The 70215-nt window shown below is 33.1% G+C and overlaps 8 protein-coding genes, 1 long non-coding RNA gene and 1 other non-coding gene across 15 annotated transcripts; 7 read left to right on the top strand and 3 right to left on the bottom strand.

The window, feature by feature from the left end:
- Positions 1-4861: 4861 nt before the first annotated feature.
- Positions 4862-7350, top strand: LOC18101226 (protein SHI RELATED SEQUENCE 1). Of its 2 annotated transcripts, none has more exons than XM_024605180.2 (2): positions 4862-6229; positions 6726-7350. In XM_024605180.2, the coding sequence occupies exons 1-2, from the start codon at positions 5611-5613 to the stop codon at positions 7088-7090; spliced, it is 984 nt and encodes a 327-aa protein (XP_024460948.1). In that variant the 5' UTR covers positions 4862-5610; the 3' UTR covers positions 7091-7350. The 2 variants fall into 2 exon arrangements, with proteins under 2 accessions (XP_024460948.1, XP_006380784.1); XM_006380722.3 differs by having other exon boundaries at positions 4866-6229; positions 6720-7350.
- An 8520-nt stretch (positions 7351-15870) lies between these two features.
- Positions 15871-20170, top strand: LOC7495518 (probable methyltransferase PMT27; the record flags this gene model as incomplete). The annotated part of the gene is made up of 8 exons (XM_024605666.2): positions 15871-17616; positions 17692-17841; positions 18190-18460; positions 18576-18686; positions 18760-18934; positions 19043-19315; positions 19434-19628; positions 19726-20170. Coding segments are annotated over 8 exons (3138 nt in total), but the record flags the coding sequence as incomplete, so codon positions are not given.
- Positions 20171-20808: 638 nt separating this feature from the next.
- LOC7495519 (glutaredoxin-C3) lies at positions 20809-22265 on the bottom strand. The gene is made up of 4 exons (XM_002310798.4): positions 21909-22265; positions 21407-21480; positions 21224-21322; positions 20809-21095 (listed from the first exon to the last, which is right to left on the bottom strand). Exons 1-4 carry the CDS (start codon positions 22082-22084, stop codon positions 21040-21042), a joined length of 405 nt encoding a protein of 134 aa, XP_002310834.1. The 5' UTR covers positions 22085-22265; the 3' UTR covers positions 20809-21039.
- A 3503-nt stretch (positions 22266-25768) lies between these two features.
- On the bottom strand, positions 25769-29092 carry LOC7480157 (aldehyde dehydrogenase family 3 member F1). The gene is made up of 10 exons (XM_002310800.4): positions 28789-29092; positions 28513-28581; positions 28285-28381; positions 27541-27747; positions 27306-27430; positions 27107-27211; positions 26860-27032; positions 26538-26628; positions 26317-26466; positions 25769-26236 (listed from the first exon to the last, which is right to left on the bottom strand). The coding sequence occupies exons 1-10, from the start codon at positions 28975-28977 to the stop codon at positions 26000-26002; spliced, it is 1443 nt and encodes a 480-aa protein (XP_002310836.1). The 5' UTR covers positions 28978-29092; the 3' UTR covers positions 25769-25999.
- A 3550-nt stretch (positions 29093-32642) lies between these two features.
- Positions 32643-34056, top strand: LOC112328199 (uncharacterized). Of its 2 annotated transcripts, none has more exons than XR_002982878.2 (3): positions 32643-32931; positions 33333-33378; positions 33802-34056. It is a non-coding gene; the product is annotated as an uncharacterized LOC112328199 (long non-coding RNA). The 2 variants fall into 2 exon arrangements; XR_002982876.2 differs by having other exon boundaries at positions 33785-34056.
- A 3490-nt stretch (positions 34057-37546) lies between these two features.
- LOC18101228 (agamous-like MADS-box protein TM6) lies at positions 37547-39762 on the top strand. 2 transcript variants are annotated; one of them, XM_024605303.2, is made up of 7 exons: positions 37547-37990; positions 38099-38165; positions 38256-38317; positions 38412-38511; positions 39067-39108; positions 39190-39234; positions 39343-39762. In XM_024605303.2, the coding sequence occupies exons 1-7, from the start codon at positions 37848-37850 to the stop codon at positions 39520-39522; spliced, it is 639 nt and encodes a 212-aa protein (XP_024461071.1). In that variant the 5' UTR covers positions 37547-37847; the 3' UTR covers positions 39523-39762. The 2 variants fall into 2 exon arrangements, with proteins under 2 accessions (XP_024461071.1, XP_024461070.1); XM_024605302.2 differs by having other exon boundaries at positions 37550-37959.
- A 4033-nt stretch (positions 39763-43795) lies between these two features.
- Positions 43796-48038, top strand: LOC7495520 (uncharacterized). 2 transcript variants are annotated; one of them, XM_006380725.3, is made up of 7 exons: positions 43796-44054; positions 44175-45845; positions 45945-45999; positions 46293-46441; positions 46557-46643; positions 47259-47387; positions 47569-48038. In XM_006380725.3, exons 1-7 carry the CDS (start codon positions 43950-43952, stop codon positions 47737-47739), a joined length of 2367 nt encoding a protein of 788 aa, XP_006380787.3. In that variant the 5' UTR covers positions 43796-43949; the 3' UTR covers positions 47740-48038. The 2 variants fall into 2 exon arrangements, with proteins under 2 accessions (XP_006380787.3, XP_024461619.2); XM_024605851.2 differs by having other exon boundaries at positions 43799-44054; positions 44179-45845.
- A 3304-nt stretch (positions 48039-51342) lies between these two features.
- Positions 51343-53105, top strand: LOC7495521 (receptor-like protein 11). Its single transcript, XM_002310249.4, has one exon. It carries the CDS (start codon positions 51743-51745, stop codon positions 53039-53041), a length of 1299 nt encoding a protein of 432 aa, XP_002310285.4. The 5' UTR covers positions 51343-51742; the 3' UTR covers positions 53042-53105.
- Positions 53106-55165: 2060 nt separating this feature from the next.
- TRNAF-GAA (transfer RNA phenylalanine (anticodon GAA)) lies at positions 55166-55238 on the bottom strand. Its single transcript has one exon. It is a non-coding gene; the product is annotated as a tRNA-Phe (tRNA).
- A 1457-nt stretch (positions 55239-56695) lies between these two features.
- Positions 56696-59505, top strand: LOC7495522 (probable leucine-rich repeat receptor-like protein kinase At1g35710). Of its 2 annotated transcripts, XM_024605174.2 has the most exons (2): positions 56696-58857; positions 59182-59505. In XM_024605174.2, the coding sequence occupies exons 1-2, from the start codon at positions 56976-56978 to the stop codon at positions 59232-59234; spliced, it is 1935 nt and encodes a 644-aa protein (XP_024460942.2). In that variant the 5' UTR covers positions 56696-56975; the 3' UTR covers positions 59235-59505. The 2 variants fall into 2 exon arrangements, with proteins under 2 accessions (XP_024460942.2, XP_002310286.3); XM_002310250.4 differs by lacking the exon at positions 59182-59505 and having other exon boundaries at positions 56700-59013.
- The last annotated feature ends 10710 nt before the right edge of the window (positions 59506-70215 follow it).

The raw sequence follows: 70215 nt of genomic DNA, 5'->3' as shown, positions 1-70215 counted from the left end.
CTTTAACCTAAAGTATCAATTTGAACTATAAGCTCTAGAAATAATTTCTCTAATGAGAGAGAATCAGCTCTCATTCGGATATGACTATAGCTAACATCAGGCTTTGGATCGATGATGCTAAGTTTAGGTAAAATGGTTCCTCAGTCACTAAACATTTAGGAATTAATTGTTCAGTATCATTATTTACAGTTTCCATTTCTGTTTTTGAAAATAGAAACATAAAAAATTGAAAACTAACAAGTGCTATCAGATGAAAAATATAAACATACACGTAATTGATAATTATTTAATTAACTAGTTTCTATCATGTGAACAATTACATAACAAAAAAACTAAATCAGAAAGCAAATTTAGTATAATTACTATTTTTTCATTCCAAAAATAATCAGATGTCCTATTTATTGGGGTGTTTCGGTCTTTTCTCACGGCTCACTAGACATTAAAGGACTAATCATGGTATAAGTGTCTTTTCTAATTTTTAAGCATAGTAAAATAACTTAATTACCCTTCAAATTAAAAATTTTAAAATTAGCATAATGGATATTTCTGTCTTTTTATTTTTTAAAATACAATAAAATAATAAGTTTACTGTTTAAATAAAAATAAATAAATCATGCGTCCAAAGGCCTTTTGGTCCTTTTACTTTGGTTTTTTTTGTTATTACCAGGTTCATCGAGGGCAATTTAGTATTTTAATAAAAATTATTTATTATTTAAATGAAAAGGATTGTTGGCGCATATGCAAGTGTGCAGGCGCATAAGAGGCGCCCATGCCTTTCAAGCAGCGCGTGTGACACCTCCCAATGGAGAAAATTACGCTTTCATATTAGAAGCGCCACATGTGCCCGCGCCCTTTGAGCAACGCATGCAACGCCTTCCAATGGCAAAAATTGCCCTTTCGCATTGGAAGGGTGACTGTATCATCCTTTTGTTGGTGTGGCGCGTGTTGATTGTGGTTGGGAGATTTGTCGCTTATGAAGCTTTCTTTCTTTCTTTCTTTTTTTCTTTTCTTCTTTTATCTTTCCTCCCCTTAAAATTACAGGTTGATCCTCTTTGTTGTTGATATTTCAACTCCGGTTCTTATTCTTTTGATTTTTTATTTTTGTTCTTGGCTATTTTGTAAAAGTTTTATTTATTTTCAATTCCATCATTCAATCTCAATTTGTCATGTATTTTTTTTTTCAATTTGGTTCTTTTTTTTCTAGTTTTTTTTCCTTGACTCTTTTATAAAAATTCTATTGGTTTTCAATTTCATATTTAAATCCAACTTTATGGTATATTATTTTTTTCAATTTGGTTCTCATTCTTTTGAATTTTTTATCATTTTGTTAAAATTATTTTTCTTTTCAATTTCACCTTCTGATAAAAAATTTATAATTGCCCTCTAATTTATCTTTTATTTGGATTTTTATCCTCATTCTTTTAATTTCTTTTATTTATTTATTTTAGATCCTTTTATGTGATTATTTTTTCTTCTCAATTTCATCATTCAGCGTTTGATTTGTTAAGTGTTGGGCTTTGTGGTTTTTTCATGTATAATGTTTCCAGTCTAATGACTCGGTTTATAAGTTTGAAAAGTTAACTGGGTTAACTTTATTTTTTTATTTTTTTTTTGTTTCATCGGTTGATATTAGTTTTTTTTTTTTAAATAGCTTTATGATTTTATTTGATCTATTTTCTATTAGGTTATCTTAATTTCATGATCCAAGATATAAGTTTGACAGGTTAACCCAAGCTAGCCGGCCCTTTATTGCCCAAATTACATGTTTATTATGCTAACTTGAAATGACTTGCATCGGTGTTTTTTTTTTTAATTAGATCTCATAGTTCTATGTTTAATTAGATAAAAATGAAACAGCATTATTTTTTCTGCTTTTAAAAGAAATCTCAAATTATCGTAATTATTTTTTGTAAAATTTTATATTTCACTAATTCGTTTTATACTGCGCAATTCCCTCAATATTTTCAATTTACTATACTAAGTTTTAAGTGGTGTCGTGGCAAGCGAGACCTGTTAAGGAGCATGTATGTACTCACAGAAACTCTTAGATTAGAAGACAGTGGGTTCTACAGAGGTACTTCTTGCCATGTCAGCATCAGATACCAGCAGATTGTAGGTCCCACTTGATGTGGACTGGCTTTTGAGTACTGTGGACAAAAACGTCAAAGGCTTCTTCTTCTTCTTTTAGCCAGTCCCTTTTTATTACTATTTATTTATTTTATTTAACAATTTCTATTATTTTTGTAGGGATAATTATTGGTTTATATTCAACAATTTCTATGTTCATAGCATATCCAATTTCTTCCATACATGTAAAATTTATATGAGATCGACCACTCGTGACCTAATATAAAAACCTAAACCGGGAAAATAATGTTGGTAATTATATTGTTTTATTCTTGGTCATAGATTCCCAATTAATTATTTTTTTCTTCTTAATTTGTAGCATCTCTTTCGTTAATTTTTCTATAAAAAAAAATTAGCTTGAACATCCTATAACTTAGTAGTTTTTAAGCGTTTTTTGTGAGTGTAAAGTAGATTAAAATATAAGATAATTTATGATGTAAACTATTATGCGTGCAATAAAATTTAAAATATAAATTGTAATTTTTAAAAATATAAAGAGTAAGTATAAAAATAACTAAATTATAGAATGATTAAGATATTTTTTAAAAAAAATTACTAAGTAAGATAATATATCTACCAACAAATGACATAATATATACTAAGTATTAGGTATTGTTTGTTTCAAGAAAACCACTTTTCTATAAAAGTAGTTTCCAAGCTTTTGAATGTTTGGTGAATTCTAGAAAACTAGTTTCTAATAAAAAAAAAAGATAAACATTTTCCATCAAGAAAGTGTTTTTCTCCTTTTAATTCTGGAAAACACTTTTTTTTCCTTTAACATATAAAATAAATCTTATATAAATACACACTCTTAATTAATAACATTAATTAATTTGGATTTTTTATTAATTTTAAAAAATTATTTTAAGGTTTTAAAAATAAAATTTATTTAAAATTAAAATATTTATAAGTTATTTTTTAGCTTGTATTTCTTTACATAGCTAAACAATATAGTTTTTTAATTTATTTTCTATGATATTATCAAATATACAAAAATTACTTTTCAAAGTTTTATCTTTTATAAAAATTATTTTTAAAAAAATTACTTTCAAGTTTGTTTACTTTCGAGCAAACAAAAAATTCCTTAATAATTGATGAGTATATAATGTCTCTCTGCCACAAATCTCTCCCCAACAGAGAGTGCCCTACAAGAAAAGACAAGAGGGTCCTGAAATAAGATAGTCAACTCCCACTTGTTCTTCAGTCCCTTAGCAAGGGCACATTATTTAAGAAAATGGTCCTCAAATATCACTTATTTTTTTATACTTGTACTATTATATCCATAATAATTTTTCAATATACATCAAAATATTAAATCAAATAAAAAAAAGAAATTAGAAAAAGTACGAGGAAGTGGAGCTCTGTTCCCCTGTACCACAGCTTCAAGACATGAAATACATTATTATATTTTTTTTCAGAAATCATGAATACGGCTACACCTCTTTTTCACTGCCCAGATCTCTCTGCATCAATAAACTAATAGTGTACACAATTTTTAACAATATCACTCCATTTGCTATGGATAATTGCATGATCTTAGGGTTTCAAATGTTAGGTTGAGATTTGATTATTTGTTGGTTTATTATTCTCCCTAGCTATAATATTATATTCTGTGTTCAAATCTTAAAAAAACACAAGGATTCTTATGATCTCGAGTAAGCTTTCATGATTTAAAATCGAATTTAAAAATATATTTTTATTATATGAAAAAAATAGTAAGATACTCTCATTGATGTAAATAAAAAAAATCACTAGGAAGGGGTGAGCGAATTAATCAAAATATTCCTAAAACTCTACTCAAAATTATCAGAATCAAACAATTTTTATGAATTTGTTAGATAATTTTGGTTAATTTCTTTTTTAAAAAATAAATTGACTTAATTTAGTTTTGATCTTGGTTTTAAATTCTAGATATCAAAATCCGATAAGATATAATATCTCATTAAATCAAAGTCCGTAAAAAATAATCTATTTAAAAGCTCATTAACTCAAATTAGGCTTATTTGATTATAATAAATGTAAAACTAAACTGGACTAATCAATTTATATTTTTTATTCAGTTTAATTCAATTTAAAACTTGAAAAAAAAAAGATTCATTAGTTATTTTTGCCTAAATTAAACTGGTTGAATCGATACTCACTCCTTCCGACTTAAAGCTCATTTAATATTATAATAATTATTATTATTTTTTAAAGTATTTTTTATTTAAAAATATATAAAAATAATATATTTTTTATTTTAAAAAAATTATTTTTATCATTGTCACATCAAAAAATATAAAATAAAAAAAATATTTTAAAATAAAAAAAATTAATTTTTTTCAAAAAACAAACAGGCTATTACTCTTACGACATAAAAGAAGAGTATCAACTTACAAAACTGCCCTTCACAAAACATACATGCATGAAATAATGGGATGGACTATATACTATGCTTTACAGCTAAACCTTCAAGTAATTTAAAACTTTATGGATCTTGTACACAAGGACATAAATTAAGGGGAAAGGTGAAGGAGAGGCAACAAAAGGATAAAAATCAAGTTTAATTAGGGTAATTAGTGATTAATCAAGAGTTAATAACAACCAATAAATAAAGGGGAGGAAAAGGTAGCGGGTTTTCCGGTACAAAGGACGAAGGAAGCAAAAGCTGGTAGGTCGCCACGTGGCGATACTTTGAACCGTAGGATCAACATGAAGAATGATCAATCCATTTTGTGTGTGTGTGTGTGTGTGTGTGTGAGTGAGAGAGAGAGAGAGAGAGAGAGAGAGAGAGAGAGATCATCCCATGACATCCTTAGGCAGTGAAGAGAAGAGGGTCAGCTTAGTTTAGTTCTTAAGACTTTGGAGACAACACAAACAAGAACAAGAGAAGCCTTGCTGAGTGAAAGCTAAAAAGGCACTGCAAAATCATCAGAGAGAGAGAGACTTAAATTGGGTCAGGAGAGAGAGAGAGAGAGAGAGAGAGAGAGAGAGAGAGGGTATGGCGGCGTTTGCAGAGAAGCAGAAGCAGCTGTAATTCTGTGTCTAAGTAAATGGCAAAGAAAAGGTACTGAAGGCGCGATTAACGCTTTCTTTTCTTCAACCAAAAAAAGGGCCAACAAAACTAATCAAGAAACTACTCACTAACCACTTGACACAGTTTTTTTAGAGAAGGAAGCAAGGTAGCTAGAGTGAGTGAGTGAGTGAGTGAGTATGTGAGTGAGAGAGAGAAGAGAGAGGCATTTTCACATACACAAGACTCAAGAAAGCAGGGAACAAGATTGTGTGATACTACCACTAGTACTCTTACACTCTTTGATCCTTCTTCTTCTTGGTTTTGTTCCCTCTTTCCTTTTTCGATTCATAACCCAAAATTCTGGAGAATTTAAGGAGGGCCCTTTTGATGTTTGTTGGGTTGTAAGCAAAAGACAAAGAAAGAGAGGTTTTCTTGATTATGGATTTTCTCTCACAATTGAGTTTTGGGTCAGGCTTAGAGGAGGAGAAATGGCTGGCCTTTTCTCATTAGGAAGAGGTAGTAGTAGCAGTAATAACCAAGAAGACCAACAAAACAACAATAATCCACCAACTGAAATTCCACAAGAAAGCTGGTTTTGGTACAAAAGTGAAGACATTCCATACAAAAGTTTTGAGCTATGGCAGCAGCAGCACCAAGAACTTCTTCACCAAAGACATCAGAATCCACAGCAAGATCTCTACTCACCAGCTGTTGGGTTAGGTGTAGGACCCAGTAGAACTTCAATCAACATCTCTGATGAATCCTCATCAAGATCAGCAGCAGCAGCAGAAGCTTTCATGATGATGAGGCCTGGTGGTTCTGGAACAGGAGGAGCTGGTAGCATAAGTTGCCAAGATTGTGGCAACCAAGCAAAGAAAGATTGTATACATATGAGGTGTAGGACTTGTTGTAAGAGTAGAGGATTTGAGTGCCAAACCCATGTGAAAAGTACCTGGGTTCCTGCCTCTAAGCGCCGTGAAAGACAGCAACAATTAAATCTTTTACAGCAACAGCAACAACTGCAAATTCGTGGAGAGAATCCTAAGAGACAGAGAGAAAATCCAAGCTCTTCTCTTGCTTGCACTCGCTTAGCCAATAGCATGTCAGGTAAAGACAATATCTATATACACTTTGTTTATGTAATGTCTCTTTTCTTTTCTTTCAACAGAAACGAGTGACTCACAGTTCTAAAGAGTCATTTTTTAGAAGAATTCAGTGGCACACACGCTCATACAGAGAATCTTGAAAGAAAGAGAGAGAGAGAGAGAGAGAGAGAGGCCATATCGATTGCGTGTATTGAAAACGAACCTCCATAGTAAAACCCCATCAGCTTTTTTTCACCTTTCCTTTTATGAATACTGTTATGAGGTATTCCTGACAAGTGGATTGAAAGGGAGAAACTATTTTTCTCTTTCTGTGTGTTGATTGATATCTGTGTATATATATTATATATGAGCATGTTTGTTCTTTCTTGATAGCTTTTGCGTGCCATTTCATATACATAAAATATAATTCTATAAAAAAAAATCCCATTTTTTTATCTTACTATTTTAATCAAAATCTGAAGTAGTTTATGTTAACGGGTTCTTTGTTTTAGGGTTAGAACTTGGGAATTTCCCATCAGAAGTGAGCTCTCCTGCATTATTTCGTTGTGTAAGAGTGAGTGGCATTGATGAAAGTGAGGAGATGTTAGCTTACCAAACTGCTGTTAACATTGGAGGGCATGTGTTTAAAGGAATTCTTTATGATCATGGCCCTGACAGCAACTACATGGCACCCGGTGAGACATCTTCTGGAGGTGGTGGAGTACAGCCACTTAATTTAATCACAGCTGGCACAGCCACTGGTGGTGGTGGTGTAACGGTGGCTTCTACGACAGCCGCATTTCTTGATCCTTCCTCTTTATATCCAGCTCCACTTAACACTTTCATGGCCGGTACGCAATTCTTTCCGAATCCAAGATCATGAAAACACCACAACAACATTCTTGTCTTCCCTCTCTTTTATATTAGCAAGGTCTTTTCTTTTCCAGTCCATTTTGCAAAAAAAGAAAAAAAACTGATGATGATTAAATGTAGTAAGAAGAGAAGTAAATTTGACACATCCATTCAAGAAGTAGGAGTTAAAAAAGAAGAAGAAGAATGAATGCTGATGAGAGGCAATGCTTAACATGTTGTTTTTGTGAAAATTTCGATGATAAGTTATGATTATTATTCTTCTTCTTTTTCTTTCTCTTTTTTTCCCCTCACATCCTCTCTTTCTTGTATGTGAAAGAAATCTAAAGTTTCTTTCTTGTGTTAGGACAGGAAAGGAAAGCATGTAGGGAGGCAGTGCAGTAGTAATGTAGTGATGACATGTTTCATGTTTTCTTGTTTGTTTGAGTTATATATTATGTTTTGTCTTCTGGGGTTTGAAATTGCATTACGTTAGTTTTGGACTTGAACTTGCCTTTTTCCCTGTTTACCCGTAAGTTTGCCGGTTTGAAATTGAAACGAAAATTGGGTTTCGTCTTTTTTTTTGGACTAAACAGAAAGACCAAACCGATCTATTTCTTTGTTTTTTTTCTCCTTTCCTTACGCGGTATGGGCGGTGTCCAGCCATGCATCAATAAGCTAAGCATTCAAGTCCAAAAGGTGAAAGAAAAGAAAAATATGAAGTCATTTTTCTCTTCTTTCTTGCGCTCTCTCTCTCTCTCTCTCTCTCTCTCTCTCTGTTGAAATACTTGCTCATTTGATATTATTATACACGTAAATCCTTTAATTAATTAGAATGGACATGCGTAGATGTGACTTCCATGATAAAAATGGAAATATTTCTTGTCAATTGTTCTTGCTTAATGCACCTGCAAGAATTTATATATGTCTATATCTATATATATATAGATAGATATATAGATGCTCGCATGTTATAAGACTGTTTCCCAATGAAATTTTGATTATGTTTTCTTAAAAAAAAAGGATTTTGTGAAGAAAACTCGGATTTTGAAGCTTTCCTCAATCAAACAAGAAATCATTTTCAAGAAACAAGATTTTTTATTGGGAAGAGAGAAATCGTAACTGTAGAGGCAAGCTAATATCTGTACAATACCAGTTTTGGTGCTCAACAGTTTGTTTTCATTGATTGCTGACACATTCTGTATTATTGCTAATGAATGTAGCTTTCTTGCAATGTAGTAGCTTGAACAATATCAATTGAAGATTAAATGTAAACCACAAGCTTTAAAATAACCAGAGTACAGATGGATATTATTTTTAAAATAATCCCTTTTAGTTTAAAGTAATGAAAACCATTTATTTATCTATATTTATGTTTCATTTTGAAGCAAAGGCATAGGCACCTTCCACAGCTAATGCAATGTCATTTCTAAATAAAGGAATCTTTCTGTGCATTTCTGTGCATCAAATAATTCTGCAAAAAGCCAAACCTAGCGTGTAATTTCAAATGACACAAGTACAATTCTACTGTTGTCCTTCCAAGACTAGCTAATGGAGGAATTTTCTACCAAATAAGACCCCTTGTAGGATTAGTTATCCTCGGTTGAAAAGTTATGGTGGCTTAAATGTCATTTGGCTAGACATTGTAATTGGAAATGTTCCTATTGATTCTAAAACCGTGAAAAACACAAGTTTGAAATTCGAATTCATGCAGAACATACTTTCCATGGAAACATTTTGGAAGCACCTTCAAGATGGAAAATGTTGAAATATCATAGAAGGAATAGAGTAGAGTTGTCTTACAGTACTGTTTTTCATTGAATTATATAATTTGTTTGCTGAATTCCATATGAACTAAAATCATTAGATCATAACAATGCAATGATATAGTCAACTAGAACAAAAGAATTGTTTCCCCATTTACTTTTAATTATCACATACTAGAAAATAGCTCCGCTCCCTATCTGAATCCAATTCAATGTTTTAATTTATGTTCAATAAACTTTTTTGTTTTCATTTTCATTAGCGTTCTACTTGATGTGACAACATTCACTTGCGTTAGAGAAATTGTCTTAATAACAATCTATTGCATTAAATATGGGAGAATGATGGGGAGGGGTTGGAATGTTTTCTATGGATAGAAGGATTGAGCATTCCTGCTAAGAAAATTAGTGCTGCCTTCATAGATGGGTTCTGGATTTTTTGTTGTTTCAGTCGAGTAGTTCTGATTAGAAGTTTGTCTTTTATGGTTTTGTAGGGGACAAAAAACATAATCATATATGTGGTGTCTAACTTTAACGAGTCCCAACAAGAAAAATGCTTAGTTGCGCAGTTTTAATTTTTATGAGAATAAGAAATTCTCAAGACAATCTGTTAAATGTACAATTTAGCAACATGGACATCAAATCTCCCATTGAAATCATTTAAATCTATAGGGTGCAACATGAAAATCATCCAAGAGAAAAGTCAAGAGAATATTTTTCAAGTTAGCAACATGAAAATCATCCAAGAGAAATGTCAAGAGAATATTTTTCAAGTTACAACATAAACTTGATACAAGTCTTTAAACACCATATCATCATAACACGTGGAATCCTTTTTTCTAGTGTTCATCCCTTGCAAATTTATTGCAACCAACATCAGATTTGTAATCCTTTGAGTATTCTAGCTGTGTAATTTATGCAATATAATGAAAATCCAAGTGAATATTGCTAGCTCAAAAGTTATTTTTAGAGCACATTGAGCCTTGCGAAGCTAGAGATTTGATGTAATTTGCATTTGAATAACAATATAACATCATCATTTTCATCATGTGGAAACATGGCTGTTTCTTATTAGTGTGGTAGATAACTGGGGCCACAAAAGTAGAGGAAAATATTATAGAGAAGTAGAATAACAATGCTTTATCATTCAATTTGATCACTGTGATCCATTAGATTCTTTTGGAGAATCGGAGCCGAATGTCCCAGATTGATTTTTCTGCTGGAGTATTATGAGTTGAATGTGTTTTGTATGCAGAATTGTCTACACCGTAGCTGTTTTTTTTTTTAATGCAGAATTGTTATATGATACTTTTGAGTTTTAAATTTTTGACTTGATATGCTGCAATGGGACTTCTGTGCCCATCAAGCCTCCCAATGAGAGAACCACATCATAGAAAATGTGCATGGATCACATATATGTTCATGACAGCCTATATCTTACAATCTAATTTGCAAGGATACGACTTAAAGCTGTCTGCTACAAATTATTGAAGTTCTGATAAGTTACCTACTTCGCTTAGATTTATTATGGTTTGTGGATGTTTCATATGCTTAGTTCTATCAGTTTTTTTTTTTTTTTGGTATCTGCTCCATATGGCATTTGTTCTTGAAAGTTCAACAAGAATCCCCCTTTTTGTACGATTTGTGACTGATATTTTTGTGTTCTCAATTGGTCCACCTATTTCAACCTTCAGCTTCTATTTTAATCCAGTTAACTACATTGAGAAGCTGCATTTTGCTTGATAGTTCTTTCTCGGTTTCCCCACTTTTAGGATCCGATTGGTAGTAAGGTGGGGTTGAAACTAAGTTGTCTCGATGGTTAATTAATATACACTATAATTTTGAAACTCTTTTAAAACCATAATTATAAAAAGCTACAAATAAAGCTATAATTTGTAGCTTTTCGCACTTGGCAGATTTTTATTTCAGAATGATCTTATTTGTTTGTACCATACTAATTCCTAGAAGTAGATTTATGGATTAAAATCTAATATCATAACTACTTAACTAGTGGAGCTGAACAATCAACCCTTCCCAGAGCCAAAAGGCTCCACGCATGCATATGTTGATCATGAGAATGACCTTATATTTCCCATCTCAGGAACCTCCACCCTCCTTGGTTTCTCATTTTTCCGTGAGCACAAAAGGAGGAAGAAGAAAAAGAAAAAAAAATCTGCATGCGCATCTTCATTCGTTCGTCTTCCTTCTGTTAAAAAACCCATCGAACTCTTTAACAAGACATGGAAGCAAACATTTGTTATGTTCTCTATATGTTATCTCCAACCTGATCGTCCTGGTATTTGGCTTTGCCACTGCAAATTAGTATAGCTTAAGCTTTTCTTTACTGCTTTGTAGTCCAATTTTTCTTTGCCACCGGACCTCTGCCACGTCTAGCTGCTTTTCTCAGCAATATGTTCTTGTTGTTGTTGTCCACGAGATTTTTAACAAAAATAGGAACAAGAAAGCGTGATTGGGTCATTATTTATGGCCCTTGGCTGTTTCTTAGTTGGAAGTATCTTGAAAGGCGAAAAAGATATATAGCCTCAATCTACCGAGTGAGCTGGGGTAGAAAGCAATGATGAAACACGTCAAAGGGATTTCTTTCAAAGCCATGGCGTGGCCAAAGCCATACATAGGGTGCTAGGGTTTGTTATGGTATTTTAGGGCAGCACCATAGGGTTTATGGCAATTTGAGTTAGTAGAGAGGGCGAGACTAGATTTGTAGGACTAGAGCCCCATAATGCAAGTTGTATTCATGGGCATGCAGACATATAATTGGTGGTCCCGAACATCCAATAAGCAAAATTCCCAGCTTCTTCAATTAAAAGATTGCTTTCCTTTTGCTTGTTTTGCTTTTGCAGCGCAACATGCTGTTAAATTATTAACAGAGCCCTATTTTCCTAGTGAGAAAGCAGGAGACAGATCCCTTTATATAGGCAGCTTAGATGCATTTATAGACCTTTAATCCACTAAAGAACAATGGAAGTAAAGGCTGATTCATTCTTGTTGATCAGTGCAAGATCTTGTTCCAGCAAATGGTGGCCGGTTTGAGCAGGAAGGTTGCTAGCGTGAGTTTTGTTGGCTTTTTGGCACACTACATAAAAGCAGCAGTATCTTGCTCGACTTTTCTGCTCTATGCATGTCTATAATACTTTTGGTTGTCATATATTATATATATTTTGGCATATAGGTCCAGATTTCGTGCATGTAATTCTATGCAATGAAAATCCCAAGTTAATTCTAAATCTGGAAATTTCTCTTCAATTTATAGTAAAAAGCTTTTAAATTTAATATATTGATTTTAGTTTATACTGTCTCCATTCCTTTTCTTTTCTTTTCCTTTTATTTTCAAGATTATACTTTAAAAAAACAGACCTAGTTATTTGTTATTAAACATGCTTTTGATATAAATTATTTCTATCAAAAGATGTTTTTGGTTTTTTTTGTAAATATTTTTATGATTTTAAACCCAAAACACAGCCGGTACCATATCAAATAATTTTCCCAATTAAATAATTAATTTTATAGAAAAAAATAACAAGTTTTAATCATTGTAATGATTCCATGGTAACATCCCAAATCCATGAACCTTGTCATAGCCTTCTGTTTTAACTGGCAATTAAATAATTAATTTAAGATGCTAATTTAGCAACTCTTACATGGGATGATTCCAATTTTCAAATAAATACTATTAGTTGAACCAGTAATAACTTAATAAATATTTTAGGCCATTGATAGCATAAATTAATATTACAATATGTATTACATTTCAATGGCTAGCATGTCCTAGCACGACAATTAGAGCTTGTAGAGATATTCGAGATTCTCACTGCTTGTCCTCCCATGGATCCAATCCGAGATCAATCGGACATCAAGAGGCTGGAGATTATTAGTAAATTGATTGGTTAAAGTACTGATAGAAGAGAGATCATGGCAGGCATTGCGCTGAAATATGCATTAAGGCATGGATTACAATCTCGAGCATCTTCTTAGAATAATGTTCTGTGCCCAAAAGTTGATGCCACGAGGATTCCATTTCCTTTCATCAATTTAATCTAACCCGAAAAGGTTATATAAATATCGATCGAACATATTCTTCCCAGGATCTGGTTCTAGGTTTCGAGAACAACAGACAGAAGGGCATTATAAAAGCTAAGACAATATAATGTTGTCTCAATTCCACCGGACCCCTAAACTTCCGACATGTCAAAACTCGGTAGAGGTAGGGCAAGGTGCCCAAGATTCAGATCTGATGGGAGGTGAAATCTGGGTTCTCTTTTTTTAAAAAAAAAAAAAAAAAAACCCTATTCAATCGAGTCATGAGTGTATATAAGAAGATTAAACAAGAAAATCCTCATTGGAAAAGGCTTATAATCTTGGATCCACAGGACAAATAATGCCATCAAATCCACTAAACAATACCCTTAAACAAAACTTATACATCTAAATCCAACTTGGAAATACTAATATAAGTCAAAAAACCAGTCTATTTGCCATCAATTATGAAAATAAAATATATACGCATTAATGTTTACTCTAAATATTAGTCATATTATTTTCATCAATAATACACATTCTACAAAACCCAAAACCTAGATAAATTTTGTTATCTCCAAGTAGTCCAACATTGTTGGAAAAAAATAAATAAAAATTGGCCTTCCTATCCCTTATGAGGATGTTTGAAAGTATGATAATGGTTGCTTTTCAAAGTACTTTTCGTTCAGAAATGCATCAAAATATATATTTTTTATTTTTTAAAAATTATTTTTAACATCAACATATCAAAATGATCTGAAAACATCAAAAATTATTTATTTTAAATAAAAAAATTTAAATTTTTAAAAAATATTTTTAAAACACAAAAACATTATAAACATAATCATATAAATCCAAAGTGAGGTTCATTGAAAACTTATTTTTGTAAGTTTTTCAGTTGTCTAGACCCAACCTTTTTACACCTTCTTAGCCCATTAGTTTTGGGAAGGCCATAATTCTTGCGAAGTTTTCAACAACTTCGTCAAAATCCATGCTGGGCCTTGGTATATAAGTTTGAAACGTGTCTTCAATTTGTCCAGCAGAAACTCACCAGGCCCTGCCGATGTTGATATTCTGCTGCCCAAATTTAGGTACGAAGAATGCTTAACACCAACACCATAAATGTTTCAACCTTCAATATATATATATATATTTTTTTTGTGATGAACAAGGATTCAAAACCTATAATTGTTCAATTTAGCCCAAAGTTAGGGTAAGGTACTGTGCTGGGTTCAATTCAATCTCACACATGGCCCATAGAATTCAGATTGTACATACTTCGGCTTCTTTTTTGTTCACTCTCTCATGTCCCATTTGCCCCAATTTATCAAAAGTTCTCCCCCAAGGTTCTTGCAAGGAAGCTAAGCTTACATGATTAATAATTAAGGTTCAACATTTATCCATAAAATACTATTTATTAGAATAATATTTTGTATTTTTTTAATTTATTTATTAAACATTTTTTTTAATTTAATATTAGATTGTTTTGGAAATTGTGCTTCATAAGTTTTTTTATTTTATTTTCTTTCTATTGAGTTATATATCAGTTTCATGGTTTTAATTTTTTTTTTTATTTCAATGTTCAACATTAAATATGTTGAAAATAAGGCTTCATAATTGTTTTTTGTTTTTTGATCTCATTAACCAGGTCACGAGTTTAGCATATTAATTCTGGTTGACTCGAGTTAATTTTTTTTTGTTTTTATCCTTCGACATTGAGTTGGTTGAAAATTGAATTTTATATATAAAAAAATTTCTTCTTTCTATAGGTTATCCCGATCTCATAACCCGAGTTACGAGTTTAGCAGGTTGACCTAAGTTGACTTTATTTATTTTTTGGTACTTTTTTAATTGAATATATTTTTAATTGTGCTTTATATTTTTTTTTAACGGAGTTATCATGATCTCATGACCAAAGTCACATGTTTGGTAAGTTAGTCCGAGTTGACTATGTTCATTTTTTGGTTCATTTTTAATTGGATACAGCCTCAGCTTTGGTCGAAAAAGCTTAGGGGTTCGGTCTCTGGAAACTGGTCTAAAACCGTATTTCTTCTAGAGCCTTCACCTTGAACACATTCTTCATCTTTTGATGAACGAAGGCTTTTGGTTTCTCGTATCGTCAGCTTGTAGGTTTCCTGATCTGAAACTCCGCACTTTCCTTGGGCTTAAGGTCCTTATGGCGAATAGACTTTTCGTAATAATCGATTAAACTAAAGTAGTTTTTTTCAATTTCACCCTCCGATAACTTAATTTTTTTTTTGCTTTTTCTCAATTTCATCCTTCAATATTAGAATATTTGGGATTTGAGTTTTGTAATTATTTTCAATTTGTTTTTTGTGGAATTATCCTAGTCTCATGGATTTAGTTTTTTTCTCAATTTCAATCTTTAACACTGGATTTGTTAGAAATGGAGCATCATATAATTATTTTTTTTAAAAAAATTGTTCTGGTCTCATGACTCTGATCATGAATTTAATAGGATAGACAAATGTTGTTGTCTAATATGTTGATCCAATATGTCCCGCAAATTTGATATTAACCCGGGTCAATCTAATATTTGGTTGTCTCAATATTATAAAAAATGATATCTAATATGTTGTTGTATTAATATTTTTTTAAAAATATCATTCAATTTATATTATATTTTGAGTTCATAATTAATTTTTTTTATTAAAAAACAAGTTGAAAATACTTAAATATTTTTTTCATGATAAAAAAATTCAATCCTACCCACGATCGAAGGTGAGCCAATTAAATAGAATCCCTCTGAAATACAGCCCAAAACATCATGATTCTCATCCCTTGCTTTGCCACTTCTTCACACACACTACAAAAACAAGATAACAAATTCCGTCTCCGACTCTTTTGGATCTTTGAGGCATTCTACCTTGGAATGTTTCTCTCATGTTTCTCCACAAGCATAGCTGAAAACACTCCTTTGCTTTACACTGTTACATCCCATTCTACGCTATCTTATTTCTTTCATATTTTCTGACAAACATAGCTCGAAACCTAAATAGAAATGGCTAGGCTTCGAAGTAGCAAGCGTAATTCTTCCTCTAGATCATACACATCAACACTAACCACCATAGCCTTCATAGCATTGTGTGCTATAGGTGTTTGGATGCTAACTTCAAACCCACAGGTTACTCCACAAACCACAACTCACGTCGCCAAACCAGTCATTACCACCACCACTGACATTGCCGCCGACGCGGATGTTTCAATCTCCAATGAGGTAGAACACACTGAATCCAGGAGCAAAAAGGACACCCATGTTTATGAAGACAATCCAGGAGATCTTCCCGATGATGCTATCAAATCCGACGAGCTTAAAAGCAATGATGACAGTGACAATAAAGAAGAAAGTAACTACGGGAAACAGGAAACGGATGGTGGTGATAGTAAGGCTGATCAAGAGAGCTCATCACAGGATTTAAAGGGAGAAGGATCTGGTGAGGAGCAGCAGAAACAGGAGGAAAGACAGAATCAGATATCTGAAGAAAGTTCACACACTCAAAATCGACAAGCTGATCAAACCAGCCAAGAAAGTTCTCAATCTGAAGGTAGCCAGGAAGCAAGTGTCAATCAAGAACAAGAAACAAATGCCAGCCAAGAAGAAAAAACGAATGACAATCAAGAACAAGAGCAAAGTACAGTATCTGAAACTGATGATAGTAATTCACATGATTCTATAAATAAGAATGAAGAACAAGATCAAGCACAACAGCAACAGCAACAGCAACAAGAAGATGTCGAAAACAGTAGTAAGGATTTACAGGATTCTCAGAACCAAGAATCAAAAGAAGACCAACAACAAGGTTCTGGACTCGATGAAAACAATCAAGAATCTGATCACAATGAGAAAACATATGAAGAGCAACAACAAGAGCAAAGAATAGAAGATACTGGAGGTCAGAATTCTTCTCAAGAATCCCAAAAAGAGGTATCTGAAGAAGATAAAAAACAAAGAATACAACAGCAGCAGCAGCAACAACAAAAACAAGATGTTGAAGATAGTAGTAAGGATTTACAGGATTCTCAGAACCAAGAATCGAAAGAAGACGAGCAACAACAAGGTTCTGGACTCAATGAAAACAATCAAGAATCGAATCAAAATGAAAAACCATTTGAAGACCAACAACAACAAGATAGTACTGTAATCAATGAAAGCAATCAAGAATCTGATCAAAATGAGAAAACTTATGATGAGCAACAACAAGAGCAAAGACAAGAGGATACTGAGGTTCATGATTCTTCTCAAGAATCCCAAAATGAGGTATCTGAAGAAGATCAAAAACAAAGAATACAACAGCAGCAGCAGCAGCAACAGCATCAACAAACACATGATCAAGAAACCGAACAAGAATCTCAGGTGGATAGCAACACAAACCAAGAAACCAAGCAGGAATCAAGCTCGGGCGAGTCAGCATTTCCAGGTGGCGGGAACCCAGGAATACCAAAAGAATCAAAGGAGTCATGGTCAACTCAAGCAGCAGAGTCAGAGAATCAAAAGGAGAGAAGGAAGGAGGAATCAGACGGTAATGACAGCATGTATGGGTACACTTGGCAGCTCTGTAATGTCACTGCAGGTCCTGATTATATACCTTGTTTAGATAATGAAAAGGCCTTAAGACAACTACATACAACCGGACACTTTGAACATAGAGAGAGGCATTGTCCTGAGCTTGGACCCACTTGTTTGGTTCCACTTCCTCAAGGTTACAAAAGACCCATCACATGGCCTCAAAGTAGAGACAAGGTATATCATTGAATCTTGATGGTTAGATTAGGGTGATTTTGTGGGGTTGTAACTTTGTTTAGTGTGGTCTTGCAGATATGGTATCACAATGTACCTCATCCAAAATTGGCAGAGGTCAAAGGTCATCAAAATTGGGTTAAGGTTACTGGTGAGTTCTTGACCTTCCCTGGTGGTGGAACTCAGTTCATACATGGAGCTCTTCACTATATTGATTTTGTTCAACAGGTAAACTAATCCCACAATTTAATATCTTGCATGATGCAATGTGTCCTCAAGGGACATTTCAACGCAATGCGTGAATAGTGCCCTTGAGGCGACGCTCCAAACAGTTTGAGTTTGGGTAAATATTAGAAAGATAGACTCAGTCTTGACACGTGAAAATCGCACAGAAATGCCACCCAGCCATGAATAAATAGATAAAGCACCCTAATCTCACCATTGAAGAGATGCATGCGTTCGTGCTCAAGCAGTTCTTAGCTCTGGAAAATATCCTCATCAAGTGGATACTTGTCATCCGTATTGCATGCTTTATGCGCATGAATTCCCATATTGATTCATTGTTAATGGGTGCAGGCTGTGCCCAAAATTAAATGGGGAAAGCACACTAGAGTGATACTGGATGTTGGGTGTGGAGTTGCAAGCTTTGGTGGTTATAATTTTGAAAGGGATGTTCTTACAATGTCTTTTGCACCCAAAGATGAACATGAAGCTCAAGTCCAATTTGCCCTTGAAAGAGGAATACCTGCAATATCTGCTGTCATGGGTTCCCAGCGTCTCCCGTTCCCTAGTAGGGTCTTTGATCTCATCCACTGTGCGCGTTGTCGAGTCCCTTGGCATGCAGAAGGTCACAACCTTTTCATATCTCCAGTCTGAGTACAATATAGATTATGAATCCAATAGAAGAAACATAATATTTGTTGTAATTTGCTTTTGCTAAAGAAGATTAGGTGCTTGTTCAGGTGGCAAGCTACTTTTAGAATTGAATCGCCTTCTCCGGCCTGGAGGTTATTTTGTCTGGTCAGCAACTCCTGTTTACCAAAAGCTTCAGGAAGATGTGGAGATATGGCAAGGTTGGATACCAAGAACTGATTATTTGAACAATCTATGATCTTATATCCAGCTGACCTCTTGTTATTTTGCTAGCTATGTCTGCGTTGACGGTATCTATGTGTTGGGAGCTTGTGACTATCAAGAAAGATAAACTTAACGGTATCGGTGCTGCCATCTACAGAAAACCTACCACAAATAATTGCTATGATCAAAGAATCAAGAACAGCCCTCCAATGTGTGATAATGATGACGATGCAAATGCTGCCTGGTCAGTCAGTTTCTCAGGCACTCCTAATGACTCTTAACAATTGGAAATGGGTTGATCAATAGCTAACTGGACTATTTATTAATGGTCATTCTGGCATTGCATTTTCAGGTATGTGCCTCTGCAGGCATGCATGCACCGGGTACCTCGTTCTAAATCTCAGAGAGGGGGTAAATGGCCAGAGGATTGGCCTGAAAGACTACAAATACCTCCTTACTGGCTAAAGAGCTCTCAGATGGGGATCTATGGTAAGCCAGCTCCTCAAGATTTTGAAGCAGATTATGAACATTGGAAACATGTCGTCAGCAACTCATACATGAAGGGATTGGGTATCAGCTGGTCCAACGTCAGGAATATAATGGATATGAGAGCCGTTTATGGGGGGTAATGATGCTTATCAACTGTTGTTGTTTTCTAATGCTAATTGCAAGACGGTATTGTCCTGTTTAAACGTATCCTCTTCACATGATTCTGATGCAAAACTCGTTTTTTATGCATCCAGGTTTGCAGCAGCTCTCAAGGATCTTAAGGTCTGGGTGTTCAATGTAGTGAACACAGACTCTCCAGATACACTACCGATAATTTATGAGAGAGGTCTTTTTGGGATATACCATGATTGGTGCGAATCCTTCAGCACATACCCTCGAACTTACGACCTCCTACATGCTGATCATCTCTTCTCAAAGCTGAAAAAAAGGTAAATATGATTGGATCAATACTTCTCATTTTCCATTTGTAATTCATTTTGTCCATCTGGGGAGCTTGATGACCAAATTGTGGTGTGGATTTTACAGGTGCCAGCTTGCTCCTGTATTGGCAGAAGTTGATAGAATCGCAAGACCTGGAGGTAAACTGATTGTTCGTGATGAGTCAAGTGCAATTGAGGAAGTGGAGAACTTGTTGAAGTCTCTGCATTGGGAGGTTCATCTAATCTTCTCCAAGGACCAAGAAGGTTTACTCAGCGCACAAAAAGGTGAATGGCGACCACAGACATATGCAGCTTTCACCTGATCACGAAGAGATACGACATCTGGCTCATAATCGTGTGCTGCCCCTTCTGAACAGTTCATTGACCTGCAAATTGCAACTTACTGTAGCACTTTGCTTTCTTTGGAATGTAAAGTCTTCTTCTAAAATACAGCTAGGTAAATGTATTTGTTGTTGTCTTGTAAAACTTACAGTACAAGAATCTCTGCGTAGAATTATAATAGGCCAACAGGCGAAATTTTGCACCAGAAAGATGGTCACTCGTAACATGCATGATGGAGCTCCTGAAAAGATTATCCCATAAAAAAATTCATACAATACAAACACAAGGAAGTAGACAAGAAAACACACTAGCCGGGACCAGAGAATCAATAACTTCGCCACATAGCTGCATCCATGAATATGGAACCTCACTCACAAGGTCACAAACAGTAATGGCCCCCCTTCATCACTAACTTGGCCACTAGCTGCATCAATGAATATGGAACCTCACTCACATGTTCACCAACACTAATGCCCCCCCTTCATCACTTTGCAGATCATTATGAAACTTGCGTAGCTTACAGATAAACAGACTGACTACCAGGGATTGCGTATGCATAATAGGTACCGTTAACTACTAGAGTTCACCGTAATCCAGCCAATTATGGTAACACAGTTTTTCCATCAAGTTTAATCACTATATTGTTTTGATAGGAAATCTGTTAATGATTCAAAACAAAAACTATCACTAAACCTTCTTCATTGCCAATGCACCTTCCCTCACACATAGGAAAAGTCTAGCGATAGAAAAACTCTTGCAATGCAGAGCCAGAGTATCCATTACAGAATGACCACAGAGTCATTCAACATCAGTAAGTGCATGAACAACTCTAGTGAATTTGAGAAAATTACAAGAAAAATGTCTTTTACTTCATTTAACAAAGGTTTAAATGCTATGATATATTCTTTAACTTCAACTCACAATTTCAAAACAAAGGACAAAATCAACCCTATATCAACACCATGTGTTGTTAACATGGCTCTACAAAAACAGAACCTTATCAAGTTATGATAAATACTTCAAGCTCCATTGGACTTCAATACCAGATGCAGCTTCTAATCAGATTCCAGTATTTCCACTACTCCGTGCCTAGAAGTTTCTGCAGTTCACCACTCTCGACGGCAGCTCTGAGATCTAAATATCGAAATTAACGATCAAATAGCATTAGTAAAATGAAGAGAAACAAGCCTGAAAACTATTACATCCCTCAAAGAAGGAAAATTTTAAATAGAAGAAAGAGGGCAAGGAACAGAGCAGCTAACCATCAGATCCACCAATATGCTTGCCATTCACAAATATTTGAGGGACAGTGCGCTTGCCAACTAAATCAAGCAGATAATCCTGAATTTCACCTCCATCATCTGCAAAATTCATAGAAACACTGCCAATTTAAACCATTTTTCCCGGTACCCATGCTACATGAATCTGTAGCTAAATAGAGATACCTCGAAGATCAAGCTCCACGGCAAAAGGTTTCTCATACAGTTCACTGAACACACGCTTGGCACGCAAACAATACCTATCAACAAAAAGAAAACAAATCACAATTCTTCCTCCCAAAATGCTCAAGTGAGATTCAGTTTTTGCACTGCACAGTTAGCTGTGTATTAAAATTAATTCCCGGAATTCATAAAACATAGACGATTGGCTGTAAACCAGAATTCCCAGAAATTCATATAATTCAAAGAACTTTCCATGAAAATTAAATTCATATCCCAATTCAATAATTTACTAACCAAATTCCAATATCAAAAACTACTTTCCAAAATTCTAACCAAGACCCACTTTTTTAATCTAAAAAGGAAACACAAATCAATCATAAAAGGAGAACTAAAAGAACAAAATCATCCACGTCCAAGCCATAAATTAATACTAATAACACAAATTAATATTCATGAAAAAAAATCCCATAAAACAGAAATTAAGAGAGAGAATTATAGAATTTACGGGCAGTAAGATTTGGAGAAGATGACGATCTTGTTGGAGTAGATAACGTTTTGAACAAAAGCTGAAGCTGAATTCGATGCTTCGGTTACTTTCAATTCATTTGCTAACGCGACCAACAACAATAATAACCCAATTGTTGTCCGATTAAGAGCTATACTACACTGGATTCTCTTCATCTTCGCTTCTTTTAGCAACAACAAATAATTGCTCAGTAACTGCTTTTCCTCGTACGCAAGTAATGTTTTTTATGGGTATAGTTTAATTTTCCCCTGTTATCTCGGTTTTATCCAAATAGTTTCGTATGTTTCAATTAACCCCCAGATTTCATCGATTTTTCAATTTATCCGATAGATTAATGGGTTTAATCCATTCGAAGCCTGGCTTTAACAGAGTTTAAAAAACCACGTAGAAGTCAATTTTAGATTATCCGACAAGTTAACCGGTCAAAATATAATTTATTTATTTATTTTAATTTTAAAAAAAAAATATTATTTTAACTTATTTTAAAAATCTTAAAATAATATTATTTTTTATTACTTTGTGGACAACTTTTAGTTGTAGAAATTAAAGAGAATTTTTTCTACTCAGAATTTTTATTTCAAGTTTTTTTAATTAAAAATATTGTAATAAAAACTATGATCAATTAAATTAAAACATAATTTAAATTAGATGTTATTTTATCAAACATGTTTTTATTTTAATATTTTTAAAAATATTCATAACCAAAATTAACTTGTTAATTAAATTGAATCAGGTTATAATTTATAACAACGCTAAATCGTTTTTCATTTCAATGAAATTAGATCTCATTAATCAAAATAAAGAAAATCGATAATTACCATAAAAAAATAATCCTGATTCAGGAATTTCTATTGTTGCCTGGTATAGTCGAATTACAATCAAGGACCGCATATTCATAAAAATAAAAATCAAGAACACCACCTAATTAATTTGAATCTGTAACCCAGAAAAACAAATCTGAAAGAATACAGTTCATCATCACATCACGAGGGGCGGGCTAAGATTTTGAAGAATCAGATTTATAAAGCTTGTCATATTCCTCAAGCTCCTCATAATACACATCCCAGACACATCGAACACATCCACTCCCACAACAATCTCCTGGCTCCGGCTTCTCGGGGGGCGGCGGCGGCGGGGGAGCCGTCTTCTTCTTCGATTCTTCCTCTCCTTGTTTACTCATCACCGTTGATTCAATCTGTTGATTTTTATTTTCCGTTGCCATTACAAAATTGGCAGTAACGTGACAGGATTTGGGATCTTGAGATCTTGAATTGAAGGTGATTGTTTTTGGTGATATAAATATTGGCTTAAATGGGTTTTTCATGGCGAAGATAAAATGGGTCGGGTCATTTGGTGGGTTTTTGGGTTTTGGTAACGTGTAAGAGAAGATTCGAGAAAGAAAATGATTATGGAGGGTCGCTTCCATTTACGATCTTTAAGTTTGGTAAGGGAGAATCTATGTCAGCGGGCGGCGGGCGTTGGAGGAATTTGGCCCGGTGAAAGTTGGGATTGACTTTTTGACTTTATATGTGGCAGCTATTTATTGGTTGATTATTCTTAAGACGACTACACCCTTCTATTTATTTGTCTGGTCTGCGTGAGTAGAAAGTCAAAACCACCCATTTAAGGTCTGCTTGTTTGATTAAGATTTTGTTTAGGTTGTATGTAGTTGTTTTTAAAGTATTTTTTATATTAAAATATTATTTTTTTATTTTTAAAAATTATTTTTGAAATTAATGTATTAAAAAGTTTTTTTAAAAAAAATTAATTTTCACAAAAAACAAAATTAACTTTTTAAAAAACACGGGTTACCAAACCATCTCTAAGGATAAGTTTCTTTTTGCCTTTTAAAATGTTTTTGCAATAATTTAAAAAAATTAATTTTATTAAATTATTTTGACAAAAATCAAAAAAATAACTTTCAAAAATATAAATATATTTTCAAGTAAAAATCACATTAAAAAATAAATATTATTATAAAATTAAACAGTTCAAAAACTACATAACTGCAGTGCAATCCACGTTATAAGATTAAAAATATTTTTAGTTTAGAAATATAAATTATACCTCAACCATGCACAAGTTTCCAAACAAGTACTTAATCCAATATATATCGGTGGGAATTTTTTTGTTATGGTCTGTTTCTTTAAGTTATAATAATTTGTGCTGATGGGATCGATTGTAGCCTGAAATATTTCAAGTGGCGACATAGTATTAACAAGGCATGTGTGTTCTGGTTTGGCTGGAACCAGTAGAACTGGTCCAGTTATTGATTGCTGGGTCCTCGTGATTTGATTGGTTTTTGTAAAGGGTTGTTTGGACATGTGGATTCTCTAGGTCATGAACCTATTTTAGTGTCATCTCCATTTTGAGCATTAATGTTGTTTACATCAATTTGTATGTTTCTGATTCTTGATGATTTCCTCGAGGGGTGAATTAAATTGGCTAATGAGGACGCTAACGTGCCTTTCATTTTCCTGTGCTTTCACTAGAAAGATGTGACGGCAAGTTCTAGGTCCTACCATGATCAATAGGTTGGTGGCTGACAGAAACTGTGCCCCATAGGGCCATTCGGTTTCTGCAGATTTTCTTGCTGTGCTGTTGGGACTTGCTTGATATTCATGTATCTCCTTGATACTCGTGTATCTACTGTGTTTGGAAGGCCCAAGATAACTAAATTCATGGTACTAGAGATATCTCTGTGTAAAACTAGAATTCTAAATGATGCTTTATCTGATTATAAATTTTGTGTAATCTGTCAACTGTGTAACTTTACTAGCCAGCAACTGTTAGCCTGTTTTTTTTTTTAGCATCTGCTGATGCTATGCTCTTATTTTTAACTTTGATTATATAATATGAAATTGATTTGTTAAGGATTATTGTATAATTTTGGATGTTTTTGTGTATGTTTGAGAGTTCTCCTAGGGGTCTGAGAACACTATTAAGCTTCATGATGACGGATCCGTATAGTTTTGTTCTAGTTTTGATCACTAATCTGTTGCTGCTACCTTCATGTCCTTGAATGCCATAAAAACTTTCATGTTTTGGACTTCTGAAACTTAAGAAATATGGCTGACCCTTCGATCTTCTCTGTCTAATAATAATGAATGGAGAGTCTGTTTTGAAATCGACCGTCTCGGAACCACCCTCGAGTCTCTGTCTTTAATAGAAATTACACAAAAATAAATTGATACAATAAAAACCTCTAAAAAATACCCGTTCATAACCCAACAAATAAAGTAAACCCAACAAATAAAGTACAGTACATAGTCCGACTTTAGCACTGGATGTTATGTTCCTAAAATAAAATGAATACTATCAAGTCGGGTGAATTCAATAATAGACATCTGTTAGCATTCCAGCCTTCTTTATAGTTATGAAATCCAAACTAGTATGAAAGATTAATTCAAATTAATTCGAGAATCGATATCGATGAATCTTGGTCCTGTTTGTGCTTGGTTTTATAATTAATAAAAAAGAAAGGAGAGAGTTGATGAGTTCATTCAGTGTTACTCGATGAAAAACCTAATTTGACCCTGCAACGTGGGCAAAATCAAGATAGAACTCACGAAACTTTTCAATTTTAATCATTGGGGCATCCTTCAGGAACTTCAATGGCATGGGTCAAACATCAATAGAAATGAAGCATGTGCTTACTGTTACTAATCTTGAAATACTAAGTAAACCTAAGGAAATACTAATTTTCTAATCCCAACTTTATCGGTATATAATTGATCTGAAAACAAAAGAAGAAGAAAAGAAACAAAGAAAAGAAATTAAAGCTAGCCAGCCCATTGAGGTTTTTTTGCCCACTAATGGTTCTTTTCATGAATAGAAGATAGATTTAAAATCTTTATTTGATAAAATAAAATTAAACCTCCAAGCAACAGTAACAGTAACAGTTGGCGGTCCTCAGCCTAATACAGGAGGTATAATTGATGAGAAGCATGCTAGAAGGATACTAATACAGGATTACTAATCGTGTTTTTATGTAATAAAGTGAAGCAAACATAATTAAGTTCATCAAAGAAGTGCTGCCTTCCTCCAAACTTGAATGCTTGTTTCATTTGCTACTTCTTCAATCCCAGAAGCAGCAATAATAATCCAATGTAGTTGAAGGCGTAGAGCAATTTGATGAATTGAAACTTTAAGTTATTCCATGGTGGATACCTGGGCTCAAGCTCAGGGAAGAAACGTCTTTGCAAGATTGCTTTTTCATGACTGAAAGTATCGAAAGAGTACTTCCCGTGGTATCTTCCGAAGCCACTTTGACCAACACCTCCAAATGGTAGAGAATCACATACAAACTGCAAGTTTAACATGAAACGTAATGCACTCCGAGTTCTAACAATATTGAAGCAAGCAAATGGAAGAGATGGGATCGTACTTGAAGCAGGGTGTCGTTGAAAGTCACACTTCCGGAGGATGTTTTTGATAGAATTTGTTTCTTGAATGTTTCATCCCTAGTGAAGGCATAAATGGCAAGAGGTTTTGGCCTGGAGCTTATGAACTCAATGCTATCATGAATATTATTCAGCTGTACAAGTAGTAGCATATTTTAGATAAGAATCAGAATTTTGTAATGAGAAAGACAGGAGTAATCCTCACTGTGATAATTGGAAGCAAGGGGCCAAAGATTTCTTCTGTCATGATCTGAGAATCGAGGGGAGGATTTAGCAAGATTGTGGGCTCAATGTACCTACAAGATTATGGATGAAGATTGATAAGAGCTGCTTTCAGTATTGTTTGAATTTTCAGCTGAACTTGTGTCTCTCAACAAGTGACTTAGTGACTTGGAATGGTCAAAAAGACATACACAAAGTTCATCAATTCTATAACTTTCCACTGATAGAGGCACCTAAAATCATAGTGTTAGAGGAGCAAATCATTTCAGGATACTCAAAGTAAAGAGGAAAGACGGAAAACTCACATTGTTTCTTCATCTACAGAACCACCGTAAACAACAGAAGCTCTAATAAGAGGGTCTTTAAGAAGGTCAAGCAACCTCATGAAGTTGTTCTTGTTTAGAATTTTGCATAAGCTCTTTGATTCTCTTGGATTTTCACCAAAGAATTGCTTGATTGTTTTCTCTAGCAAGTCTATCTAAAACAGGCCAACATGCGGATATAAAAATCGAGCAACAAGACCAAAAGACTTATGCAGAAATTTTACATTACCAGATAAGAAGCGAATTTCTCTTCTACAAGCATATAGTCAATGGCAATACATGCTTGCCCACTGCACGACCCCCATTTCGCTGCTACTATTCTTTTGGCTATTACCTTCAGTCCAACATGCTCAAAGTTAGTCAGATAGTATTCTCAAACATTATAGTAATCCCTTGGATCATTTAGATTCTAGTAACCACTTCGTAACCTTCATATTGGTGGGATTGGAGCTGCTGTCCAAGATGGCAGGACTTTTTCCTCCCAGCTCAAGTGTAACTGGTGTTAAATGCTGTGCAGCCGCAGTCATTACGATGCGTCCCACACGCTGACTACCTGAAGATACATTAGAAATAAGCATGGTCAACAAAACTAACATAATGCAAACTATTTTTTAAGGCAACAGCAGATTTTCAATATGCAATTGGAAAGAAAGGAGGTGGTACCAGTGAAGAATATCTTGTCCCAATTCTGCTGTAGAAGTTGTTCGCAAACATCTATTCCGCCCTCAATGACCTTAATGGATTTGGGATCCAGGTATTTAGGGATAGCCTCAGCAAGAAAAGAAGAACATGCTGGTGATAGCTCAGAAGGTTTTAAAACCACAACGTTTCCTGCAGATATTGCTCCTATTAATGGATCCAATGTCAATGCTGCATTCAAAAAGATTATTGGGTGAATGCAATATTGCAGTATCCAACACCAGTAAAGTTTATAAATACAGTAGGCCTTCTGATTATTCCTAATCTAAAGGCTGATAATTTCTTGTTGATAATTCATCATACACCAACTCAATTTTGAGACAGATATATCATAACCTTTTTAACACTTTTCAGTTTTCTTACCAAATACCAATGAACCATTATTTTTCTCTGGAAGTACAATGCCCCTGATCTTTGGTTTTGCTGAATTCCATAAGCAGGCAATGACAGAACAGATTCTAACGAGTTTGTCGAGCAATTGTAAAGAAATAATCCCCTCTTTACTTATGGACTATAATTAACTTGTATGAAGAAACGACTTGATGGGTTCAATTCAAGAGCTTGAAGATACAACTTGGTGGGTGCCTGAGGTATTGTGATGGTTTCTAATTATTCTTTGGGACCAAGTGACTTCTTAACTCTTCGTTTCACTCATACTGGAAAAAAAATCTCACATCAGAAATGTAGTAAAGAATTGATTGCTCTTACAGATAGGGAAGTTCCAAGATCCCATTATGAGGACGACACCAAATGGTTCGGGCATCACTTCTGCACTTGCAGGGAAGAAAGCCAGGGGTAAATTGCCCTATACGAAGTCCAAAACAGCCATTAAACAACAAAACAAGACATTAAAAAAGCATATATATATGCACCAGTTCTTCTGCAGTATCAGTCCATGCTCAAAATTAAACTCAACCAGCCAAATACACACAGTACCTTTTTAGGAGCCATCCATTTCTCCACACAGCTCAAAGAAAGCTTGGCTGATTTTGCTACTACTCCAACCTACAACGGAGTAATAATTTATTATCACTGCTTAAGTAAAGAAATAAATTAACAATCAAGCAAAAGAATTCACAACAGGATAGATGATATACAGATCTTGTCTAGACAACAATATTGACTATCAAGATCATATCCCTCTCCATCTTTTTCCCTGTCGACAGAAGGGTTGTTAAGACTAGATATAGAATTATTCACATACTCAATTACCTCATCCCTGTAAGCTTCGACGGGGTGCTTTCCCAAATCTTGATCAAGTACCTTGAACATTTCCTCTTCATTATCTTGGACAAACTCAATCATGGCTCTAAGTTGGCTTTTCCTCCATGCAACACTTCTAGTTCTTCCACTTTTAAATGTGTCTCTTAGCTCGGCCAGAGTTCCCTCTAGACCCTCCATAGCTTCCAAGCTACTGTATGTTTTGATGAAGCCTCTCTAGACTGAGAAAACCTCTATAAATTTTCCGATGGTATGTTCATAGACATGTAAGGTATCATATAGATTGGCCCGCAGTCAGATCAATTTTTTTTAGTTAAAAGTATTCAGGAGACAATTATATCTTTTAAAAAATTTTAAAAAAAATGATAATCAAGTTAAATATTAATTAACTTAATAATACTATAAAAAAAATTAGGTAACACCGATAAAAAAAACAAATTTTAATAAATATTGTCTGCAAAAAAATGAAAAACCCATGATTCGAATATGAGATATATTCAAAGTCTATTATGTATTTTAGATTATGAAATTAGTATAATTGAATAGAAAAAAATAATGAAAAATAACAATAAAATATAAAAAATTAAGATATAGGTTAAGATATTTATTAGTACAGTAGGTTTCATTAACCTTGTTATGTTTAATAAGTTTATTTATTAAAATTAATTTATAATAAAAATTAATACAAAAAATTTATTGAATAAAATAAAAAAATATTATGTAAAGTTGTACATATTTAAAATATTACAAGAAAATAAATATTTTTAATTTTTAAAAATAAATTTAATCCATATAAAATATACATAAAAAAATAAAAAAAATCATATTGATCATATCAAAAATCAACATGTCAAGTACAATTAAAAAATAATTATTATTAAAAAAATAAATCACAAAAATTTTAAAAAATATATATTAAAAAAGAAAAAATCTAAACATGTGAGTCTCTAAAACAGGTCATCTGCTTTTAAAAAAAAAAAAAAATAGATAGATATCATAATCTAGCGAGTTTTTATTTTTATCTTAAAAAAATATGAAAAATAAAAAAATAAAGTTTGGTATTAAAATATAATTTGTAAAAATTAAAAAGACTGGCTATCTAATTAATAAAAAAATAAAAATAAATTTTTTAAATGAATTTTAAAAACAACTATTTATTTTACCCGTGTGCTTATTATTTTAGTTTTTTTTTTCTTTCAATTCAACATTTACTATTAGAAACATAATTGGATAAAAATAAAATAAAAAGCTTAACCGTTTAAGAATAAAATTGAAAATTATATATATATAAAATAGTCAGTGCTTTAGTACACAGTACAGTGACATGTGAGATGGTAAATATTGATTAATGCATAGTGGAAAAAAATAGTGTATATTAATTAATATACCTCTCCCTCTCTTGCAGTCTTGTCACGTCTTCTGGCCACGACCGTCACGTCACGTCAAGTTTTCAAAGTGTTAATTAATTGCTACCGGCGACCACCAGCTGTGCTAAAAGCTCTCAATTAAGTTCCGTACTTTAATTTCCACCTCCTAGATGATATCACATTTATTTTGCAGTTAGAATTAATTGGCTAAGCATCAACCCCGTAGCCTCTCTAGCCATGAAAAACTAGATGATATTATGGTATATTTTTAATTGAAATTTATTTGTATTATAATATCAAATAAGTATTAATAGTTTATTTAGTATTATGGTTAATTTTTAAAATATATTTTTAAAAAAATTGAAATGAGAAAATAAATAGGCTTTAAATAGCCGATTTAAGATCTCGATGGAGGATGGTTATTGAAGGAGGAATTTTTTTTTTCAAGTTTTCACTCTATTTTTCTTTTAGTTGGTTAAATCTTGTTGGTAAAAATACATAGAATTTCTTTTTCATGTTCACGTTGATTAGAAACAATTTTTTTTGGTTAACATATTTTAAAGTCAATTTGAAAATTAATTAATTATAACTAAAAGGGTTCAATATTTTACTATAGACAGAATTATTGTGGATTGTAAGTGTTTTCATTGTGGATTGTATTATTTGATACTGTAGAGTGAATTATTGTAAATCATGAGTGATTTCATTGTGGATTGCACTGTTTGGTGAGGTTGCAGACCCCATGCGTCTGGCTGCACACCCGCTCCTCTGGGTCTGCAGACCCTGCAACGAAGAATAACAAACTTGTTTGGTGTGGCATGGTAAAGTTGCAGACCTAGGTGAGCGAGTCTGCAGACCCGTCAGGGTCACTTCTGACCTGCACCTCGGTTTTGCAGATCCCCTCGGGGGTTGGAGACCTGTGTGGCTAGGTTTGCAGACTCTGCAAAGAAAAATAAATAATAATAATAATAATAATAACAACAACAATTATTGTTGCTATTGTTATTATTATCATTAATAATTAATAATTTTTTAAAAAAATTATTACTATAAAAACTTTGGTCAGACAAGTTTAATATTATTGTTAATATGATAAATATTATTATTTGTATTCAAAATATTATTATCTTTATTATAATTAAAATTATTAATAACAAGAATATTATTATTGTGATATAAATATTATTATTTTTATTGTAATTAATATTATTGACATGAAAAATATAGTTACCTTTATTATAATTTTGATTATAATTAATATTATTCATATAATAATTAATAAATTTGTAGAAAATATTATAAATATTGAAAAGCAAAAATAGATTTGATTTGTAGAGTAAATTTAAGAATCAATATTACTATTATTGTTGTTGTTATCAACATTAGTAATTTTTTAAAAAATATTATTATTGTCATCGAAGAAAAACCATAATTTTTTTTAAAAATATAAGAATTTGGATACAGACACCTGGCGCTAGGGACCTTGGCGATGGGACTGGTCCGTGCACCTGGTTGCAAACCCAGGGGAGTGATTCTGCAGGCCCGCGCGTAAGGGCTACATACCCTAGTGGTGGGTGCATACCAACGCTAGCGGGCTGCAAAACCGCACGCCTGAGTCTGTAGACCTGCCACGTACCCTAGACTTGGCTGTTGCCAAGTCCATGTTCCCCTAGATTTGGTCGCCTGCCAAGTTCATGTGCCATCATCCAGACCCGCATGTAATGGGTCCATCGTCCAGACCCAATGTAATGGGTTCATCTTCTGAACCCAAATGTAATGGGTCGTCCGTTCGTACCCACCTCTCTTGGGTCTGCACAGGACCCAAGGCTGATGGGTCCATCAATATGGCTGAACCCAAGAGAGGTGGGTACAGATGTCAGCCCCAAGTATCTTTAGTGTTGCGCCATGACCCAATTCACTTGAGTCTGAGGCAGGATCCATTAGCCTGAACCATGCGCCTGTGTTCTACAGACCCGAGAACCTGTGGTCTGCAGCCCCGCATGCCTGGGACTCTTCTGACCTGCCAGACTCAACAACACTTCAAAAGGGTTTGGGTCTTGTTGCCCTGCCAGACCACCGATCTTGGGTTTGACTGGGCAATTGAACCCAATATTATTGTATTGTAAATATTAAAAATACTATTATTTGTATATGAAATATTGTTATTCTTATTATAATTAATATTGTTAATATTAAAAAAATTATTATTTGTGTTATTATTATTATTATTATTATTATTATTTATCTTATAAATATTATTATTTTTATTATAATTAACATTATTAATAAAATAATTTAAAAATATTATTACTTATCTTAAAAATAATTATTCTAAATAAGAAAAGGGTGATGGAAAGTTGATTGTGGCGTAACTTAACTTAGAATGTCTGTGGTGTCTGAGATTGGATTTTTGAAGGGTAGCGTGAGAAGTATTGGGAGCATGGTTGTTAAAAATGCATTTTCAAAACACATAAAACATGTAAAATCTTGGTTAAAACTTGAAAACCAGTAAAATTGATCAAACTCGCATAAAAATAGGTCAACTCATAAATTTCACGTGAAATTTAAACAAATGCTCCTGTGCTGACTCAACACTTCCTTTTCCCAGTCCACCCCCACCCGTCGTGACCGACACTCCACTCCAGTGACTCCACACTTCGTCCTTGTCTCCCTAACTCCTTTCCCCTTTTTCCTTTTCCCTTTTCCCAGCAAATTAAGAAATCACTTTCCCCAGATCTAGAGCATTCTTGGCGTTGGTGAGACGAAGGTAAGAATTTATTCTCAATCCTAAGCTTTGTTTTTTCTGTCTAATTGTGGTAATTAGAGACAAAAAAAATTATCTGGGTATTCTGTGAATCTGTGTTTATCTTCTACTAATAATTGGTTTGCTTCTGGGTATTATGTGTTTATCTTCTATTATTATTTGGTTTGCTTCTGTTCTGTTAAATCAATGACGCAAAGAACAACAGAATAGATTTTTTGATGTTTCTTGTAATTTCTAATTTTCTCGGAGGGGGAGTGGTGCTGCCAGTCCTTATATGTTTCTTGTAATTTGTAATTAACCATTGATTGAAGTTGTCTAACGATGTTGTACTTCTGTGTGTTGTAATTTCTTGTAATTTTCACCTATGCTTTGTCTGATCTTGCTTACTGGTTTTGATGTTGCAGAGTCTGCATAGACAACGAAGCATACCAAGATTGCACTTTTGTCAAGGTCACTTTCCATTATCTTTAACTAAGCTTCTTAATTATATGAACTTTTGAGAGAAAACTAAATGTGAAGGGAATTTAGATGTAATTTATCTGGGTATTCTATGAATCTGTGTAATTTCTTGCTTGCTGGTTTTGTGTGTTGTAATTTCTTGTAACTAAGATTGCTGGTTCTCAATGTTTTAAGGTTTTTTATATTTTGCATATAATTTTGAGAGAAAACTGAATGTGAAAAGAATTTAGGTAGGTAAGGCAAGTAATAATTTTCTAATACCGGTTGATAAATTTTTTATTTGTGATTTTATGGTTTTTAGCTAAAAAATTTTACATATAATTTTACCATTCAAGTTTATATTGTGTCTTCTGTATCGTGTTAAAAAAATATTTCTGACAACATGAGGTTCATACAGCTCGACATGACATGCAGGCAATTTACTGATACGAGCTTTTCTCAAGCCTGTTCCATGACTGTGTTAGGTAATGAGAGTCCTTCATAAGTTGGTGCAAATCTGCTCAATGTGTATGTATGGGTCAATGAGGGAGTTTCTTCCCATTCTAGTACAGTGGTTAAAAAATTTATATTCAGTTAATTCTTGTAACATGTCTAAAAGTGATGGTCTGGTTGCAAAGTAAGGCCTGAAGCTATCTTTTTCTATATATCAATTAGTTTTAGATTTTTGAATATATTTTATAAAAAAAAATAGCCCTAGACGTGAATTACCTAACTAGCTAAAACTAAATTACTTCAGACGTTAAATTAATATATTAAGAAGAATTCTCTTTAAGTACCGATCTTAAGATTTGAATTTAAAAAATAAAAAAGAAAACAAATCTTAAGATTTGCCCTAGGGTTTATCCTCGATTGATTTTCTTAGATGATGTTTGATATGATTTATAATTATAAATACTTGTTTTTTAAAAATATTTCTTATGATAAAATCCAACCCTTTCTCTTGCTAGAAAAGGAAGTGTTTTTCTGCACCATTTGATAATCATTTATTTGTTTTTTTCTTTGTTATATTAAAATAAAAATAATGGTTTTTAAATCTAATCTTGGTAGTGATCTAGGGCAAATCTAGAGTATCATATCTAATGAATAAATTTGAATTAACTCATCTCAATTTATTTTTATATGAAAAGATAAATTATGATATCTTCTTTTAAAATAAAAAATTAATGTATTTTTATTGTTTTTTGATCGAGTTTTTTTTTTAAAATTAATCAAGTCATTATTAATCTGAGTTTTCAATCAAATTATATCAAGTTAATTTATTTATTTTTATTAATTCTAGCTCAATTTAGATCTGTGGTCACAAGTATCATAAATCAACCCTCTAGTTCGGATTGAGTTTTAGAACCGCGACAAAAACAAATACTTTGTTTTTTAAAAATATTTCTTATGATAAAAAAAAGAAATACGAACGGAATCGTGGCCTCGGAGCAGGTATGTCGGTAATGGTATCACTATTAGCTGTATGAGGAGCCCCACGTTTTTCTTGGGGCCATACATCGCTATCTTGATTGATCAGGTACGAAGACGCAGCACCCTCATAGCCTTTCTTGGACAAACATTATTACAAGTAACTTCGTAATTCAATTCCTTCTCGACCGTCTCTTTATATCGTTCGTGCTTGGTGGGTGCATTTATGATAAATTATTTCTTGAAATCTTTCTATAAATCGAACCTTACATAGTAATTTGATGTTTTTGCGGTTGTTTTTTCATGGTAAATCACACACCCTCAAGTTCGAGTTTATATATTTAAAATACCTTATATTAATAGAAAAAAAATAAGGCGATTTGATATTCTAATCAAGATTCAATAATAAAGATATAAATACTTTAAAAAATTTTGTTTTTAAAAAAATAAGTTATAGCATTTCCTTTAAAAAATTAATGAAAGATGTTTTGAAAATATTATACAATATAATATACTAAATGAGATTGATGTTTTACTAGTCATCCTTTTACTATTTACCAAGACACAAATTATTATGAATTAGAGCGGTTTAATGATGAAATTGTTCTTGTTTAAAAAACTTGATAAGCATGTAATTGGGGTAAAATTGTCTTTTCCATGAGATACATTCAACATTGAAAAAATGATTGGGGACAAAATGATTCATTTAGGTTTTTTGACCTGCAATATAAACACCGATTTGTTATTCAGGGCACAAAATTTTAACATTTAGATTGAGAGCTTCTTTTGTCCTTTTCTTTTATTGAAAAAGTTCAAATACAACTCTGAAATTTTAAATGGTCAGTATAATTTTTTAGAAGGGTAGAGAGATAAAAAAAAATGAGGGAAAAGAAAATGAGTTTGATATTCTTGCCAAATCTAACCAATGTGGGTCTGACATGCTGGTCAGAACCAATCACCGCGGGTCTGACAAGCTTGTCAGACCCAACAAATATGGACCTGATATGCTTGTCATACCAACTTAAACTCGAGTCAGATATATTTAATATTATTATTCATATTATTAATATAATTATTAATAAATTTGAAAAAATATTATTACTATCGAAAAAAACTATAAATTTGATTTGAATGATAAAATTAAAAATTAAAAATATTTTTATTATCATTATTGTTAATATAATTATTAAAAAATTTAAAAAATATATTATTACTATTGAAGAAAAACCATAACTGTTTATGCACAGACATTTTATGTCATGGAAAATGAGCTAAAAAAAACCAATAGAAAAAAAAAACTAATGAAGAAAAAGAAAAAAAAATATGAATTAACTGGGTTAACCCTTGAAACCAGGTTAACCCGTCAAACCTTGGATTCGTGTCGTGAAAGTTTGATAACTAAATAGAAAAAAAAAATTAACGGGTTAACCCAGAATTAACTGGGCTAACCCGTCAAACCAGGTTACCTATCAAACCCGGGATCCGTGTCATGAAAGCTTGATAACTAAATAGAAAACAATTGAACATTAATACCTAAATTAAACAAAAAATTAATTAAAAACAAGAAAACAAAACAAACAAAAACATAAGCATGTTAGTAATGGAGGGAAAAAGAAAAAAAATCTGAATCAACTGAGTTACCCGTCAACCCGGGATTCGCGTCATGAAAGTTTGATAACTAAATAGAAAAACAAATCGACGGGTTAAACGAAAAAATTTAACAAACTAAATTAAACAAAAAAATTGATTAAAAAAGGAAAAAAAGCAAAAAAAAAAATTTCGGGTTAACTCGTCAAACCAAGTTAACCCGTCAAACCCGAGATCCGTGTCATGAAAGTCCGATAACTAAATAATTTTTTTTTTACATTAACAAACTAAATTAAACAAAAAAAATTCATTAAAAGAAAAAAAAACACAAAGAAAAAAGCAAAAAAAAAAACCTATAATAGCATAAAAAAATAAATAAAAGCAGGAAAAAAAAATTTAAAAAAAAGCCTTTCAATCACTGATACATAGAAGGCGTGGGGAAAGCTCTTTCCCCACACCTTTTAGAGTATTACTTAATATATAGGTGAACTTAATTGACCGCCACAAAAGAGACTATTCTGGCTTCCTCTTCCAATGGACACTATCTAAATTCAAATACTTTGAAAAAAGATTTAATCCTGTAACCTTCTTTCGTTTTTTTATGCCTTCAATCCATCTATTTATTGTTTTTATGATTTTTCTTAGATACAAAAGAGCATATTTTAAAGAAGAAAAAATTAAGCTAAGCACCTCAAGGTTTGATTTTTTTTTTTTCATTTTGCAGCCAATTTTTTAAATATTAAAATTTTCATAATGGATCAAAGAATAATTCAAAATTGCATCCAAATAACAACATTAGTAATGGAAAGACTTATGGTATGAATGGATCAATAATATAAGGGCTGAATTATCAACATTTTTTTTATTTAGATCCCGTTTATTTTTGTGTTTTAAAAATATTTTTGAATTTTATTTATTTTTTTATTATAAATTAATATTTTCTTAATATTTTCAAATCATTTTAATATACTAATATTAAAAATAATTTTTTAAAAAAATTTTATTTTAATATATTTTTAAATAAAAAATATTTTAAAAAACATCTATAACTTTCATTTTATCTAACACAGTCGAGGAACAGGTATGAGAAAAGGTCTTATCAGTAAATTGCTTGCATGTCATGTCAAGGTGTATGAACCTCCCAATACTTCTCACGCTACCCTTCAGAAATCCAATCTCAGAAGCCACAGACATTCTAAGTTACGCTACAATCAACTTTCCATCACCCTTTCCTTATTTAGAAACTCCACTTAATCACATTTCACCCTTTTTCATCATCTTCTCTTTCCCTTCAAGAAGCCCAGGTACTGTGCAAGAAACCCTTATCTCTCCCCCTCAATATTTACTTTTGTTTAGTGCTACAGCTTTCACAAAGAAGTAAGGAAAAAATATGGGTCGTGGAAAGATTGAAATCAAGAAGATCGAAAACCCCACAAACAGGCAAGTCACCTACTCGAAGAGAAGAAATGGTATTTTCAAGAAAGCCCAAGAACTCACTGTACTTTGTGATGCTAAGGTCTCTCTTATCATGTTCTCCAACACTAACAAACTCAATGAGTACATTAGCCCCTCCACATCGTACGTATACTCGTATCATGTTTCTGGCTAAGTATTTCTTCCGTGCTTTCTCTTCTTTCTTTCTTTTCTTGTCTTTTATGTTGCAGTTTTATGAAACCTTGGTAATGGAACCGTAGTTTTTATTGTTAATTATGACCAGGACAAAGAAGATCTACGATCAATATCAGAACGCTTTAGGCATAGATCTGTGGGGCACTCAATACGAGGTTAACCTTTCTTTTCTGTCTTTCTTCTAATGTTTGATCTATAGGACGAATATGAGATTCTTCAAAGGATTTTGTTTGTGAGGTTTGCAGAAAATGCAAGAGCACTTGAGGAAGCTGAATGATATCAATCATAAGCTGAGACAAGAAATCAGGTAACTTCAAAAGAAATAACCTTCGCATATATGCATGTGGTTATGGTTTTTATGGGAATATCTGTAAATTTGTGGAGCTACTAATTTTTAACAGGCAGAGGAGAGGAGAGGGCCTGAATGATCTGAGCATTGATCATCTGCGCGGTCTTGAGCAACATATGACTGAAGCCTTGAATGGTGTGCGTGGCAGGAAGGTCAGATGTTTTCAAGTGAACATCTTTATATAATTATCAAGTTCTAATTCCTAAAATTTGAGCTTACTAGTAATTTGAGTTCGGTCCGGTGTACCAAGCAGGTTAATCTAGATCTAGTTTTTTTTCCTTACCAAATCAAAGTCATTTTGAGGATTTTTTAATAAAAAATATTGAATTTTGAATCAACTTATACAAATTCATCAATCTACAACTCGAATCTTACATTTAATCAAACTTTCAAATTAGATCTTATAAATATGATATTAACCGGTCGGTGTTTTATGTACATTAATATTATGTTTTAGTTGAACTCTTTTATCATTTTTTTTTTAAATTTGAGTTATTTTAATCCTTATCAATTTTTATCATTTTGGGAATCTTGGAAACCCTGGTTAGAAAGAAAATACACACCCTTGAACTCGTGCTTCTTTACCTTTGCATTATGGATTTTCATGAACTGGATTTTGGGTAACCCTTAACCTCATCTATAGAAGGGATATGCCTTGTAATTAACACTTTACACTTACAATTTCAACATTCTTTGATTATTTACAGTACCATGTGATCAAAACACAAAACGAAACCTACAGGAAGAAGGTTAGTGATGAAAAGAACATTTTACCTCTTCAATTTCATGCATGTAGCTTTTGGAACAAATTCTCTGGCGATTAATTGCAGGTGAAGAATTTAGAGGAGAGACATGGAAACCTCTTGATGGAATATGTAAGAATCTAAATTTTCATGTGCTTGTTTTCGCTAATTTTCCAACTTGGAAGAACACATGGATTAAACCTGAGATTTTTTTTTTTCTTTTGTGCTTTGGGATTTAAGGAAGCAAAACTAGAGGATCGACAGTATGGTTTAGTGGACAATGAAGCTGCTGTTGCACTTGCAAATGGGGCTTCCAACCTCTATGCATTCCGCCTGCATCACGGGCACAACCACCACCACCACCTCCCTAATCTTCACCTTGGAGATGGATTTGGAGCCCATGAACTTCGCCTTCCTTGAGTGGTGCTTGAGGTCGACCTTCCAGCTCTTCAGACATCTTATCTAAATGCGTGTGCTAACTAGAGATGCTATCTAATATTATTTAATAATTAATTAAGAGCCCGGAAGTAAAAAATACTTTCATAGATTGTAATTTACCTCAGGGTAATGTGTATGGCAGCATATTAGATTGTGATTTGAGCAAGGAATGTCATTCCTTATGGATTAATTAAATATAAAAGCTCTTTTTCACAAATATAATTCCACTTGGAGTAGCATTCTGCAATATCCCATATGATCTGCAGGCTTAATAATTATATGATTGAAATGTGTTGGATCAACCGTCATATGTATGTATGTATGTATGTATACGTATGTGTATACTAGGGAGTCAACAACACAGGGGGTGTAAGCACCAAATGCATTATCCACTGTTTTTGCCCAAACCCCATTTGGCATAGGTCGACAATACCATACCAATGCCTCCGAAGCCATCCTTCCCCGCCGCCCTACACAAACCAAAACCGCTGAATTCTTACCTTATTTGATTAAACAGAGAAGAAAAACATAACAAAATGAGCGGTAGCATCAAAACACAAAGCTAAAATGAATATATTCGCTCGTGATATGCCGCGGGTTCATAATTTTTTTTTTGTGTGTAAAGATACCGTAAATGTATTTCAAAGAAATAGAAAAGACAAATGGCTTGAGTTTGTAGACACAATTTTAAGTATTGAAATTAAACAAGCATATGTATATAAATATTTAATTTTTATTAAATATATTATTGACTATAATCTCTATTTAAAATATTCTTATAAAAAAAATAAACAATGCTATGATTCTTTCTTTGAATTTGATATGTAGCTTGATTTATTTGTGAAATCAAGTTAAGATTTGATCTTTATAAGAACATGAATTTAAGCGTGTATTGCGAAACAAGATTTGATGCTTTGAATAATATTTTTTATTTGTTTTTAAAGTATTGTTGAAGAATTTTTATGAGGACATTTAGAATTGATTCAACAAAACTTTGTTCATTGTAGACTTCAAGCGTAGATGAAGAAAGCTTGAGAACTTTTTAGAAAGCTTCCATGCTTGAAAAGCTTGTCTTGAAAAAGATATTTTGTTGAAAACTCTTATGGAATGTCTAGACTTGACTCAACATAGCTTTATTTTTTATAAACTTCAAGCGTAGATGAATGAGACTTGAGAGCCTTTAAGAGAGTTTCATTACTTGAAGAAAAAATTTGTATATCGAAGAATTTTTTTTTTCCTTTTATCTAGGGTGTGACCCTCTATTTATAGGGATTTGTAGGGACTCTCAAGTCCTTTTTCAATTTTACATGACATTATTTTAATGGTTGATTTTTTATTGATGAGATCTTGTATTTATGATAATATATCTTAAATATCTCATCTCAGGTGTTAATCTTTCATTGACCATTAAATATTTGAAGGCTCATTTATTTTCCATGTCATTTATTCTTATTTCATTTTATCATTTTATGTAAAAAATAAAATAAAAATGACACGTGACAAATTTTGATTGGTAGAATATTTTTGTTTCTATAGAGTTATAAGACATATCGGATTTAATAAGTTCGTTTTATTTTAATTAGATAATAAAAAAATTAGCATTGATAGTAAATGTACAAAATGAAAAAAGAAAAATACCATGTTAACCTGGAAAAAAAACTTTGAAAGTATATAATAGGATAAAAATAGACAAAATCCTTGTTTGAGTCAACTCAAGGTAGTGTGATAGACATGTAACCTAGGTATTAAGAGGTGAGCCAACCTGAGTTAACCCGCAAAACTCGTGGCTTAGGTTATGATAATGGGATAACCTGATAATTTTTTTAAGAAAATCACAAACTCATGACTAAAAAAAAAGAAATAAAAAAAAACTAATATCAAAAGATGAAAAAAAAGAGGACGTCAGTCTACATCAACTTTTCAAAACCGTGACTTGGGTCATTAGACCATATGTACAATACATGAAAAAACAACAAAAATTAATTCCTAAAAAATCAAAATAGAAGGATGAATTACCACTATTACCAGTATTATTATTATTATTATTATTATTATTATTATTATTATCATTATCATTACCACCACCACCACCACTATCATTATTATTATTATAAACTGTCACTATCACTAATTTTTATTAGCATTAGCAATATTATTATTATTATTATTATTAGTGGTGGTGGTGGATCTAAAATAAAAAAATAACAATTAAAATAATAAGGGTGAAAATAAAAATAAAAAATACAAATAATAAAAGCAACATTTAGGCACATCATACACATTTCTATGAAATAGAAAAAAAAAACAACTCGAGTTATAGTCTCAACTAGGTTTAATACGTTTGTTTCAATTTAATGAGATGATAAAATTTTTTAGCAACAATAGTAAATGAACAAACTTTTTTAAAAAAAAATTAACACAATAACCTGAGAAAACAAACCTTTGAAAGTATGTAATTGGATAAAAACAGAGAAAAAAAACTTAGATCGAGTCAAACCGAGGCCACATGATAAATACATAACTTGGATAATAAAGGGTGAGCCAACTTGGGTTAACTTGCAAAACCTATGGTTGAGGTTATGAGATCGGAATAACCTAACATATAACTTCTTTAACCCTTAACCCGAGTCATTAGACCTGAAGTTCCATACATGGAAAAAACAAAAATCAATCCCTACCAAATCAATTGTCAAGGATAAAATAAAAAAAATTAATTACATGAAAGGATCTAAAATAAAAAATAGCAATTAAAAGAATGAGGGTGAAAACCATAATAAAAAATAAAGTAGAGGATAAGAATAAATTTTTGATTGGAGGGTTAAATTGAAAAGAAAAAAAAATCAACAAAATGATAATAAATCAAAAGATTGAGGATCAAATAATAAAAAAAAAACCATAAACCTGGATTGAATAATGAAATTAAAAACCATCAAAACTTTGACAAAATGCCAAGAAAAAAATGAAAAATGAAAAATATTATATGTGACAAATTAGAACTAAAGTATTAAATTGAAAATAAATAAAATTTTAACAAAAGACCCAAGATAAAAAAAAAATCAAAAGAAAAATGACTAAATCTTAAAAACCACAAAGAATGAGGACCAATCTATATTTTTTAGGGTAGAAGAAAGAAAAGAAAGGGATAAAAAAGGTTGGCCAACAAGAAATCAATCAACCCTCGCCGACACATGCTTTCATAGGAGGAAGAAAACACGATGGAGAATCAAACAAAATGGCAGAAGGGCACTTTCCACCACCGAAAGACATCACGTACGAGTAGCTTTTTAATAAATATAAAAGGATAGTTATACAAATATCCTGACAATTATAAAAAAAAATACCTTGGTAAAAAGATTTAAATACCCCTGATCTTATGTTATGATGTTTTTTTTTTTAATTCCAGTGGTACATCTATCAATTTATTGTATATAGATAAATGAAAAGATCTCAGTACCCCTTCTTGCCAGTGTTATTATTTTTTAATTTAGGGGTAATTAGGTTATTTCACCGTACAAAAAATATAAAAATATAACTACTCTCCTAAATAATTATTTATTAATTAATGCATGATATGAAAAGACTAACATAACCCTAGCTTAAAAACAAGTGTTTTTTTTATGGGAAGGACATAAACATCATTTTATTACCACGGTGGATAGTAAAATGCATCCATGGCTATATATATATGTGTGTGTGTGTGTGTGTGTGTGTGTGTGTGTAATGCTAAAAGATTATATTACATGAGTAACCCATTGATTAAATCATTGATCCCCTAGTTTGATAGGAGAACCGGCAACCCGCCACAGTAAAAGGATAATTCTTTCCTACGTTTTTTTTGTATTAAAAATATTAAATTATATTCATCATAGGATAATTTGCAAGGGTTATCGTGTCGCACTAATAAATAATATTTTTTATCTTGATTGATTTATTTTAAAATCTAAATCAAGTTGATGTTTGATTCACCGATTCACTGGTTGATAAGACCAGTACACGTTGTTGTTAAACCAAGCCCCTTCACTTTTCCATCAAAATCCAATCGGATAAAATTTACTTTTCCTTTTTTGCACCTCAATATCCTTTTTAATATCAAGTTTGAAACACTGACAAGATGAAAATTTGCCGTAAACTCACTAGGCAAAAAGGTAATCTTCACCTAAACATTAAATAAAAACCCCTTACCCGAGAGATCCAGTTCTCACAGACGCCGTTTAAACTAACCCTTCAGCCGTAACGTAATATCCTAACGGATATTCACAAAAACGTTACCCGCGTTTTTCAATTCCACTCTCTCACTCTCACTCTCACTCCTCCCAAATCCCCAATCCAATTCCCAATTCCATAAAAAAATCAAATCCCCAGAATTCAAACCCAAATTCCCTCCCTCCAAATCTCTTGTACTATCATATATGGCAGCACTTTCTGCTACTGCCACTCCTATTCTTACTACCAACACTTCAATTCCTCCTTCGTGGATCCCCGAAGACGACCTCTTGTTAAAAAACGCTATCGAGGTAATTTCATTTCTCTCATTTTGGATTTCTTCATTTTCCATTCCTCAATTCTACACCAAACCCTAGCTCTCGAAAAAAATATTTTAATTCTCTGTGCTGTTGGTGTTCTATTGATTAAAGGCAGGTGCATCGTTGGAAGCCCTAGCGAAAGGAGCTGTGAGATTTTCGAGGAAATTTAGTGTGCGTGAATTGAGGGATCGGTGGCATTCTTTGCTGTATGATAATGAGGTATCCACCGAAGCATCTAGTAGAATGGTAGAGTTAGAACTTTCTAATTTTTCTTACACAAAAGTAAGTAGTAGTAGTAATGGCAACAGTAAATTTGGTTTTGTTGTGAAAGAAAGTGATCCTGTTAAGAGAAAATTCGAATGTGTTAGGCAATTGTATTATGCAATGAGGAAGAAAATGCGGAAGCGTGGTGGTGGTTTTGGTTTTCTTGGTTCGCTGGATGGCGGTGGTTGTGAAGGGAATGGTGGGTTTGGAGAGGATGATCGAGTGCATTTTGGATTTTCTGGGGAGGATGAAGGTGGGGTGGGGGATGTGCGTTTCGAGAGGGAAAATGTGAGAAAGGATGTGCAGGATATTGGAGATGGGTTGGTTGAGTTACGAGATTCTGAGAGAGGTGAGGAAGCTGGGCCATGTGGTGTGCCGGAAAGAGATGTTTTGATTCAGGCGGAGTCGTCTCTGGTGACAAGGGTGCCGTTGTGGAAAACGATGGAAGATGTTTCTGCGCCTGAAATGCCAGTTAGTGCGAGTGTTGAAGGTAAAGGTAATAGTGGAGAGGGAATGTTGGTAGACAATGATGTTGTCGATGGGAATAAAGTAAGTTTGGCAGGAGTGGATGTCAACCATTCAGGAGTAACTTTCCAAGAGGAACCTACTGTTGATGCACTTGATAGGTCAACTGCAATTTCAGAATCTGATTTTCCAGATATTTCAGACTCGCTCTTGAACTTTCCTAATGAGGATGCACCACTTTTTATGGATGTTGATGGGAAAGATGCGATAGATAAATCTTGTTACGATAGTGTCACTACACTTTTGGTGAGTTCTCCTATTGATGTTCAGGGTGACGTGCCTAATGTTAAAGCTCCAGAGATATTAGCATCAGATACAAGCCTTGGAATTCCTGATAGTGCATGCCCTGCAGAGTTAGAGGTTATTCCAGAGGAGTCGTATTCTGTTGGTGGCAATCAGGATAGTAATTTTGTGTTAGAAATGAGTGCGCCATCATCTACATCAGCATCAAATATTTTGTCTGCTGAAGAAAATGATGGAGAGATGGAGTGCGTTCTAAACATGGAAGACTTTGAGATCCCATGCAATGATGATGTATTCCTAGCTAAAACATTTTCTTCTCCCAAAATAGAGCAAACTTCTAAGAAGACTCCCTACCTGCCTTCCTCGAGTGTTAATCAAAAGGATTGCAAACAAGAGCTAATCTTGCTGAAGAAAGAGGAAAATCCTGCTCAATGTCTTACTTCTCCACGGATGGTTGGGCAGGCTATGTTGCCAGTATCCAGTCCAAGGCACCAACATGTTCTTTATGGAGCCAAATGTGACTCTCCTGCTTTGATGTCTAGATCAGTTATCACAACCCATGCAGACCCAATTCAGTGCAGAGAGGCCCCGGGAACTCCTACTCCTTCTACAGTTGGACTACTAAAGTCAGCGACATTACATGAAAATTTAAATTTCCCTGTAAAAGCTGTTTCAGTACCCTCAACATCAAATCAGGAAGAAACTGGTAGTGATGATGATGTTCCCTGCTTTTCAGACATTGAAGCCATGGTAAATTAGTTAGATTTTGTTAATTGGTGACCCTCTCAGAATCTCTGCTTAAATACATTTCCTAGATTGTTCTCTTATTTTTTTTTTTGTTTCCTTCAGATACTTGAAATGGATCTATGCCCGGATGATTCAGATTCATTTATTAATCATGAGGGTAGGGCATTGATGTTTTGCTTGTTGTGTTACTTGATTGTGCAAACACATCCGACTTAAGAGTCACACACTTAGCTATATATATTTGCACACTAGCCTCAAAATAACTTTTTAATTGCTGGTGGTAGTTGGCAAAAGTGGTGATCACTAATTAATTGAATTTGGTGACTAACATCAATTAACTAATAAAGGAGAAAGACATTTGATTCTTTAGACAGATAGTTGAAATAACTCTGCTATTTAATTGATTTTTCATGTAACTTGAGCTAATTTCTGTTAAATTGAACTTTCTAGTCTCAAGGTATCAGAATGAAGATGCTACGAGGACAATTATAAGGTTGGAACAGTGTGCTCGATCTTCTATGCAAAGAGCCCTTGCATCTCAAGGAGCACTTGCTATCTTGTATGGGCGCCATTTGAAGCATTATATAAAGGACACCAAGGCATGTTAAATTGATGTTTGACCTTTTATTTTTCAAGATAACATATCGGGGACTGATCATTTATCTACTTGTAGGATTGCTCTCTTGTTCTTATGAACCTCCTGTTTATGTGTAGGTTATGCTCGGCAGAGCAACAGATGATATGGATGTCGATATTGACTTGAAAAGAGAAGGGCCTGCCAACAAAATATCAAGACGGCAGGTGAGATTTCTCTAAATTTCCTTTGATTCAATTTTTTTTTCTTCTAGATTTTGCATTTACAGCTGGTTGCCAGAGCTTGAGTTTATGTTGTTCCTTTTCACTTGACAAACCTCTCTTTAATTTATGGATACAGACTTTTAGGAGTCTTAAATTTTTTATTTAGGTATCATGGTCTGTGACTGCTTGCATAAATGAGCATCACTATTCATTATAAAACTCAAGGGAACATGAAACTGAAGAGGACATAAAGAAGAGGAGCAAAAACAGTAGCAATAAAGGAATAAAAAAAAATTATTAGGGGAAATTTCTCTGTAGAATTGAATGTGTATCTCACCATCTTGAGGCTGGCCTTGGGACCCTGATCATTGTTTCTCTTACCTGAGGAGCTAGTTTACAATCCAAAGATGAGAAGTATTTGCACTCTATTCAGATGTTTTTAATCTATATTGCTGTTCAGCAATGCCAGACATTTTATAAAACTTGAATTAGATTGTTTCTCTTAATAAAATATTTGCTGCTTATATTAGTTCTCGTCAGACCTTCATTTTAGCTTCTAAAGATCCTATGCTGCTCTGAGTTGCATGAAAGCATGACTGGTTGTCTCTCATTTGCTAGGCACTCATAACGATGGAAGGAGATGGTTCTTTCTTTTTAAAAAATCTTGGTAGGATTCCGATATTTTTGAACGGCAAAGAACTCATGACTGGACAGAGTATGGGTCTGAGGTCAAGTAGTTTGATTGAGGTATGCGGCTTCTGCAGTCTTCATAGTTTCCAAGTTTAAATCTATTTAGAGTAGTTTTACTGTCATTTATTTGCTCCACTGTATTTTCGCTGCTCTTCCATACTGAACTATCGCATTTCTTGCCCTGGTTTGTTATTACGTGCAAGAGGATTAATACCAATTGAAATTGTTGAATCTGCAGATAAGGGAAATGGCATTTGTGTTTGAAGTGAATAACAAATCTGTGAGGCAGCATCTCGCGAATGTCACCAAAAACCACAAAGAAAACAATTTCAAATTTGAATGGTCAGAACAAGGGAATAACCACCGAGAAACTGATATCAAGTTTGAATGGTCTGAAGGGGTTCCGTGACTAGAGAAATGTCATCAGCAGGTTCGTTTCTACTTTTTAAGCTTCCTAGGGCAGGGAAAAAAGTTTCATAGTATTGTACCCAAATTTCTTGCTAGCATTTGTATTGTCCATGTATAGACAATGTTATGCGGTACAAATAATTTATAGATAATCCATGTTATGTATATGAATAATAGTGGAACCCAAAGGTGAGAAATTAGAATAGCTGAATAGAAGTCATAGCTGGCAAGAACTGTTTTTTCTATCGTTCCCTTTTGGATGAAGAAGGTGCCAATTCAATGCTGAATTGCTGATGCCAATGTTTCCTTGCTGTTACTTTTTTAGTCTGTGTATGTGTGCATTGTAAGTCTTCCATCTTTCATAATGATTTATGGCGCTCAACTACAGAATCATGAATGGAGGGGGGGGGGGGGGGGGGATAGTTTGGGTAGCCGTTATCAGCAGTTTTCTTCTCACCGATGATTGAGGAATTTTGATTGCATTGAGGAAACATGGATAAGGTGATGATAAAGAGGTCTCCATCGTGAGAGACATGGTTTTCATTGTGATGGTTTTGGTCGCCGTTATAAGCAAGGTTTTTTTTTTTTTTTTTTATGTGAGTGTCCGAGTCAGTTTGTGTGTATCTTAATTAATTCAACGGATCCTGAAGTTAATAATCATGTAGATTTTCAATGGTTCTGAGATTTATAAAATTTAAATTGATAATTTTTAAAAAATAAATTTAAAATTTAACCAGCTAGCTATTCCAACTAATACAAGTTTTCATCTCACCGGTGATAAGGAATTTTGATTACATTTAGGACACATGGATAAGCACGGAGGTGATAATAACGAGGTTTCCAAAACTCCATTCACTCGAAGTTGTACTTTTTACCACAGTTAGTGGACCTGGACCAGGACCAGTCAGATGAAATTTGACTTTCACAGGATTAAAAAAAAAACTGAAGGTGATGGTGAATCCATTGTTTCCCTGTTTTCATTGCACGGATTGTACCATGGATAATAGTAAATTCATTATCTTGCTCTTTGAAAAAAGAAAGTGTAGGCTAATGGTCGGGGATAAGATTGTCTCTGTAATTTGATCATTCTGACATTTTAAAATTGATTAGGGACAAGATGGAAATTTCACCTTTTTTTCACAATAAATTATATTGGCGCCCTTAAAAAAACAAGAAAGTGTTAGACTCTGATTGAAGGGTTATTTTTGTTCGATTGTGTACGGTAAAGTAACTATATTATTCTTGGAATTAAAAAAAAATTGAACTAACAATGGAGGTTTCTTTCATCTTTTAATTTTTACAGCCACAATAAAAAGGTCTACTTACCCTTAGAGTTTATATTCTTAAGCCTAGGGTCCAAGGGTAATTTAGTCATTGATCAACTTTTTTGGTTGTTGTTATTGTATTGAGTGAGGGGTAGTTTGATCTTTTAAAAAAATAATAAAAAAAAAAAAAAAAATTATTGATGCATGTTGAGCACGGGTTAGTTGCTGCGCAATCTTTGGACGACACGTATGATTGATTCTAGTGGTCAAAAAATCATTTCAGGGTGGCATCCACTTCATCTCGGTATCTCCTCAATGAACTCGTAGCGTGCGTGCACTAAAAAGAACATTGGCTCGCTTCGATGACCATTTTTTTTTTCTCTTTTTCTTGATGTTTGTGCTCTACCCCTTGATTTTTTAAATCATCAATTAAACTTATATTTTCTTTTTAATTTACTTCTTGTTCTTTTATTTTTTAAAATAATTCATTAAATTAGATCTTTGTTTCTATTTCATCCTCATTCAATTTTTTGATTTGTCAAATTTGATTTTTATTCTTTTAATTATTAATTTTTTTCTATTAGATTTCATTTTTATTTTATAGATTTTTTTTCTTCTTAAAATTTTCTAGATTAATATTTTTTTTCTCAATTTTTTTAATATTCAATTAATTTGGATCTAAGCGTGATTAAACCTGTGTCTAAAATCTTTTCGTGAGGGTCCACAATGGAGTTCCTTCCCACCAATATTTATTAAGATAATATTTGTTTACTGTCTTTACCACTTTCCACTCTGCGAAGCAAGCAACGGCAGGTTAAATTGTGGAATTTATCCACGATATTATTTGCAATTCACGTTGGCATGTACTGATAAATGTGCCCCAACTACCCAGTTTTAAAAATGTAAGAATCCCCACCAGCATTTATCCGTTGGATTTGGCCATAGAACAATATCTTCGGTGGCAGAACATGGTATGGTACTACCAAGAAAAAAAGAGGAAAAAAAATAAAATGGCTTCATTGTATTTCACTCAAACTCTGGCTTCCCTGTTACTCTTGTTCAGCAATGAAGGATTCTTCGAGCTATAATATTTGATGGTGGCTGTATCAATGAGTGAGAATCCATGTTCTAGAAATTCGGTGGCTTTGAAGGGTATGTTGAGATTCAAAGTTAGGCAGCAAAGCTAGTTGTTTCATCGTGTATATATATATAACCCGCCAACTTCTGCACAGGGGACCAGATTTCCCTAGCCATCCACCACCTTCCGAGAGAGTTTTTGCAGCAACCGCATCATATATATATCATACCTGCTGGCATTCGATTCTAATTATACAGCAAGTACAACCACCACCGAGCAATTTGCCATGATTAAGAACTGATCACTGGTTCTGATAGCGATCTAGGGCATGCATCCTTCCCTCCATTGAAAGCAAAATTAATGGAGGTAGATATCAACAATTACGAGTGCGCCCATGTGACATGGGACTGGAAAAAGTGAAGCCCTTGTTCTGTACTCCACAGAATCTAAGTTCTCAGCTCGTGAAAAACTTTTCATGCCCATAAATTTATTTCAAATTATTTTTGCCCCTGCTCCGAATGACCCCAACATTTTTACAAACAGTGAATGATGTTCTTACTTTCATTTTCTGCTTTCTGCCATTCCCTCGTTCCCACCATTCAATTTACCAAATTATCTTCAAGGAATCATGGATGATGACAGGAAGAACAAGGACAGCTCAAGCTGGGACTAGTAAATTTAGGCAATATATGAATCAACAAAAGCGTCCCTGCTTCCAACCACAATTAGGTCACCTCAGTATCTAATGACTCAACCCTTGGCCAAGGTCGAGTTGAATTATTTTATTTTTTTTGACCTAGCTTAATGCAATCAACCGAGAAGATAAATATGATAAAAACTCTGGTATAATTAAAAAAAAAAAAATAATTTTATTTTAATTAACTCAGAGTAACTCAAATTAATCTATTTAATTTATAATTCAGACATTGAATCGGGTCATGACCCAGAGGAGGTTGCTTTTGTTAAAAAATTATTTCATCCAATAGTTTAAACTATCATGTGAGACATTAATATATAATTTATATAATTTTTTTATTACACTTTTTCGAGTGGAAGTTTTTTGAACTTAAAACTTGCACAAACTTACACTATTTTATACTTAATTTTTATTAAATAGAATAAAAATAATAAAATTTAAACTTATAACTATTTTATAAATAAAATTTAAATATCATATTAAAAAATTAATTCAACATGAAAACTTGAAATATTAAATAAGAGAACAATATATGATTTATTATATAATTCTCTCTATCATCTTTGATCCCAACAAACATTTCCTCCCTCACAAATGACCCAAGTAACCATTTACTCTTTCTGTCTCGAGGCATTCGCGCATCCATACAAGTTCAAATACAAGGAAGCATTTAAAGAAGGCTCTGACAAGTTCCCCGTGAAGCCACTCCCAAAAAACAAGATCACTCACCCCAGAGAAGGCACAAGTGTTCATCTCAAAAAAAGCCATTTCTTTCTTGTCTTCCTTTCCCAGCTCCGTAGCTTGCAGGACTCCTCTCAATTCTGATTCTCCTAATGAACGGTCTTGATTAACTCTGATACAAGCTTCTCCCGCCCTCCATCTCTCTCACATAACCACCTTATCTTGTTATCTGCAAGTTTCAAACTTTCAATTCTCACATTCACTTGTAGCAAAAAACCAACAAATGGGCTCTCTCAAATTTGCTTCATGTTCTCTAGTTTTGCTCATTACAGTCACTGGGATGTTAGTGGGAGCAGAGTCGAAGACATTTTGGGGTGATATAGAGGTTTTGAAGGAGGTCAAGAGCGCGGTGGACCGAAACTCAGTTAATCCAGGTTCTTGCTTGAGTTCATGGGACTTCACCGTTGACCCGTGTGATAGTTTATTCAGTGAGAGTTTCACTTGTGGGTTCAGGTGTGACATTGTAGTTTCCGAGTCAAGTAGAGTCACTGAGCTCAGTCTTGACCAGGCTGGTTACTCGGGTTCGCTAGCTTCCATTTCTTGGAACCTCCCTTATTTACAAACACTCGACCTTTCCAATAATTTTTTCTATGGCCAAATCCCCGAGTCTGTATCCAACTTGACTCAACTGAGTCGACTTGGTCTGTCGAGAAACATGTTCTCTGGTGAGATACCCACCTCGATTGGCTCATTAAGTAGACTGGAAGAGCTATATCTGGACAACAACAATCTTCAAGGCATTATTCCTGCAAGTTTCAATGGTCTTGTTAGTTTAAAAAGGCTCGAAATTCAAGCAAACAAGCTAGCTGGTGAGTTTCCCGAGTTGGGTTCTCTTGAAAATCTCTCCTTTTTAGATGCTAGCGAGAATGCCATATCAGGTAATGTCCCATTAACATTACCAGCATCTTTAGTTCAAATCTCAATGAGAAACAATAGCTTACTAGGCAAATTAGACCCTCGAAGCTTCAAAAACTTGGCTCTTTTACAAGTACTTGATTTGAGTCACAACAATCTCAGCGACTCAGTCCCTTTACCTCTCTTCACTCACCCTTCAATTCAACAACTCACTCTCTCATTCAATTCTTTCACGTCCGTACAATCCCCACCATTCCCATCAACCACAGTTCTCAAAAGTGAAGTAATAGCCATTGATTTAAGCAATAATGAACTTCGAGGTTTTCTGCCTTATTTCATGGCTTTAATGCCAAAGCTCTCGGCTTTATCTCTTGAAAACAACAAATTTTCAGGTATGATACCGACCCAATTCGCAATAAAAACAGTTTTACCCGGATCCGGATTGTCTCCATTTGGCAGGCTTTTATTAGGAGGGAATTACTTGTATGGACCTATACCGGGTCCTTTAATGGAGCTCCAACCAGGTTTTGCTGATGTAAGGTTGAATGATAATTGTCTGTACCGTTGTCCTGTTAGTTTCTTTTTTTGTCAAGGTGGTGACCAAAAATCACATATGGAATGTAAGAGCTTTAGCCCTTTTATCCCACGAGAAATGTTAATTAATTAATAATTATTATTGAATGTAATTACGTTAGTTTTTGTTGTTAATAATTATTTATCTCTTTCTTTCATTTGGGTTTTGAGCATGATTTTTAATATTCTTAATATTTTTTTAAAAAAATAAAATAATATTGGTGTTTTTGAAAGTGTGGTTGATATTGTTTTTTAAAATATATTTTGTGTTAAATACATTACCATAATATTTTTTTTATCATTTTTAAAATTAACACATTAAAATAATTTAAAATATAAAAAAATTAAATTTTTAATAAACACAAATACTACCGCAATTCCTAAGGATCATATAATAAATTATACTAGCAAACTCATAGCTTTCGAATCACGACTTGTTAAATAACTTTGGTTTTAGGAATGTTAGGCACGGCGAATTTGCTGTTGATAGTGTCGTAATGATGAAGTTGATTTTTTTTTATTTTTTTTTTTGCTTAAGACAAGGGAATCGAGTACTAGATTTTTTTTGGGTGTCCTCTGACAGGTTTAATGTTGTGTCCACGTGAATTTATGGGACGTGGGGCAGACGCGCATAAAGTTTTGTTTGGGCATGGAGGTCCACGTGCTTTATGGTTGTCAATGTGCACACGCTCCTGACCCTGGTGGCAAATGTCAGAAAATTTGTAAATGCAACAGATTTGGCAAAACCCATTATTTGGCCCTAATTTTTACAAATCTGTCAAATAAGCTACTATATTTTTAATTTTATCAATTAAACACGTATACTTGTTGGCCCTATATTTGGCCCTATATTTAATTTTTCTAGTTTTTCTTCACTTGAAGATTCAAGAATAGTTTTTCTAATTTATTTTTTATTTAGTATTATTATGACTTTCTAGTTTTTTTCTATATAGTTTTTTTCTATATAAAGGATTGTAATATTTTTTTTAATAGATGAGACATAAACTAATAAAATTAAATATTTTAAAAGTCTTCTGCTAATCATAGTATTTTTTTATCAACAAATCTCATTATTCTTCATTTTCATTTACATTAGTTGATATGAGAGCGTAATAATTTTTGGTATTTTTTATTTTATGTGTTGTCAAATCACCATGGTTATGTATTAAAACCTAATGATTTCTATTGGTTAATTGTTTTGTGTTGTTGAATCTATAACTATAAAATATCGCAAAATAAGACGTGTTTATGTAAGAGTGGATGAAAAAGTTTCCTTTTAAAAAATAGACTTTTAGAAACTAGTGTGTTATTTTTTTCTTCATTAATTGCTACTATTGAAAACCCCGATAATGGGATCCATGATGGGGCATCCCCATATAAAGATGTTGTGTTAGGGGGTCACGACGAGGTGATACACACATAAGAATGTTTGTGGTAAAGGACAGTTTCCAAATAAGATATGAACTTGATAACGAGTTCCTTTTAACAAATAAAGACTAATGTAGAGGCTTTTTTGGAAAGATAAATATTTTTCATAGTCAATTTTCTTATATATATCTTGTGTTATTATGCTTTTATAGTTTTTTTTTTCTATTTGAAAGAAATAAATTTCCAAGTTTATTTTTTTATTCAGTATTATTATAATTTTGTAGTTTTTTTTATTTAAATGATTATAATAGCTTTTTGATAAGTGAGATATGAATGAATAAAATTAAATAATTTTAGAATTTTTCTATAATCATGGTTTTCTCAATAAATAAGTACTTTGATTTATAACAAACCTTATCGTCCTTTATTCACATCTAAATTACATATTATAGCCAGATAAAGTTAGGAAAAAACAATTGATTATCTTTTTAATAATCGATTGTCTTTAAAAAAAGAATATCTTCCCCTTTAACCGTGAAGTTTTTTGTGAAGTGTGGAAAATTGGATAGTTATGGAGATTGATTTTTTATTTTTTAAAAGAGATTTTATCATTTCTTTTTTACTTTAGTAGGTCCCACTACAATATTGTATCGAAGTCACACGTTAAACGTGTGGTTCCTTCCTATATAAATATCGTACAAACAGCAATTACAGGCCCAAAACTGTAAGGAGCCCAAAAAAGTAATGGCTGGTTGATCTATCCTCCTTGAAAGACCCATCGGGCTCATTAATAGCCTTCTTATAAGCCCATAGCCCATTTCCTTGAACTAGACAAGGCAGCTTAAAAAAATGCGGTGAGCGTGGATCGAACACGCGACCTTCAGATCTTCAGTCTGACGCTCTCCCAACTGAGCTATCCCCGCAAGATGAGACCTCTCGTTCCATTATAATAATCATATAATACTATATCTTGTAGAATGTTCTTGCAAGACCTGAACCGGTAGATTCCAGTGGATTGCCCTTTATCTTGAACAAGGGAACACTTTTGTAGTGCAAACTGATGATGGGAGAATCATGATGCATCTTCCATTTTTCCATCCAAGCATGAATTCTATAGGCACGGGAAAAAAAACCCATAATGGGTAGACCCGTGACGGCGTGGCATGATGATGGTCGGGGTTAAGCTAAAAGCAATAATAATAATTATATAATAATCTCTCCTAGACCTAGATATCTCTGAACTCCACAGGATTTATCATCATGGCCTCGAACATTCCTGCTCTCGGGGACATCTTATGAAGATGGACACAAAGATTCATCACTATAATTTACTGGATTCCAGGTCACAATGCTTATCAAAAAGGAAAGTTGCAGCAGCAGCAGCTTTTACATGGCAACAAATGTGTAAGTGCCCACTCAAGTATTCATGGCAACAAGTTGCCTCTTAGCCTATCCAATCATAAACTTCAACTCACATTTCAGCCATGCTTGCCTCTTCAATCATGGACCGTCCTGCTCACTTCCCACCAACTACAAATCTGGAACGTGTTAATCATAATCACTCAAGCCTAGTCAACAAGACTCGTGAACAGCATCTTCCTCACCCTTAACATAAGTACCTATTTGCTTGTTTTCTGAGGATTATATTCGATAACAACAGGTGGTGTTTGTTTTTATATTTAAAATTGCTTTTTAAAATGTTTTTCAAACTAATTTCACCTAAAAAAATATTAAAATAATGTTTTTAGATGTTTTTCGATGATTTTGATATGTTAATATAATGTATTTTCAATTGAAAAATATTATATACTGTATACCAAACACTCCCTTAACATCCTTAAATCAAGGCTTACAGACAATTTGATAATTATGCTGTCAGGATTGTTCTTCAAGTAATTTAATTATATGTCTTTATGCTATCCAAACAAAAGAACAAAACCTTTTGCTTTCAGTCATGTTTTTAGGACAGCAGGAAAATTCCAGGTATGTACTTCGGATGTATAGCCAAATTGAACAGGATTGAAAACAAGACAAACACAGATTCACATGCCTAATAGTTGATCTACAAGAAAGCCCATGTCCCAATCAAAGCGAGTGGTTACTTTTTAACTTGGCTTGACAAATGTAAGAAAGCTCCAAACAGTCAACAATGGGAGGTGAGGTATACTATTGAAGGCAAGCTGCTAATTTGAGGTGCCATAAAATGGTAATGGTGTGACTGTTGACCAGCAGGGCTACTTCCTTTATTTCCTTAACGAGGCTTGAATATTTTATGTACTGATTAAGTCCAAAGTGCTCTTACACAGCACTTGCCAATGCATGTATGGGTCTAGCAGTAGATAATTTGAGTAAAAAGAAAGAAAAAGAATCCATAACCTTTGATAGTGTTCTCCACTGTTAGATGAATCACCATAGCATTTATGTATCTTGGTTATTGCAGCACACTGACAGGATGCTTTTAGTGTATGTCCTCTGACTTTGAGGCCTAATTAACTCAATCACGGGAGAATGGGCATGACTTTTCTCAATCCTGAACAACCTTGCACTTACCCATTTTTTAGTAAATTAAACACAAGGGCCTCACAGAACTATTTGAGCACCACTTCTCCTCGCTGCTAAATTTGCAGCGGATCCTCAGCGCTACAGTCTCAAAACTGTCCATGGAGATTTCAATGCACCCCCAAACCTTCTCACTTCTGTTCTTTCTCATCTTCTCTACATTAGCCTCTTCTAAGGCATGCCACCCAGTTGATAAAGAAGCATTACTTGATTTCAAACACAAAATCACAGATGACCCATCAAAACTGTTGCATTCTTGGAGAGTTTCCTCTGATTGCTGCACTTCTTGGGAAGGTGTTGCTTGTGATGCCTCAGGCAGAGTTGTCAATGTATCTCGTCCTGGTCTTGCGTCAGACAATGACTTCATTGAGGACACATACATGTCAGGAACTTTATCTCCTTATTTGGGAAACTTGTCCAGTCTTCAAGTTTTAGACCTGAGTAATCTCAAGGACTTGAAGGGACCAATACCAGAAGAACTTGGCAAGTTGTCAAAGCTCACACATCTCTTTCTTGATACAAACAAGCTCACTGGATCAATACCATTTACATTAAGGTACTTATCTCAGCTGGAAAAGATGTATCTTAGTGACAATTTTATATCTGGTATTGTTCCTCCATCTGTTATGAAATCCTGGACACATGTCTCTGAACTTGGTTTATCAGGAAATGCTATGTCGGGGCCAATTCCTCCAACAATTGGCAAGGTGGTTATGATAACTAAGCTTGATTTACATGGTAACAACTTTACTGGTAGAATTCCTACAGGCTTTGGCAATCTTAAGAATCTCAGATATCTTGATCTATCTGAAAATCAGATAACTGGAAGCATCCCACAGTCCATTGGTGGACTTGCTGCATTGGAACTACTATATCTCAATCAAAATCAGCTCACAGGAAGGATACCATCTTCGATATCTGGACTTAGTTCTATGATATTCTGTCGTATATCAGAAAACAAGTTATCTGGCAGTTTACCACCATCAATTGGCCAGCTCTCAAAGATTCAAAGGCTAATCCTTGAGAATAACAAGCTCACTGGAAAACTACCAGCAACCATTGGTCATCTAACAGCTCTTACTGATATATTTTTCTCTAACAACTATTTTACAGGAAAGATCCCTTCAAGTTTTGGAAATTTACTCAACCTTCAAACACTTGATTTATCAAGAAACCGACTCTCCGGCCAGCTTCCTCCTCAGCTAGCTAAGTTGAAGAGCTTACAGACTTTATATCTTTCATATAATCCGTTAGGACTTGTTAGAATACCAAACTGGTTCCAGGAATTAAGAGTCTTCCAGCTTATGTTGGCAAATACTGGGATTGAAGGGGAACTTCCTCACTGGCTATCTTCATCATCAATATCACAACTTGACTTGTCAGGAAACGCATTAACAGGAAAGCTGCCTTGGTGGATTGGTAACATTACTAGCCTTTCATTTCTCAACTTATCAAATAATGGATTTCACTCATCCATCCCAGTTGAATTCAAGAACCTTTCACTTCTGATGGATCTTGATCTTCACTCCAACAAGTTCAGTGGCCACTTAAATGTAATATTCTCTAAAGAAGTCCAAGACCCACTAGGCCATTTTAACTCCATTGATCTTTCCTACAATATGTTCACTGGTCCAATTGATGATGACATAGGAGAGAGACCAGCAATGTCTTCTATTAGTTCATTGGTTCTATCACACAACACACTGGGAGGATCACTACCAAAGTCAATTGGGAAAATGAGAGAATTGCAGGTTTTGAAGCTAGTGAATACTGGGCTGTCTGGGATGATACCCGAGGAGCTTGGCGATGCCAAAGAGTTGTCCACAATTTTACTTTCAAGAAATAAGCTGACTGGTGCTATTCCAGAGATTGTTCTAAATCTGAAGGAGCTAAAGCAATTTGATGTGTCTAGTAACAGACTAAGAGGCAGGATTCCTCCTCACAAAGCCATAATTCCTGCGTCTGCATTCAAGAACAATCCTGGTTTGTGTGGAACTCCACTTCCACCTTGCAAGCACTTCTAATATCTTCTGAAAGATCTTTTTTCCTCTTCTTTTCCTTTTCAACTTTCTTTTAATGTTCAAAGTTTTGTTATGTTTCTTACTAATTCTTCTGATTGAAAAAGTTTGTATTTATTCAGATGATTAGTCTCTTTCCTTGATCTCTTCCAACTTTATATTGCCTTTCAAAGCTAATAAGCTAAATGACCATATGTCCGTATCCTCTAGTAAACCGAATGAGACAACAATGAGTATGAATCGATCATGCTAGTAATGAATCCTTTCAAATTCTCTACCATTGTTGCAGTGACAATGACTGGACTGAGAAACCATTTCTGTGGAGCCTGGCGTGCTTGCTAAAAGGTGTCGCACCTTTTTACTCCATGCTAACCAATCAAAAAGACAAATTAAGCTTGGAATACTACAGGCTCTTTTTTTTTCTTTTCTTTTTTCAGTAAGGCTTTTTGTTTACCACTCTCAAGTTGCATCAGAGGTCAATAATTAATCCCATCTTTTACTTTTCTCCTTGTAAAATGATGCGAGTCCGCTCTGGGCATTCAAAAGAGAGCATGACTACTTCTAATCATTAGTGTTGGTTTCTGTGTTATAATATGTTTTTAAATTTTTTATATGTTCATAAGTAGTTTTGATATGTTGATTTGAAAAATATTAAAAAAAAATATTATTTTAATTTATTTTTAATTAAAAAATATTTTTAAAAAGTAATGTGGATCACAATATTTAAATATATATTAAATATTCAAGCGAGATGTCAAACTTAACTATATAAATCAATTTAATTTAATAGTGAATATCCATATTTGAAAGTATTTTGTTTATGCAATTACAAGTTTTAATTATAAATTTATTGAATTTAAATATATCAATTACAGAAGTTTGTTTCAATTTTCAAACTTACCATCCATTCACAGCCATCTTTGATTTCAGAAGTTGTTTTGGCAGGGGAATTAACTGATTATTGGCAAGACACAATTATAATGTCAATATGAGCCCAGCCCACCAAAACATAGTTATTCCTTACATTTTAAGATGGGGTTTTGGTTTTTTAAAATATTTTTTATTTATAAATATATTAAAATAATATATTTTTATATTTTTTAAAAATTTATTTTTAACACCAACATATATATAAAAATTAAAAAAAATAAGTTTTCAAAAAGTCAGAATTTGACACTTTCATTGTTATTTTAGAAAATATAGAGTGCACCAAATTTTCTGTGTGATATTGCAATTCTGGTGTTCCAGTCTAAATCTGAAGATTACCTTGTCTCTCCTTTCAACGAGAAGAACATGCTTGATCATGAAAATTTGATGCAGTAAATTCATCTTCAACTAAGATATCTTAGTGTTTTTGCTTGACTAGCTCCATGTGAGCTCTTGATGGTATGTATTAAAGCACTCATATGGAGGGGGAAGCTTTTCCCCTCTACATGGCATCTTTTCTTTTGCTTCATTCTCTATGTCTTTTGCTTGGTCGTCTTTATTAGTGAAGGCAGATATCTTGTCTATGCTAAGCTTTTTTTTCTTATGAACTTGTCTGTGCGAAGTAATATGTACAGAAACAAAATAGACTGTTTTTGGGTGAGAAAGGAGGTTAGAGAGGTTCAAATATTTGGATCTGCGTATTTCTTCGTTCCATTTCTGCTCATGGAAATGGATCTGATTTCCAAACAGTCTACTACACAGGCCCTTCAAATGGGCCTGGAACAACAGTCAGAGTTTGGCTTCAATTCTTATAAAATTAGAAAATGAACCTTTATCGTTGTTGCAATTTAGTTTAGCTCAGTCCAAATCCTAGTTATAAGAACAGGAATGGCTCGGCGGGTCAACTTTTAAGCTCATTTGAAGATCATAATAAAAGATTTAACTCTCTAGGGTTCTGGGTTCTGATCTTGCTGTCACATAGCCATTAAATCTTGTAGAAGTTTCGCTATTGCTAGTGGTAGAATAGCGCTCTGCAACATTACACACACGGGTTCCGTTCCTGGCTGGTCCTAGACAACAAACCAGCTTTATGTTTTCGGTGACAGATGCAATGAAATTTTGGAAACAATTATCAAGTAACTGAGGATCCAATCCTGACACCATAAATGTTTACATTATATATCTAATTTGTGCCAACATTAGCAATTTATGGCTTCATCATCTCAAGCTCTTCACTTCTGCAGGAGCTACAAAATAAAGCTGTGTGTAGATTCCTTCACGACACGACAGAAATAGGACTAACACACATTTCTTGAGTGTAAAATGCATATAGCACAAACAACGAATTCCTTGGACTTTTTAACTTTCCATTTTTTCTTTCAGCTTTTGGAAATTTCCTTCTTCTGTTGTCCTCATCACTTTCATTGAAGAAAAGACTTCTTGTGGGCGGCTAAAAGAACTTTTCTACCCATAATCAACAGTCAAAACCTCAAAGATTATCAGCCAAGAACATTATACAGAGATTCCTAACTGTTTTTCGTTGTGCTTGATTAGTGCACTGGTTATAATTGTTACTGAATCATAAGTTACAAGAATTCTGACAAAGGATCCTAGTGCGCGCACACAATCCCAATTGCCAGTTTGCATTTCCAATACAGTACTTTGGAAGCAGAGTACACTTAATTCTACCATAGAGATGATTTCTCTGGCACAATTCCTGCTAGATATATAATCAGGATTATGATATCAGATGTCCATTTTAACTTGATGATGTATTTCCTGACAAGTTCATGTCATAATTAAGTTAATTATGAACAAATAGATAATTTAACAGCAATGGAGGTTGACAAGAATGACTCAATGCCACGCTTGTAAGCTTGACTAGCGTGCTTGATAAAAGGTGCTGTACCTTTATACTGCTTTTCCACAATCCATAAATGCACAGGAAGGCAGAAAATTTAAGTTCATATCTTTTTCCTCTTTAACTAGCTTTTTATCATTCGTCAGAATTCAACCATCACCCTTTTTATATAATAAGTTTGCAGAATTCATTTATTAAAATATATAATTTATAAGATTTATGAATGGAATTGAAATACTAATTGAATGATTGATTTTTTTAAGCATGTTAATTATGTAAGATTACCATTTCTCTCATCAATAGCCTGATTAAAAGCTCCATGAGCCTAAATTAATGAACTATTGGCACATAAGACTTTATAAGTGAGAAGTAGCATTACTTTATGCTGGAGTAGTTTTTTTTTTTTTTAAGTATTTCTTTGATCACTTTTTGAAGAATAATTTCTTCATATGTGTGATACATGATTAGTCCCTTGATTGTATTTTCAATGTATGAACTTGGTAAAATTCTTATTTACTTGAAAGTGTAAATATCCAGCCTTTGAATCCTCGATGCGAACTTTTATGATAGTAATCCCAAAACCTATAATGAAGTAGATAAATAACCTAAAAAAGCTAAAAATCAAGTTTGTGATAAATAAATCTTGACTCAAAGATAATCTTGTACCTAAAAACTAAAGGAATTGAAAATTAAACTTGAACTCGTTGATTATAGAGAATCAAGAACCCGAAATATACAAAGATGCCATAAAGTCAGCTATACATTGATAAGTCAAATTTGTTCTTTGTCATAGTAAAAAGAAAAGTGTTGCATTACGCAAAATAAAAGTTTATCAAAACATCATGGTTGGTGAATATCCTTGTATTATGAGGAAAATAATCATCTCCAAATAGAAAGTCCACAAGTCAAAAGACAATAAATAATAAAATTCATATTGCAAGACCTTCCTAAACTCTTATTGATCTGAAATCTCGACCTCCTGTATAACATTATGTTTGAAAACTCCTGGTAAGATTTCAACCCGATCCAACAGTCAGAATGAGATTTATGTTTGATAGCATAAAACTAGACAGTAGACACAATTATGTTAAAATCTGAATTTCTTTATTCAACTTTTCTTGGATCGTATCATTCCCTCTTCGTTCAAGATGATTCGTCCTCAAATCTGTAACATGAAGAACACCCTCTAAAAGTAACAAACCACCATTAACCTAAAACAAAAGGATCTTCATCAAAACCCTGCATAGGTTTGTTAGCAAAGAAAATATTTTGAAAAAACCTTTTCTTCACATACAAACTCTCTTTTCAGCCATATTCTCCTTTTTAAGTTTCAATTAATCCTGATAAACCTAATTAAGTGTTAAAGAAACAAGAGCTGTAGACTTCTCATCTTCCATAAAAGAAAATCTATTTTTAAACTCGTCATGCATAATTTTTTTAATCATATTGCCAAGGCTTACCCGACAAGAAATGACTAGCATGCATAGACATAACACCACATAACACTTCATCATAATACTTTCTAAAAAAGAATGCAACTAGAACTTATTTAAACACTTTCACCTCTCTATAATCATTCAACCACTGCAACTTTTACGGAATAGGGCGTTTTGTAGTATGCAAGTTCAATTTATCCACAAAATCAATACTGGCTACATTAGTGCAACTCCCACTATTATTGATCATACTACACACCTTATTCTGAATATGACACCTCGTATGGAAGATGTTCTCTCATTGTTCCTCCAAGTCTCCCACCTTAACTTACAAATTCAATCCTTATTTCACCATAAGAGCCTCCTTCTCAATCGGATACTCAACACAATCATCATTAGCATCCTTAAACGTGGGCATCTTCTCCTCATCATTAACCTTCCCAACGATCACAACCTCACCAAGAGCCTTCATAATCATAACTCTTTTGTTTGGACACTGCGAAGTAACGTGGTTAACTCCTAAACAACAAAGCATTTTATGTCATAATTACAAGATGTAAGAGTTTCAACTTTATCTCTACTATTGATGGAGATGTCTTTTTTTTTTAGAGTCTTAGTTCTCTCCCCCATATTCGATTAAGATTAGGCAGGCCCTATATAAGCCTTCCAATTAGGTTTCTAAGGTGATAAAAAACCCAATGGTTAGCTTGGTCATGAATTATCCTTATGCTTGAGCTGGTCTCTTTATTTTTGTTGTCATATGCATCATATCCTTCAACTTCACATAGTGTTGCAACTCCACAATATTCATGATCTTGCAATTCAGCCCATTTAAAAACCTAGCTATAGTGGCTTCCATATCCCCTCCACTACATTAGCTTGAACCATCGTAATTTCTATCTTTTTATGGTACTCATCAACACTTTTTGTATCTCGACTTAAACACTTTAACTTTTGGTAAAATTTCACATAATAATGACTATGGATAAATCGTCTCCTTATAATAGCCTCTATCTCCTTCCAAGTCTCAACAAACCTCTCATGATTTTTTTTACGACTCAACATAAGTTGATCTTACCACATAATAACATAGTCCATTAACTCAATTAGGACAAGCTTAACCTTCTTACCCTCTGAATACTTATGACAATCAAATACGAGCTTTATTTTTTTCTACCACTCCAAATATGTCTCGGGATTGTCTTTCCCTTGAAATGAAGGAATTTTTATCTTAATGCTACCTGAACTCCTATTTATCCCATCATAGCACCTAAAATTACCCAAATCATCTTCTTGGCTAAACTGTTCATCTCTTTTAACTCCCTTATACCTATGCTTTCTAAGCTACCCAAACTGATCTTTATGGCTTAAAGACACATTATCATAATTTTCATTACTTATCTTATCAAAATCATCATCAACAATGGGACTAACATACCTTTTATGCCTTCTAGCATTGTTTCCACCCCAACTAACTCTATTTCATAAATAATGAATTTCAGCATCATGTCTCTCCCTTCTCACCATCCTATCCTCCAAATTTCCTATTACCCGTGTTCATCATTTCCATCTTTTGTACCGAGTCTTAAATTTAAAAAGCCTAATTTTTAATTGGTGGTGTCTTCTTGGTGTTTTCCGACATCTTTAAATCTATAAAATACATTAGTGAAAAAAAATTATTTTCCCACTCCCCCTCACATGTTTACACTACTTTTGTGTTTGACTTAATTAGGCTTTTCACTTTGAAACTCAACACAACAAAAAAAAAAAACAGCTTAGTAGCGCAATTCAAATATGTGTATAACTCAACAAGTAATAAATATACCAAAATAAACAAAGACAAAACTATGATTACAGTTTTGTGAGTAGCAAATGAATTCGTACAAAATATGAATTTTTTTAAGATGCGAAATAAATTAGATGCAGAACTAATAAAAATGACTTTATTAACACCAAAACATCCTAAATATAACTTTAGTATTAGGCTGATTTCAACAATAACGAAACATGTTTTATAAGTTGACATAAATCAGACTTATTTACACAATCTAACACCCAAATTTAAAATGCAAGCCAAACAAAGTTCAAATGACCCAAAATTTAATATTTGATGTTATTATACCTAAGAACCCTAGAATATCAATTTTGAAGCGATCCTAACATGGTTTGTTTTAATCTCCTTTGTATTAGTGTTTTCGCGGCATAACTGAATCTTTAGTTTTTTAATGTCTTTATTCTTCTTCTTTTTTAATTTAGTGTTACTGATATGTAAGGACAATAATTAAAACAACAAGAATACTCTAATAACCTGATTTTTAGAGTCTAACTCCGATACTAACTAATGCGAACTTCTAGGATAGCAATCTCGAACCCATAACGAAGTAAATAAACCACCCAAGAAAGACAAAAATTAAGTTTGTGACAGCTAAATCTTGACCCAGAGATAACCATGTACTTAAAAATTAAATGCATTGAAAATCAAACTTGGACCCATTGATTATAGAGAATCAAGAACCCAAAGTATATGAAGATGCTACAAGGTCAGTTATACCTTGATAAGTCAAATTTATTTTTTGTCCCAACAAATAAAAATATTGTATAACACAAAACACAAATTTATTCAAAACATCATGGTTGTTTAATATCCTTGCATTTTAAGGGTGAGAAATAATCTCCAAATAGAAAGTCAACAAGTAAAAAAGGCAACAAATAATAAAATCTGTATTGCATATGCTGACCTGTATCGCAAGAACTTTCCAAACTTCGATTGACATGAAATTTTAACCCAACATAGAAAAATATATGGAAACTCCTTGTAAAATTTCAGTCAAATCCAATGATTGAGTTAAGATTTATACTTGATAATGTAAAACTAGACAATAAATATAATTATGCTAAAATGACCCATGTCATCCCCACCCCCCCCCCCCCCCCCCCCCCCCCCCACACACACACACACACACACTTATATAATGTGTGTAGTTGATTAATAGAGTTCATAAGTCACTTTATAAGATTTTGATAATAAAGACACGGGAGAAAATTAAAATATAAACTTAGGACAGCCAAAATTGGTCTATCCTCTCTGTTTTTTTCCCTCACATTATTATTGTTTATAGAATTTCATTAAATGGTGCTTTGGCTCATCAATCATATCTCCAAACAATTTTCATCAGAACTTTCAAGAATCAAGGTGAAGTCAAGTTCTCATTGACTATTAAACAAGTTTTCAATTTCGACTTGAATAAAACCTGCTTGCACGTTGTTGTCATGAAACTTGAGATATACAAAACATGTCATTTTCCTACCATGAAGACAACACCAAACACTTAATTATATCAATATAAGCATAATCTTAATTTGTTAAAAAATAATAATATTAATTCTCTATATGGGAAGAATTACAATAAAAAGTGACAAATTAAGATAATATTATTTAGCTATTTGCATCGGATCTCGTGTTGCTTTGATTCCATATAATTTCAATACTAAAATCTTATAGGTCTCGATACCTTTTAACACATATTAAAATTATTGCAAAACTTATTTTGACACATATTTAAAAAAAATTACACCTTTTAACATTATCATCATTCATATGACATACCAATAATCTAAATGATTTTCAAGTTAGACATTATACTATTTTATGAGTAATATATATATATATATATATATATGATGATGATGATGATTTTTACAATGATGGATGCATGTATCTATCCGTGCATCTCTGTATATAAATAAGATATATTATCATATTTTATATTTGATCAGATGAATACTATCTTAGTTAAAAAATTAGTAGGGTTATTTTCTTAAAAAGAAATTATATTAAAATAAAAAAATCCCTAAGTTTCTTACTTTCTCCGCCTCTTGCCATTTCTTCTCACCATCATTGTTAAAAGAAAAACCAAAAGGTAAAGTTTGAAGGCTAAAAATCAGATGTGATTTATAAAGACTTTCAATTTTGAGTTCTGTAGAAAGCCAAATAAATTTTTAAATGTGTTTCGTGGATTTTGTTAGAAAAATCCTTAGAGTTATTATAAAATTATTCTGACGGTTTCATCTAATAATTAAATATTTTAAGTATTAAAATCTCAGTAATATTTAAATTATTAAAAATTCAAATCTCATCATTATTACTTGAGATATTATATTATAAAATTGACATAAAAACTAATTTTATAATTTCATGTAATAATTTAAAACTTGAGATAGTTTTTTAACAAAAATAACTTAGTTATGATAATTGTTACTTTACAAAAACATTATCATTGACATATTAATTAGTGTCGTTGCATGTTCTATGTATAATTTTAAAATTTGACCAGAAGCAGGATCAAGCGAAATTGGGTCAAGTTTTTAAAAAATACAGGAATGCAAAAACTTGAGTAATTCGATCAAAAACTCAAGTTTACTCGGTAATATCCGGTCAAAAACCCGGTTGTAATCTATTAATTATAAAAACAATGTCATTTTGTTATATAAAAAAATAGAATTAATCCAAGATTACCGATGACCCGAACTTTGAGCTGGGTGGAGATGGGTTTAAAACTATGGTCCTAGGTAGAATAATTTGGGTTTCTCTGCCTTGCCAAAAAGTAATAAAAATTGATCGCTTGTTTTTTCGGTTAAATGCATGGACAAATTAATAATTATTATTATGATATTTGGGTTCAACTATTTAAAGTTAATTTATCTTTTCATCATCGAAATCGTATTGAAAAACTATGAAAGAAGAAAAAGAAGATTGGGTTCTCCATTGCCAAAGATAAGTGTGATTCACACAAGTTTGGCTATATTTATATATAAGCTAGGTTCTATGGTCGCTTGGCAACGCGGTTAAACCTGCGTTTTGTTAACAAGAACATCAAAAATAATTTTTTGGCTGCGATGCAACCTGCACTGTGTTGCCAAACCGTGCCTAAGGAGCATAACACTATTTTAAAGAAATGACAGCACGAATTCGAAAAACTATGAGCCACACAAAAGAAGATATATTCTGCGGTGTCAGTGTGGTTTAGGATTGCTCAACAGATTTTGCTCTGGACGTAAAAAAGATCTCTTAGAACATGCACTGCTTATGTTAGCACATAGTGGCCACAAGTGCACAGAGGTTTGTGATTCTACGTCATTGTCTTCACCAAAGTAAAATAGCTAAAAAAGATATTGCAGGTGCATGGAGGAGAAAGGGTCTGGCTTCAAGGACTGTATATATATGGCAGTAAATGGACGTTAGGCGAGAATTGTTTCTTTTATGATTTCTTTCTCTCCTTTCCTCTACTTTTGAAGCTTTTTGTACACAATCTTACCAGGAAGGCTTGACTGTGGAATAGAGAGAAGAGAGGTATAACGCAAGATCTTGTTGGCTTCAAAAACTCCTGCATGCCCAGGAAGATTTCAAACATCGATCTTTCTTAATTATTGCAAGGAAGCACATGTAAACTTTAATCTTACCCTATACTACTACTAGATTTTTTATATTTTTTTCGTCGTAAGAAAAATTCTAAAGCCCGAAACATTAAAATATTTAATGCCAATTTCACTATCTCTCAATGAGGGGGCGCGATATTACCTTCTTGGTGATGAAGCAGATGAGCACTACAGTACACATCAAGTAGCTACAAACTAGTACATTCTTTCACTATAAGCTATGGGTTGGATAATTTTTTTTTATTGAATGCTATAGTCATGAAGATTTTTTTGCCAATATTATTAAATCAATCAAAAGTTTTTGATTTTAAAATTTATTAACCTAATTCCTTATCTAACTCGAGTTTCTAATTAAACTGTGTAAGACTGACTCGAAATCAATCAATTAATTTAATAGGTTATACTCAACTAATCTCTAATATCAAATTGTTTCCATGACTTCATATATAGTAGGTATGTGTATAATAAATTAACTATAATACTCAATGTCATTATTATATATAAGTTTAGCATCTGAATGTATTTAGATTCAACAATCCAGTCCATGAAAGGCAACAAAAATAGAAGTAGAACAACTAAACTCATGCTAACCTCTAGGTTGCCAGAGATTCAGGATGTATGAAAATGACTGTGCAAACATTTCTTAGTCTTTGTATTTTGCAGACGGACAATAGTCGTAGTTTAAATGGTACGGTGTCACCTTATTTAGCATTTGTCTCTGGCTTGACCGGTCGGATTTATTAAAAGATGATGCAACAATTCAGAAAAACCTGGTTAACTTAATTGGCGGGTCGACTTATGAACTGGATGAAATTTAATGTGTTTTTTTTTTTAATGTGGTTTTTTTTCTATACCTTTTTTTATATATATATATATATATATTTAGTTGGTTATTAATACTTTTTAAAGTTTATTATATAAATATTAGAAAAATATTTTATTTTTTCAATATGTAATTTGAAACCCTTTAGTATATATACTCTATGTTCCCAAGAAAAAAATTATGTTTTTTCAATGTGGGATTTGAAACCCTTTCATATATATACTCTATATTCACAAGAAAAAAGTTATGTTTTTTCAACAAGGGATAAAAAACTTTTTGATTTAAATATTTTAACTTAAAAGAATAACATAATATCTTTTCAATGTGGAATTTGAAACTCTTTAATAAATATACTTTATGTTCACAAGAAACAAGTTATTTTTTCAATGTGGGATTTGAAGACTTTTTTAGTATATATATTCTTCTATGTTCACGAGAAAAAAATTATGTTTTTTCAATTTTAGATAAAAAAAAATTTTGATTTAAATACTTCAACTTAAAAGGATAACATAATAAAAGGATAATATAATATCTTTTTAACGTGGGATAATGTTTTTAAAAAAATATTCTCTTAAACTTCATTATTTACAATATGTATAGCATATATTCACATGGATTTTTTCTTAATTTTTTCATATAAAATATTAAAATTTTAAATATTTTTTTTATTTTTTCCAGGCTGACCATAAAACCCAAGATTCGGCTCCTTAACTTGATCAACCCCGGATCGGGTTTGATATGATGCATCACACTCCACATTAAAAATTAATATGAGCAACCATCTAGGTGGTAGCCTAGTGGTAAAAGTTTGGGACCAAGAGGTTTGCTCTCTCTGTGGTC

This window comes from Populus trichocarpa, chromosome 7 (assembly GCF_000002775.5).
Source record: "Populus trichocarpa isolate Nisqually-1 chromosome 7, P.trichocarpa_v4.1, whole genome shotgun sequence".
NCBI lineage: Eukaryota > Viridiplantae > Streptophyta > Magnoliopsida > Malpighiales > Salicaceae > Populus > Populus trichocarpa.
Note: the sequence above shows the minus strand (reverse complement) of the source record. Positions and strands in the feature narration are given on the sequence as shown.

Excerpts from the sequence above, each read along its gene's own strand:
- LOC18101226 (XM_006380722.3), top strand. The coding sequence starts at position 5,611 with ATGGCTGGCCTTTTCTCATTAGGAAGAGGTAGTAGTAGCAGTAATAAC. Across the intron at positions 6,230-6,719 it reads CTTAGCCAATAGCATGTCAG|GGTTAGAACTTGGGAATTTC; the intron begins GTAAAGACAATA and ends TCTTTGTTTTAG.
- LOC7495519 (XM_002310798.4), bottom strand. The coding sequence starts at position 22,084 with ATGAAGAGAATCCAGTGTAGTATAGCTCTTAATCGGACAACAATTGGG. Across the intron at positions 21,323-21,406 it reads CGTGGAGCTTGATCTTCGAG|ATGATGGAGGTGAAATTCAG; the intron begins GTATCTCTATTT and ends TGAATTTTGCAG. Across the intron at positions 21,096-21,223 it reads GCATATTGGTGGATCTGATG|ATCTCAGAGCTGCCGTCGAG; the intron begins GTTAGCTGCTCT and ends TTCGATATTTAG.
- LOC7480157 (XM_002310800.4), bottom strand. The coding sequence starts at position 28,977 with ATGGAGGGTCTAGAGGGAACTCTGGCCGAGCTAAGAGACACATTTAAA. Across the intron at positions 28,582-28,788 it reads TCGAAGCTTACAGGGATGAG|GTTGGAGTAGTAGCAAAATC; the intron begins GTAATTGAGTAT and ends ACTCCGTTGTAG. Across the intron at positions 27,431-27,540 it reads GGACAAGATATTCTTCACTG|GTAGTCAGCGTGTGGGACGC; the intron begins GTACCACCTCCT and ends ATGTATCTTCAG.
- LOC18101228 (XM_024605302.2), top strand. The coding sequence starts at position 37,772 with ATGGGTCGTGGAAAGATTGAAATCAAGAAGATCGAAAACCCCACAAAC. Across the intron at positions 37,960-38,098 it reads TACATTAGCCCCTCCACATC|GACAAAGAAGATCTACGATC; the intron begins GTACGTATACTC and ends AATTATGACCAG. Across the intron at positions 38,318-38,411 it reads AAGCTGAGACAAGAAATCAG|GCAGAGGAGAGGAGAGGGCC; the intron begins GTAACTTCAAAA and ends AATTTTTAACAG.
- LOC7495520 (XM_006380725.3), top strand. The coding sequence starts at position 43,950 with ATGGCAGCACTTTCTGCTACTGCCACTCCTATTCTTACTACCAACACT. Across the intron at positions 44,055-44,174 it reads TGTTAAAAAACGCTATCGAG|GCAGGTGCATCGTTGGAAGC; the intron begins GTAATTTCATTT and ends TATTGATTAAAG. Across the intron at positions 47,388-47,568 it reads GGTCAAGTAGTTTGATTGAG|ATAAGGGAAATGGCATTTGT; the intron begins GTATGCGGCTTC and ends TTGAATCTGCAG.
- LOC7495521 (XM_002310249.4), top strand. The coding sequence starts at position 51,743 with ATGGGCTCTCTCAAATTTGCTTCATGTTCTCTAGTTTTGCTCATTACA.
- LOC7495522 (XM_024605174.2), top strand. The coding sequence starts at position 56,976 with ATGGAGATTTCAATGCACCCCCAAACCTTCTCACTTCTGTTCTTTCTC. Across the intron at positions 58,858-59,181 it reads TGCATTCAAGAACAATCCTG|TGACAATGACTGGACTGAGA; the intron begins GTTTGTGTGGAA and ends CCATTGTTGCAG.